Here is a 70,985-nt window from a genome sequence, read left to right as displayed (position 1 = left end):
GTTGGGATTTCTTGGGGAGGGGTCGTGACACTGGTATCACATACAAATATGTGGCTCTTAGGCCACTTCTCCAGGACAGCCTTTTTACTGTCTTGGCAGTGACATTATTTTTTCTCTTTGTGTATTGCTTTATGTTATTTATCACAATGTCCTTTACCTTTCAAACCAAAACTGTGACCAGAAACAGATACACAGCACTGGAAAGGAGTTGTGGGAGGGCTTCAGTGCCCTGGCCCTTCCGAAAAGCTACCCCACTGTTACAAACAACTTCGATCGATTTCCCCAGCACTGTCCATCCTCTACAATGGACAAGACAGAATCCTATCACAAAAATATCACAGGGTTATTATATTATTAGTAGTATTGGCATGATATTATTAGTATTATTCATATATAACAGTATATTATTAATACTATTTCACTTAAGGTATGTAAAAGTATGCTTCTAAAGTCCCTCCACCATTTTACTTAGTTTCCAGGTGAGACCAAGAGTGAGCAGAAATCTCAGCGCAACCAGATTTTTTTAAAAAATTGCACCTCGAAAACACTAATCTGGTTGTACTTTTATTCCTGATTCTTCTCAAACCTGACTGAACACGATTCATGATCAGCTGGCTGCCTGTGCGTGACGTGACTTCCTTGGTTATTCTCCAAATATAGGGAAACACCTGTACTATACTTGGGCAAAGAGTTTTAAAACCAGCTACTGATTGTGTTTTCCTCAGCTATGAGTGATCTGAGTTTTTTTCCTGGATGAATGTTCAATGTGCAGTGAAAATATGCTACCTTGATAAATGAAACAGAACATCAAAAAAACCTAAAAAAACCCAAGCCATGCCATGCAAAATCATGAGACACTTGCAGAAATCTTGGCCTCAAGTTCCAAAACTGTTCTCAAATTATTGTGTTATTCCAGCCCAGGGGAGGGAAGGTTGGCATAAAAAGTGGGGCTTTTTTTCCAGGGGGAAATCTGTAACCTGCCATAGACCAGCATAAGCCCCTGTGTGACATGTTCCCCATCTGACACCTTTTACACCAGGCATCCCGAACCTGTCCCCAGCACCCTTGCCATGCCCTAAACGACCTTATGGCTTAGTGGGTCTCAATAAGAAGAAAAAGAGAGATGCACTGTCCTGTGTAGCCAGAGCAATGCAGGGGAGAAAGTCATCTACATAGCAAATCCACCGATGTGTACTGACGTTTCCCATGCCAGTATTTCAATTTCCTTTTTAAAACATGAATGAAGAAGTGAATGTACTGGTAAGGCCAAAAGGACTTTAGCTCCATCTGTCTTTCCCAGCCAGTTATTAACCCAGTGGCTGGTCTGTGGTCCCAGTCATTTAACTGGAGAAGTAAGTGGTCACACCACCCCTGTGGCGGCTGCAGCCATCCCAGCTTTACCCTTCCCACAGGACTGGGTTGGTGTCGGTCTCCACCCCAAACCAGGGTTACGATTCAGACGGAGAGTCAGGAGGATTGGGCAAGGCAATTCAAGTGAGGGGAGAGAGACTGAAATCGGAAGCCAGATTAGGGGTACAAGCCCTGGGCTTGCCAGGAGGGACATAAGGAGCAGGAAGGTTGGAAAAGGAGAGGTTCAACTCATGTAACAAACAAACAAGGAACCAGGGGTTACCTGGAGATGAGAGGATACAGTTTTTTAGGTCTGTCCATGCTGGCCCCTTTGGAGAGGGGAAAAAGGGACGATTATGTTGTTAAAAGAGTGTGTAATAGTCTGTATGCATAAAGGACTCAAAGTAAATTATACTACATGTATGTGAGTATATATCGCACACACACAATAATCTCCACAAGATGAATACAAGAATGTGTCCTGTGTCTCCACAAAAGTCTGTGGTCTGTACTAGATCAATTTTACTGGCTCTGAGGACTCAAAAATGTATGTAAGTCAGTAAAAGCTACAAATGTGTGGCAATTCTAAAGGGTCATAACACACATGTATGCATACCTTGATTTTCAGAACGCACATGTAGCAGCATACTAAAGGCATTTTTAAGAAGCCAGATCATTCCTTCTGCTTTTTACAACAAATTTTTAGGAATTACTAAAGTAAAGTTAAAAATAAGTGATAGAAAGGATGTCAGTACGTACTTTTTTTTGTTGTTTTGTTCTTCTGGGAGCTTCTGATGCTGAAATTTTCATGGGATTTTGTGCTCTCTGGTCATTCGTGCTTAGAGACACAAGCAACTTCAACTTGGTTTTCTGCCATCCTTGCTCCAGTAAGAGTCTTGTAGCTCATTTCTAACATCAATCACTTGGACTATAAATCTCTGTAGTGGATACGGCCATTTAAATCTCCACCTGCACAAACAACAATCAAGCCTAGAAAATAAGGAGGCTCATAAATCTCTGCGCTGGTGATTAGTAATATTTTGGATCTGCAACAAGGATGTTATAAAGAAAAAAGAAAAAAAAAGCAAATCTAATTCATTAATAAGGACTGATATGCTGACAAACTGTTTAGTTTATACACAGAGAAAACACAAACAGAGCACAGTTAACATAACATGACGTTAGAGGTTAGTGAATTCCCAAGAGTCCGGGGCTTGGAGATACGATATCTTAATGTACTTATCCTGTTGTGAGTGGGAAGGTGTTATCTTCCAGCCAAACGGTAAAGAACTGGTTTAAAGTTTAGATCTGCCCTTTTTCTTCTGGCTTATGTGAGCCAAGGAACCAAGATGGATCGAGAGACAGGAAAGACTTCCTTGCTAGTTATTAAAAATGACACTCTGCCTCCTACTGAAACTTTAATCTGCAGACAGTACATAGCTCTTGGCAGTTTGGCCCTCCACAATTTTTGTTTGTTTTTTGTTTAGTGCATGCGGAAAACCCGATGTGATGCTCACACAGATCAGTAAGAGACTTTCCTGTGGCTCCAGTGACCTTGGATTAACACTGAAGCCACTGCGTGCCACGGTAACATCTCAAAGCTGTACATTTTTGTCCAGAGCTATCTGAATCTTCAGGTAAGCAGCTGAGTAAGCGGAGTTGCTCCTGCAATCAGATCAGTCACTGTGTCCAGAACGGTCCCATGTGCAGATCGTGCCCAGTCCTTTAGTCCCCTGCATTCAAAACCCAGCCTGCTGGGGGACCTGTGAGGTTTCAGGAAGCGTGTAAGGAGGGAAGGAGCTACAGGAGCAAGTTCATGCTTCACAGGTCACTTTGGGCTCCACGTGTGGGTTTAGGAGAAGATTTTATACGGAGGGGAAGAGCTATGCCAAGGTTACTGCTTTTAAAAGCCTGCTCTGCAGAGACTGGATACACATGTGCATTAAGATCGTAACTGCAGCTTAGCTTACGTCTGCTCATTCAAACTACACAGCAACCCGCTCATTCACAGTAGTGGTAAAACGATTGGGAATGTTTGGCTTCAGTGGTTGCAGAGCATGGCCTGATGCCCTCACTCCCACCGCTCCCACAGAAGGGGCCTTATCTTGCCTCTTTGTTCAGGGAGAACTCCCTGACTTTTGAGCATGCACAAATCAGCAGACAAAACGCTCCACGGGTACAGCAGAAACCCTGGCATCTCCTCTGCAACAACACGCCGAGAAAAGGGGGCTTTCTGTGCGATCTCTACCATCCAATAAAGCCCCACTTTCCCTTCATTTCAGCGCACACCCTTGCCGCCCCATCCACAGCCACGCTGACCCTCCCCAGCGGCACGGTGCTCTGCCTCAGCTCGGCGGGGCTCCGCGGACCACCAGGATCTCGGCCGTATGACACACCTGCGGATGGGGCAGCCTCTGGGATGCTTACAGCTGGGGGGACTGAAAGAGTGAGAGGGGACCGGGACTTGCCGGAGGTCACCCAGGAGGGCTGGAAGAAGTCAGATCCTCCTGCCTCCAGCCCCTGGGCTGTGACGGCGAGGTCCACGCTGCCAGCGGGGCGGCAGAGCGCTCTCTTCCTGGAATACACTAGTAGCTGGACAGGATGCGTTCGCAAATATAATCATCCACAAATCTCCCCCAGATTAGGTTACAGGACAGCGTTTTGACGGCACACATTACAAAGCTCTCTGGAAGGCTTGGCTGGTGGATCTGCTGCTCTCTCTCTGCTCATGACCCATTTTGGCTTTCATCAAGAATCATGACACCAGCTGCCTGGGTCATCTAGGAGGCAGGGAGGGGGAGAGCAACCCTGGGCTGGAAAGGGAAGTGGGGAAGGAGAAGAGGAGGAGGAGGAGGAGGAGGAAGGGGGAGGATAGAAAGACAGAGCGGGGGGAGAGAGCGAGCGAGTTGCTTTGCTCCAGTTGTGAAGATTTGAATCCCAGTTCCGAGCTCTCGGCAAAGGCTTGCCGGGATACCTCATTCCCAGTCCTGTGCAAAGGTCTGTGATTGGGGATGTGGTGTGCTCAGCGGGCAGGGCCCCTCCCCTGGGTTGGATCCGCCTCTCTTATCCCCCAGATAAATTACTAGTGTCCTCACTAAATTCCTCGGCTTTCTCTCTCTCTCTCTCCCTCTCTCACACACGCTCCCTCCCTCCCTCAAACACAGGCAAAGTGGGGTTGGGGGGCGGGAGGGCAGGGATCCTCTCTGGACTGGTATCGCGCCTTAGTGCCGGGGGCGGGGAGGGAAGGGGAGGAAAATACTGGCACCCCTTCTCTCCTCCGCCGCCTTGAAGTAGATTTGAGGAGCTGCCCTTCCTCCCCCCCCTCCCCCCTTCCCGCTGGTCCTTTGGCATCTTCCAGACCATGTCCACTGGGTCCCTCAGTGATGTGGAAGATCTGCAGGAGGTGGAGATGCTGGAGTGCGATGGCCTGAAAATGGATACTAACAAAGAGTTTGGGGCGTCCACCGAGAGCAACGAGGAGGGATCCAATGGCGAGAATGGCTCCCCTCAGAAGGGGAGAGGGGCCTCGGGCAAGAGGAAAAAAGCTCCCCCCAAGAAGAGCCCTTTAAATGGAGTGAGCCAGGAGGGAAAGCAGGTCCAGAGAAACGCTGCCAACGCCAGGGAGAGGGCGAGGATGAGGGTCCTTAGCAAAGCCTTCTCCAGGCTTAAGACCACCCTGCCCTGGGTACCCCCAGACACCAAGCTTTCCAAACTGGACACCTTGAGGTTGGCCTCCAGCTACATCGCTCACCTGAGGCAGATCCTGGCCAATGACAAGTACGAAAACGGCTACATCCACCCAGTCAACCTGGTAAGTCACGGCCTGCCGGGGTCAGGCACCCTGCCTGCGTGTGCATGGGGAGAGGTGGGAGAAGAGCTGGGATGGAGCGTGTGCGGGGAGAAACCTTCGCCATGCTTCTCACAGAGAGTCTGATGCCAGTGGGTTGGCAAGGGGTACTGTGCAAGGGGACAGGCTCCCAGCTGCCCTCCCACCCTGTGCCCCGAAGGCTGAGCATCCCAGGCCCTATGCCCTGCTCTTGGCAATCCTCTCCACGGCACAGGCAGGGGCCACGCTGGCCACAGATAGGCAGGGACAGGCTTTACTGCCCCAGAAACGCCTGAAGAAACCTCATCAGGTTGATGGCAGCTTTCTACCTGCAAGCGGGCGGGTACAGGAATTTGGGTAGAGAAAGGTATGTTTTGGGAAGGACCCAAGCCAAGGACCCAGGATTTATTCTTATCCCTCCTCTCTATCCTAACATTTTCTGCCATAATAATCCTCAAGCCCTAGCTTCTTAAAGACAGAGCTCTTGGGGCTCTGCGCTCAGCCGCTCAGATTTGCTGTGTCCAGGTCATTTCTCCTATTAGTGTAAACTGGCAAAGGAGAAATAAATGCCAGTGCGGACACCCCAAGGGGGGTGTCTGTCCCAGGCACACTCCGCAAAGCCTCCCTGGGCTGCACAGTGTCCCTCCTGCAGCTCCCGCCACCCACAGACAGTTTTCCCAAGCAGCCCAGGCTCTCTCCACCATACCCGGCCACCAGAAACACCCAGTTTCCAGCTCTAAAAATATGTGCAGCTGATGCAAACCGGGGGCGGGCAAGATCTGCCTGGGCTCTTTTTAGACATACAGTCTTTACATTGCCCACACGTACAGACCCTGTCAGATAAAGCGATGTCAGAGGGGATCTGGGGACGTTTCACTGGGGTCTGGCTCTGCCTTTTGAGCTCTGGACTCTGGGGGAAAGTACATTACCCGCTGTGTCATCTGATAAGGGCCTGGGAGGTATCTTTTTGGCTAGAAACAGAATCCTCAGCACAACAACATGGGGGAAAAATCATGTAAAACAAAACCAACACCCGATCCAGATATACGTGTGTGTCCCCGCACAGAGGCACACCTAACCTTGCCCCCCGAGCCGCGGGAGGCCAGGGAGGGCGGCCGGGGGCTGTGGGGCCCCCGGGCGGCTCCTGCGCCCGGGCAGGGCGGCGGCGGGGCTGCGGCGGGGCGTGAGGCGGCTCCCGCGGGGAAGAGCCCCCACGCCGGTCACGAGCAAACGCGGGGGGCGGCGCGGCTGCGGCGGGGTGCCCGCGGCGGCTGTGCCGGGGGGACGCGGATGCGCCGGAGCTGCCGCGGCTCACCCCTCTCTCCCTCCCTCCCGCCGCGGATCAGACGGGCTCCGCCGCCCCGGGGACGCCCGGGGGGACTCCACCGCGGCTGGGAGGCGAAGGGGCATCAGCCGCCGGCGAAAGGCAAAGGGGTCCTCGCCGAAGCCAGCGGCGGCTGCCCCGGCCCGAGCTCCGCTGAGCACTGCCAGAAGCGGGCTGGGGCGGCGGACGGCGGGCTCGGTCCCCCGGGGCGCTGCCGAGCTGGACCCGCTGGCGAAATAAGCGTTGCAATGTGCATTTTTCCGTATGTAACCCCCTTCCCACCCGTGTCTTTTCCTGGCTACAGACTTGGCCTTTTATGGTAGCCGGCAAACCCGAGAGTGACCTGAAAGAAGTGGTCAACACAAACCGCCTGTGCGGCCCGACGGCATCCTGAGCCCCGGCGGCCGAGCCACCAGCGTCCCGGCGCGGCCGGGGAGCGGGCGGCGGGGCGGGCAGGGAGACGCCGCGGCCCCGCCGCTGCCCCGGGCCCCGGGCCGAGCGACGGGGAGAGCCGCTCTCCCGGCGCAGAGGAGACCAAAAGTGCCCTAGCAAAGACTCCACCCCGCGAGATCCCGACTCTATTTAACTTTATTAAATGCCTGTACAGTCGAGTGTCCTGCAACAACAGCCTTGCTGGTTCAAGCGCTACTAGAGAAAAGACAGAGATCAAACAAAACCTACCAGGCGTGTATCTTTTGTCTGAGACTTGTGAAATATGTAGATGCCTAGAAAAACTGACTTTGACAGTCATCTCTATGAAGTAATTCACCCTAAAGATATATAGATATATTTTCTTCAAGCAGGTTTTGCTCTATTTCTGTGAATAAACCTTCCTTTCCACTGAACACAGAGCGATGTAACGTTCGTTTCCGACCCTCGGGCTCGGCGGGGGAAGGACCGCGCCTCCGCCGGCCTTCGGCGCTCCGCGAAGCCGCCGCGCTCGCCCGGCGCTGCGGGGAGCCCGCCTCTCCGCCCCGGCCCACGGGCGGGCTGCTCCCCCGGAGCTACAGATTTGGAGCAAATCCCCGGGGCAGGGGGTGGCTGGGCCCGCAGCCCGTCCTCGCCGCGGACGCCCGGCCCGGCCCCGCAGCCCGGCGCTGCGGGAGCCGCCCCCGCCGCTCCGCACCGCTCCGCGGGAACGGCAGCGGTTAGCTATTGATGAAGTACAGTCGGACGGAGGATCCCCCTCTGGCCCCGGTCCTCGTGCCGGGAATTTTTAACTTAAACATCTCCCCTCTATCGATCAGCGCGCCCGTGGGAGATGAGGCTGAGATAAACAGGAGTGCGGGGCGCTCCCCCTGCACCGGCAGCGGCCGCCGGCAGCTGATGCGCCAGATCCCCCCGCGCTGTTTAATGTTTCAGGGTTATGACCGCACTGTTTACAGGACGTCTTCGGTTATTTATACTGTTATTATTAGCAGAGGGGCTTTAAATTTCCGCTTCACTTGCTCTTTCAATACCGTCCCCCGGTTCCGTTTCATACCTGGGTACTTTCTGGAGGAAAGCAGGAGAGGGGCAGCAGGGTCGCCCCGGGGCCGGGAGGCATCGCGGCCGTCCCCCCGGCCGAGCCCTCGGTCCTGGCCGGGTTGCGGGGAGCGGCAGCGGGGGTCGGGGCGCGGGCCCGCCCGGGAGCTGCCTCCCCCCGGGCATCCCCCGCCGGCGGGCGCTGAGCCGCCCCGGGCAGCCGGGCAGGCTGGATTATGTTTCTTCTCATACCCCCGCTTCCCCCCGAGATAACTGGGTGAGGTAGCGCGTTCTCCAGGCGACCCAAATTCACCAGTCGGGTTCATGCGTGGGCTAGGTTTCATTAAAGCAGCTCGCTGTGAGCCGAGGGCTGCGCAAACATCTCGGCCCTCGTTAGGGAAAGGGCCAGGGCCTGCTGTATCGTCCTAATGGTTTTGAAGGGCAGGGCTGTTTAATTTCACTTTTTCACAGCTTTATCTCCATCCCGCACAATTAAAAGCAGACCTCCTCGCCTGCTCTCACCACACGCAACTTCGCTGTCGCGAGCGGGGCTGCGCCAGCTGGGACACGCAGTTCCGCACGCGGGCTTGACTGACTTCACTGCCGAGCACATCACCTTGAAGAGCCGCAGCTCTTGCTGAAGAGATGAGCAACTCTGGTAAGCACAGCTGAAAGGGCTGATCTCTGCGCCCCAGGCACTGGGGATTTCAGTGAGAATTCCTGTTTTCTTAAAGGCAGTCGGAATAGAGCCCTCCGACCTTAAGCTAAGTGCAAATGACTGATACAGCAAACGCACAAATACCGTTTTAACCACTGAATTTACCCACTGAATTGAAACTGACCGTTGGATTTAACCGCTCAAAATCTTGACTTAAATCCACACTAACTAATGCTGCTCAAGACTCACAGCAAGGTGCTGTTTTCCTTCTAGAAAGCAGAAATTGATAGCCATCTGAGATGTGCCTACAACTGAGAGTTAAATTCTGAATATTCTCACACGCGCTTCTTTGCCACCCTGCTTTGCAATGCTTACTCACTGCACTCAGCATCCTTCCCACCCTTTTGAGCTAGCCACGTTCGCTCTTCGTTTGCCCCCTGAAAACGCAGCATGGGGAAAGAGAAGGGAGAAATACAACAGTCCCCCGTGAAATGTGAGGAACACAGCCGTAACCATGTGCCAAAAGCTGCAATGCAAGCGGAACGGTAAGAGGCAGCTGTAGACACCGTTATTTCTCGTACTGCTATTCACTTTATCTAGCAGTCTAGATTGCAAGCCTCTTGGGGACTAAACTATTCCTCAAGCATCCTCCACCTTGCCCAGTCCTTGCCTCTGAGCAACAGTTCAGCAACAAACAAAAAGGCAAAAAGCAACAAGCAATAAACTAAAGCAACCAGCAGGACACAGAAAGGTAAGTAACAGCTTTACTCCAACTGTAAAACAATTAGCGCCGTTATCTCCATTTCGAAGACAAGGAACATATATTCCAGAGGCGTTACGTGGCTGGGAACCCTCGGTCCACTGACTTCTTGTGGAAGGGCACAGCCCTGACAGTATTGGCAGTTGGCTTCAACAGCCCAAGTCTCTTAAAATGAATTAAGAGTCCCACCATGTATCTCAGAAAAACAATGGGTGAAATCATTCTTCCCCTTTGCTGAGTGCAATTTTGGAGAAAAATATTTGCAAACAGAAAATGTATGTTTAGTCTGACTGAAGCAATTGATGATTTTGAAAGGAACTTGCGAATGTGCTAAGGAAAAACAGGGAACTGGTTTAAATATTGATGTCAATAATTTTAAAGAAAATATTTTGTTTGCTTTCTTGCTTTTCTGTACAAAGTGATGCATTTTAATATTTACCAAAATACAGTTTTACTCCATGTGGAAACAAAGCTGACTTGATTTATCTTTCTGTATCTACATGGATGTAGATGCAGCTGCGTGAGTGTCTGTATACATTCCCTCCTAATAATGTTTGAACTCATTGCCTGATTTCAACTGAATTTGACAGAGGTCTCAAAGATAACTAAATTGCTACATTTTTTTTTTTAAAAAAAGGCATCTGATTAGAAAAAAATCTTTAAATTCTGCAACTAAAGGAAAGGTTTCAACATGAACTCAGCCCTTATCAGATACCAGAGCATACAGAGCAGAGTGCCAGCTGTAGATGAAACTTCAAACGCTGCTTCAATCACAGCATACCAGTTCAGAGAAAACTTGCTTATGGACCTATGTGTTTTAAGATAAGAACTCTCTAAAAATAGTTTAGTCCTATCTGATTTTAATACTATTATTCTTTTTTTTTTTTGGAAGGAAACCTAGTTCCACCCAACTACTTCACGACCATTTTTCAGTTCAGCTGGAGACTAGAAAAATCCTTCATTCACAGAGCTGCACTCAGTGCTCGGGCTCCTGGGTTTGGAGCTCATGTTGTACTGCTAGCAGCAGTTTTCACAGTCCATAAGGTCTTTAGGACCAAGCATTTTCCCATCCCTTACAGAAAATATATTTTAGGCTTATCTCATCCTCTCGCTGGGGTGGAAATCTGCCAGCCTGAAACATCAGCATAGCAAGAAAGCCACTTCGCAGACACCTGCCTTGCTGTCCTGGGCACTGACTGGGGCAGCAAGGCCACAGTGATGGTCATGCCCCCAAGCTACAAGGTGCACAAGGAGAATATATGCTAGATAGCTTATTCTTTAAAGTGCCTCCAAGGTTGAAATTCCCAGCTCACCTCGGAAATTAAAAGACACAGAAAATCTGTATGGTCTCTTCTGTAGGGAAGCTGGTTTGAATCCCAGATATAAAGACAGGATCACAAGTACAGGTTTGTTCAAAGCGTTTGTATTGGTAACCCCACAGTTGTGTCTGCCTGGAAAAACACACTTCCCTGTAAATGAATCGCATATATTTTTCAACAGGTAATCTTTCCTGAAACACCATTGTCATTGCCATTCATAATTATTTGCAGTAAAAAAAAATTAAAATATGCAGAAGACATTAGCTAATCGCAGATAATAAGCTGTCTAAGAGAGAACAAAACTCACCTGTATCTGGTGTACAAGTGAAGGGTATAATCTGATAAAAGTGCAGGGTATTCCTAATTTCTGTCTGGATATCTGAATGTAGATTATCACTCATAGTCTCCCAAAAGGGATGGGTTTTCAAAGGAAATTTCAATGATATTGAAGTTAAATTCAATTTAATGAAATTGAAATTTGTGGCAGCAAACAACAGAGCTTTTGGTAATTTCCATATATATACACACCTAGAAAAACCTCCATAGAGGATTTTCCCAAACCGCCAGCAATTCAAATTGTCCTTATTCATTGCTAGCCGTTTAGCACTGATCTTTCCCATATGAAGGCTGTGATGCCAAATGCAGACCCACAGGGTAAATGCGACTTTGTGACCACTGTTCAGCCGCAGACTGCTTCATGCTCTCCAGCCCAGCATGCTTTATGGACGGGAAATGGCACAACGAGTAATAACGGCTTTTTTTGTCTCTAGTGCTGTGTTACCTTTGCGAGGACTGCTGCCGGCAGACTCCAAACCCAACAAAGTTCTACAAGTAACTGATTTTTCTTCAGTTCACTTCAGACACTGATGTATCTGAGCTAGCTGTATAAAAAAGACTTTGAGTAGGCCTAGGCATGCAGTCATCGCATTTCCCAGCTGCGGCGTGGGCATACCCTAGGGTCACAACAGTCCTGAGATGACGCATTTTCTTGCCTTAGGGCTTTGCCCTTAAACTGAAACTTGTAAACAGATGAAATGCGTTTTCAAGCCGATGCGCATGCGTGCACACAGCTACACCATCCCCACATGGGGAGTGGAGAGATCCAAACCTCCTTGCAAGGAAAAAAAAAGATCATAACAAAAGCAGGAGAATAAAAAACAATGCAAATCCTTCCTTCACTTTAAATTCTAAGAGGCCATTTTCTTTAAGCAAGGAAAAAAACCCCAACCCTTATTTACATCTGAGGCTGCTGTGTAAACTATAAGACCATATCCTACTGTAAAAGTGGATTATCTACACACTCGAGTTTTCTCTTGGTTGTTTACATGCTGTTTAAGAAATGGGGATCAGAAACACTGGGGAGAAGAGGGAAGGGTACAGCTACACAGCCAGGAGACAAGAGGAAAGGGGGGAAATGGCATAAAATAATTCCTCTTCCTCCGACTACTACTCCTCGGTCCTTTGTGAAAGGACTGGCTGGGGAAGGGAGGAACTATCAGCAGCTCCATCACAGCCGGGTGGAGCCAGACCACCGGGGAGATGGAAACGGGGAGGCTGAGAGCTGCAGCTGCCTTCTCTGGGAGGAACATCTGCGAAATCCTGTGCGACAGCAGCCAGGGAGGAGGAGCGGGCACAGGCAATGAGCGTTCCCAGGGATGCGCTCACACAGATAACTGTCCCACTGGATGGATTCCCAGGCTGCTGCAGTGGCATTTCCCTCCCCCGCCAGGGATGAGGCAAAGACCATCCTACGACAAGCAATCCAAGTGTCAGTGCGGCCTCTTGCTTCAGCATCCTGTTTCTTATAATGCTTTTTGATGGCTGAACTGACTGGAATGGGAACAGTTCTTCCTCACCGATAACATGTTGTTTTATTCTTACGTAGGGACTTTACTACCATTGGCACCTCAGAGTCAATGCAGAAATTAAACTGAAGACGACAGTTACCTTGGAGGATTTGCTGTCACCTCATGACCAAATGTTTTTCTATAGGAGGTCACTGTCATCATACAGATGGGAAGAAAAAGAGGTGCAGAGCTGACAACTGACTGTCTGAAGGTTCACACGTAAGCTTGGTATAGGCTGAGGGCACCAGCTCTTCTGGTGCACAAACTTACGAGCTGTTCTCCTAGGCACGCTGAAATCACTAGGGATTTTTGCTCTTTGAATTTAGTATAAAGATAGGAATGAGAAGGGTGTTGGGAAGAATCCTCTCTCTCAGGCTGTATACCTATATCTGTATCTACACTTGCTAGTATAGATAAACAGGCTATGGACCACTCTCTGCCTCCGACAGCCAGTGCTGTGGCCAGGGTCACATCCATACATACCTGTGTTTTATTCCACTCTCACCAAAGGGTAAGGACAGTCCCTGGCACACGCTATTCCCAAATTGTGCTTGGACACTTTCTGGGAGAAAGTTAGTCAGCCAGGCCAAAGCCATGCCAAGGACCCTGCTAACAACCAAGCACTCTGAAAAATAGGCCGTGGCCCTCTTTTATTTATCTGCAGCCTTAGAAGCTAGAGTGATAAAGGTACTTGATGCCTTTGTCTCACCCCAGCCTCGTGCTTGTCTCACTTGTTTTCTAGATCAACCTGCTATCTTCTTTTATGGGCCAAAAATTCTTGGTGGAGACCTTTTTTGCTATTTGTATCTCATAACTGATATATTAAGACTAGAAGTCAGTAGAAGCAAGAGGCCAAATTCAAGAACAAACATAACATGAGATTTAAACAACATTATATCCTAAATTATGACATTGAAAACCCCTGTTCATTTGTTGCCCAACTCTACTAAGCTCTGCAGTACCTCTTCTACCTGAGCTGGGAGTTCCCTGATGCCAAAATTTGACGTATGCCCTCAAAGTATCTCTTTCTTGCCATTGCCAAGCAGCTCTATGTTAATAGTAGCTGTATTTATTTTTTTATATAAATACCAATATATAAAATAATATATATTATAAAATTAAGCAGCATGTTTGAATATTGTGGAGCTGGTTGAAGTACCACTTACGGCAGGGAGGTAACAGCTTAACAGTGCTGGCATGAGTTATCATACTGTACATCATCAGAGAAGTGTGAAAAGGCACAGTGGAGTTACAGTTTCACCTGATAAACTAAGCCCTGGAGCAAAGGATTCCCTCCCTGGCTGATCTCCTGCCACAGGGTTAAGCTCCTTCCCTGCTGGCTGCCAGCTTGGGAGATGTCTTGTAATTAATCTGCAGTGTCATATGCGTGTAGCTGACGACCATTCCAAACAATGTCATTTCTATGGAATGTGCGAGATACAGGTTGTTCCTAGGTACCTCCTCTTTGAACACAAATACTTCAATATAGTCTTCTGCACAGAGCCCACAGTACTTAAGACACAGCTGTATAAAAATCTTCATCTAGCTTTCACTGTGGGCTGCCTCAAGGGGCCGTCTGTCTTTCTTCTCTCCCCCCTACACTTCCCCACAGTCTACCTTGCACTGGATCTTACCTGACTGAAAATTAATCCAGCAAAAATGCAAAAATCCAGATAACAAAGCGTTTGCTTCAGTTTGATGAGTTATTCTTTTTGACAGAAACCTGCAGTTAGATTTGAATAACAACATCATGAAGTTGCATCTTTGTTCGCTCTCACTGCTGTAATTACAGAACAAAATTATGTGCAGTGTCCTAAAGTTTGGTTATCCTTATTTTTACTGCGCTAGTACTGATGGCCCTAAGCAGCCCACAGTTCCACTCTGCAGAATGTTCAAGTACAGGAAACAGCCTCCCCACACCTCCATCTCCTCTTAACTTACCAAACAAGGGATTGAGCAACAAAGGCATAGGAAAATGAAATCACATAGTAAGGAAGCGATGGTGTCAGAAATGGCCTCTGTGCCTTCCCTGTTTGATGTCAGTAGAGCATCTGTGAAGTGAGAACATGCAATAGAAAAAGGCAGATGAGGACACAGTTGCTGCAGGTGGGAAATCCTTAGCATCTCAGTCATACTAGTGGAGGAAGTCACAGAGCCAAGTTAGAGTTGCACGAAGGGATGGAGATCAGGAGGGGAAGAATATAAGGACAGGATAACCAGTTTTGTAACTATATAGGTGTGGAATAAAATTGCAGGCACAACTGATAAACTTACATGTCAAAATAGGTAGGTGCCCAATCACCTTATTTGCATTCCATGTTAATGTGATCATAACTGCTTGCATACATGTGCACATTTTGCAAATACATATTCAAAGATGCAATCTTCAGAACATGTCCTAGTCTAAATGGGAAAAGCTCAGGCTGACAAAGCAGCCAGAACTTTGAAATGGTAAGGGTTCATCTCTTCATCAGTATAAACAATGTTCTTAATGTCCAGTGATGACTGCACATTTCTGTGGAACACCTGCTAGAAAAAAGTTGTATCCTGAAAAGAGCAAGCATGTGGAGGTAGACAATGGATGTGTATTTGTTAGAAGACCTTTTTTGTCAAATTTATGTAGACCTTTATGAGTATGCTAAAAAAACAGAAGCTCAGTCAGAATTCAAGCAAAACTGGGGTTTATAAAGCTTTTCTTCATAACTTGCCTATGCGATTTGCTATTCGGTAAAAAAAAAAAAATCAGCATCTGTTGTGATACAACTATATAGAACCTTGAAAGAACTGTCAGGAAGAAGACATTATAACAATCCACCCCACATTAGCATGGTTGATTGCAATGACTCAGAGCCTTTAGGCTGAAGCCCGTAAAGAATTACAACAGCCTTAAGGCGCTCCATAAAAACGCTGGAGATCCTCTGCAGAGTTACTGAACTGTGGTAACAGTTGCTCTCAATTCAGAACCCCTGTTTCCAAAAGCTCGCTTCGCTTGACCATCTTCACCTAGGTGTGGTGGACCCGTTTCTGCAAGAAGCCGCAGGGTGGCAGCGCCGCCGCACGCTGCTGTGAAGCCAGCTTCCTCGCAGGGAAGCAACACCGGCAGTAACTAGCGATACTGTCACTCATGTACTTGCAGCTGATTTGGAGTGAGAATCTGAAATAATTATTCTTGGCAAGTGAACCTAGTAATGCATTTCAAGGATTAAGTGGAATCTAGCAGAGGAAAACATCCCAACTATGAAGACTTCAAAATTTAAATTTCATACTGTTCCCCCTACGCTACGTAAAGCTATTTTGCTGTCACTTCAGACACGGAAAGTATGTAATTACAGAACCTCAGTTTCAAAAAATTGTCAATCCAGTGAATACTTTGCACTACACACATATAAATATACATATATATACTTTTCATATAAAGACTGATGTGTCTTTATAAACCTCAAGTCGACCTGACAACTTTATTTCATTCTTCAATCTGGGTGCTGGGTCCTTAATTGACCACACTGCAGCTACACTCATTTGTTCCTGGGTTCCCAAGTGAAGCACACAAACAGCTCTTCCAAGAGAAAATGTAAGTATAGCTGAAAGGCAGTTCATCACAAGCTCTACTCCCGACAGACAGCATAGGTGGGACAGTGCCAAATTTGAAGGACTGTCCAGGACAGAGAGAACTGGTGCCATCCCAGCCACCCCCCCCCCCAGTGTCCTCGTGTCCTCTTTCGTCTCTCCTCAAAGCATGCACCACGTGCCCACTTTGCAAAGATTAAACAAGTGGCATATTGGAAGAGTGCAAAGCAGCAGCCTTACTTTAGTCATTCTAACACTAAAACCACAAAAAAAAGCTGAAGGCCACACAGTCCTCGGGGGACTTGGGAATATTTGAGGTTCTCAGTCACCTGCTCCTGTCTTTGTTTCACTTGGGGTCAGTAGTTTGCTCACACACCAAGGTACCACAGCTTACTACTGTGGACTACCCCTTCAGGACCAAACAACGTTGCTTTAAATTTAAAAAAAAAATCTTTAAAGCATTTGTTAGGACCACAGGCAGTGACAAGAATCCTGCTGCAGTGCAACATGCACGTATGCAGCAGCGATAGTGGCACCATGTTGCTCTAAGTCCTAACTAATGATCGCAGGATTGTGTCAAGACCAGCACTGACCACTCGGTTCGGTCAGAGAGAGTGCATGGAGCCGACAAGCCGGTGAGCAAGGGATGTGTAGCAACCTCAAGAGGTCTGAGGGCGAGTGGCCTCACAGAAACGCAAGATCCACGCCGTGAGCGTTCACACATCTGATCTGCAAACTGGATCAGATCGCCTGCCGATGTGCTGGCTCAGATGATGCGGCTGGGATCAAGCCTGTACCAGTCGGCCGAAAGCCGTGTACCACGGGCGCACCGACACCGGGTGTTGCAGGCAGAGGCTTGCAGGGTGGCCCGCAGCCCGCCCTCCCGCTGCACAGCCGGAAAAAATTCACCAGAGAAGCTCCCCGCCTGCTGCGCGGCCTCGGCGGCACCCTAGGGACCTGCGAAGCACCGCGGCTCCTCAGGGCCGCCTCACGACGGGCGCCGCGGCACAGCTGAGGGTAAAGCCTCACTGCGCTCGGCCTGGGGCGCGGAGCCAGCGACAACACCCCGACACGCGGCGGGCACTAGCGGGTAACTGCCCGAAGAGGCCACGGCGAGACGGCCCGGACCCGCCCGCCTTCCCCGCCGCGGGCGGTGACGCCACCCTCAGCCCGCCGCGCCTCAGGGGGCGGCAGGCGAAAGCGGAAGTGCGCTGCTAGCGCGGCCCCCTTCCTCCCCTCCTGGCGCCGTGACTTCCGGCGGCCGCTCTAGCCGGCGCCGTGTCTATGCCCGCGGCGCTGGGGGATGTTTATTGTCGTGGGGAGTCGGCCCAGGACCCGGAACGCCGCCGGGCGCCAGCGGCGGGGCGCCTAGCAACCGGCACCCCGCTCCGCCCCTCCCCGACCGCCGCCGCCCGCCCAACCGCCCGCCCGCCCGCACGGTAACGGCTGCTGCCCGCCGGGAGGGCCGCGCTCCTCCTTCCTCGCCGCCGCCCCGGGGGGCCGCGGCTCGGCGGGCCCGGCCCGGCGGGACCTGCAGCCCCGGCCCGGGGCGACGCGTCCCCGCCGCCTGCGCGCGTTGGGGCGGCCGTTGGGCCCCTGCGTGCCCCCCCCCGCCCCTTCCCGGCTGAGGTGAGGAAGGCGGCGTGGGGCCTCCCCCCGCTCCTCGCCTCGGCCCTGCCGGCTGCTGCTGCCGCGGTGCCGTTCCCCCCTGGGGCGGGCGGCGCGTGGCTGGGGCCGCCGTGTCAGGGAGGGGAAGGGCGCAGAGCATCCTCCAAAGGAAACGGCCGGTTCCCCGGCAGCCGGCGAGGCTTCTCCAGGGGCACCGGCTGCCCCGCGCCTGAGCCCCCGAAATAGCGTGCCCAGCCCCGGGGGCTTTGCAACAGCCCCGGCCCGTGCAGCGGCGGCCGGCGCCGCTCCAGGTAACGAAGCGCAGGCATAACCCAGCGCTGCCGAGCGGCGGAGACCGGCGTGGCTAGGCCGCCTTCTGCCTGCGCTTTGTTTCTGCTGGGCTGGCCGGAGAAGTTTTCGGCTGGGGTTGAAAGGGAAAAAAACCAAGTATTTGTTAACCTGAGTGTCGTGACACCGGTACGTGTAGGGCTTTGAGCGAGATTCCCGGCTGTGTGAATAGGAAGAGTGCTTCTGTTTCCTCAATCGAGACGTGCAAACGGTAAATGTTTGACTGAGAGGGGGATGAGAGGCTTACCTGTTGTGCTAAAACGTTTTGTAACAGCGAAACAGGTTTTTATTTTTCTTACAATGTTTTATCAAGTTGGAATGGCCACCTAACCTGTCGGTTCAGACTTCTGTCGTACTTGTGACAATTTTCCACATATCATAAAGACCTAAAGGATTGTTCTTAATGCTTAGCATTCGGCTGTTACTGGATGTTATAAGGGAAAGATGCCACAAAATTGGACGCAAGTGAATCTTTGAGTATGAACGGACCTTTTTGATGAGACGGGTTTGAGGAAAGTGGCCTGTTAGGAATTATTTCAAAATATGCTTCCTGGTCTTGTTCTATAAAGTGTTTGGCTTTATTTCTGCAACTGGATTTGTGTTAGAAGACCCTAGGTCTGTGGGGGTGCAGTAAGCTTATCCAAGAGATTTGACAGCAGGACTGGGCATTTGTGTTCTATTTGCTTATGGTATAGCTGGTATCATCGTTCTATGCATTGGTCTAACTGGACAAATACCTACTTTGACACTGGTTTTATGCGTATTTGGAAATTTTCTCCTTCTCCAAAACATATTTGTTTCATTCTGTAGGAAATAGTCACGAGCGTGCAAATCTTGAAAGGTGAGAATAATAGCTTCAAGATGGCCTTTTGCTTTAGGGACAATTTACCTTGCCACTAGAGACAACAAAAGGTTAAAGCATGCCCCAGTACACTAGCTCCGTGGCTGAAACTAAAAGTTGTTTGGACCAGAGGATTTTCTGTACAGACAGTAGTAGCTACATTGTTCTCAGTTCTGGGAAGTGATTCACCTGCCACTGAGACTGTATTGTATCTAAGAATTCAAGCAGATTTCAGAGGTCTGTCACCTCTGGCGTTTCATATGGACCTGTTTCTTGAGGGCCTGAACACAAATTTTAAAAAACGCACCTTCAGTGGAAGGATGTAATCGACTCCCCTTGTTCCTGATGGGCTTTTTGTGCATTCTCTGTTCTCATACGGAATCCTCATATTCAGGTTCCTGTTAAATTATTCAGAAATGCTTTTCAAGCGTTAATTTGACGAATGCCTACTGGTGCAGTAGTGGCAGATATCCCTTCAGCTGGGCTCTTGGAACTCTTTGTGGGGTTGATGAGTTGGTGAACTGCTTTGGAGCAAGGTTAAAAATAACCAGTAGAAGTTGCTTATACTTAGGCTGCTGGTGAAAAAGGTGTTTATTAAACTGTTCTGACATTAACGTAACCATTGTTAGATACTCCCCGTCTACCTTTATAGCTCTGAGTTTCTTGGATCAAAGGTAGCCAAAAGCTTAAAATAATACTTTGTTTATATACCCCATCCCAAGTGCCTTTCCTCTCTCTTTGATGATGATGGTGTGGTTGGTTTGGAACTTTTTGAAGACAGAAAGCACTGGCTTTTTTTAGATTGTAAGATTTCAGTGCAGGGTGTTTGTCTTCACGTGTGTTTATACAGTATCTAAAATAGTATGGCTGTGGTCCTAACTGGGGATGTATGGGTAATGCTTTGTTTAAGAACTTGAGTGCTCATTCCTTCCTCCAAAGTATTTCTTGTTCTGGGAATTTTCTGTAGTTTCAGTGTAGAAGACATTAGTCCACAGTGTCAAATATACTTGAGTTAGCTTTTGTTGTTGTTTTTCTTTTTATGTTCATTATCATGCTTTACCTATCTACTTTTTTTTTTCCTTTCTCATTTTTCTTCTTAGGGTAATATTCCAGGTATATCGCTGAAATCTATGTTGAAAAGAAAGAACAAACTTTTTAAATTTCCATGATAAAATAAAATAATACAAACTTCTGCAGAGATATATTTAAACTTTTTATTCTCTGTCAGGGTAGATTGTGTTATGCTGGTGCAAGAGAAAGAGGGCTAGTTTCTTGCGCTGGAGAAAGCTGAATGAAGTACGTAATTTAAAAGAAATGCTGCACATACAGATAAGTAAATGATTTTATTTTCAATTTTAGCCTATTATTAAATTAGCATTAACTGGCAAAACATAATTTTAGAAATGAGACTTAAGCTGCCAAAATTCTAATGTTCAGATGAGAGAACCTTTGGGCAAAATTAATCAACAAAACCTAAGCTGAGCTCAATAAAATCAGCTTAGGCATTTGCAGATTCAGAACTGGAAAGAAGCAGATGTTTGGTTTCTACTCATTCCCTCTGTTCTGCAAGTGTAACAGCATAAATATGGAATAGTAACAGGCTTATATGTAAGGCTGTTGCTTGATCTCAAAATGTATTTGTAACAGTATGGGAGCATTATTTTCCCCATTTTGCAGATAGGAGGCAGAAATTCAGAAATTCAGATTCTGGGAAATAACGTAATGGGTCAGGGCTACACAGCAGGGATATAGTAGTGTGTATCAGTAGCACAGGAGGCAAGAGAAAACTGGGAAAAAGGGCTCCTGTGTTCCAGCTAGTCATGCTACTAGATATGTGTATAAATAAGAACAACATCATCTTTCTTTCTTTATTTCTTTCTTTTTTTAATTTTTTAGAGAGAACATTGTTACACCTTTTTTATAAATATGTTCTTCAGCTATTTTTTTTATATAGTGCATGTATTATTATTTTTTAAACATGTTTAGCGTGCTTCTGTTCACATGGTTCCTATGAATTCAGATTTCTTTGAGACTTCCCAAAGAAAGGTAGCAGGGTGTCTTTTCTCTAGATTTTTTTCATTGTTGTCAGTACAGTGTAAGACATTAAAATAAACACTTCAGGCAGAGGTTGTAATAAGTTATGCTCACTCACTGCTTGGACAGAAGTATCCAAGTCTAGAAACATTTTGGTTTACCCAGTATTTCTAAACTGTGCCTTGGAAGAGGTTAATGTTCCATTTGTGTGCTAAATGGGAACAGGTGTATTCAAAATTGTTGACACTTAGATTCAGGTTCTCAAAGAACACGGGTAGTATTTAGCAGCAGCAAATAAAGCGTTTTCTCAATACAAATGAGAAAAACTTGGTAATTAATATTTGAAATGTTCAATATTTGACTGAAAAGTTTAACAATTAAATGCTTCTGTTAGATCAAGTAACATTAAAGTAGAATAAAGGCAGTTTTCAGTATTTTATGCTGTATTCAGATACTGCTTCTGTAACAAATTATGTCCCTTTTTAACTGAATGTCACAAAACATAGTCTAGAATATCAGCTACGACTCAAATTAAATTTCAAATTAAAAAGCTCCTCTGTAAATATCTGTTGTCTTGAACTTTCAAAACATGTCTAATGAAAATGGGGGCATGCCAGTGTAATGTTGTGTAATTTTTCTCCCATTAAAATCTATGCAAGTAGATTGTACTTCTAACCAAGATACACCATAATTGCTGAAAACATCCTTACTGACAGCTCCACAGCATATCAATGCTCTTTTTTCCTGTAGATCCCCCTTTAATGATAGATCTTTTCCTTTTAAATTGTAATTTTCCTCTCTTTCAACCACTTCTCCCTTTGTTCTGAATAAGCACCTGACTTTTCTCCCCAAATCTGTTTCAGACAAGCCATCAGAGTTTTATGGGGACATTATTGTACAGTATTATGGTTTGCTTAGAGGTTAGCAACCTTTCAAAGGTGTTATGCATGACGGTGTTATTCTTTCAGAATGTAGAGATGGAGGGTGCCAGTAGAAACTTGCTGGTAATTGGGTGACGCTGCTGATTGAAGGTATCTTGTTTTCTTATACAGCAGTCATTCCTGGATTCCAGTAAGTGAACTCAGTGAGAGCCAGGAGTTAGAGCCAGGGTGGAAAACAAACGCCTCTCTGAAGGTACCATGGGTTTCAGCTCCTTGCTCTGTGCTGGCCCTGCCTGCATGCCATTCAAAATCTGCACATGTGCTATCTTTGGATCTGGTGCCATAAATTGCTAAACCAATCTGTAGTAGTCCATCAAAACCAGATGGGATAAGTGATTTCTAACTTTGAGGATTCATATCGGTTTTGATTTAAAAAAAAAAAAAAAGGGATTTGGGAATATTAATTAGTTACTGTTTGTTCTCTTCTTTGCCTGTTTTCCCCCCCACCCACCCCCCCGCCTTTGGTTTCTCTGGTTTTCTTTTGCTGTTTCTTCATCTCTTTCCTTTGTTATCACCCGTTCTGCCTTTTCTTACACTGGATAAGCCAACAATTACAGAATAATTGTTTCAGCCAGGAACAAGCTGCACAGTAGAAACAGCAACCATCATAGCAGTTGACCCAGTGCGTTATGCACATCTGCCTTGTGGTTTATTGCTTCTGTGTTGTTGGTGAGCTGTAGTCAAAGATGCACCTTGCGTGAGTTCTCCGTTAGAGACTACGGCATGATGTTTAGGAAGTCGTAGTCAGATGAAAATACTGATAATAACGTTATATAACGTGATAATAACATGATATAGAACATAAGGCCAAAACATTTAAAGTGATACAAATGCATTACAGTCTGTTATGTATATTGTTGTTCTTGATGCATAGTCTCCTACTTCTTCCATGACCATGTAGGCCATTTCATATATCTGACTATTTTTCTTTGATTTCGCTCTTTGCTTTCTGTGGTGTTCATTTTGGATGAAATACTACTAAAAATTTTAGATGAATGGATCAAGATAATATTGCCTCTATCTCTTAGGCTATGCTCTACTTAAGCTACTTCTGCTGGAGTAAAACTAAGATTCTTACATTCTTCTAGAAAGAAAAATTCCTTAATGAACTACAGTATTTTGATAGAAGTCCTTTTTGCTATATACCAATGTTCTTGTTCTTTTCCCCTCTCCTTTCCCCAAATACTTCACCTGAGATTTGAGATGTCCGCTGTCTTGGCTTTGGTATGCTTAGAGGAGAGATGTCGGGCAGTCTTGGGCTGGGCTGAGCGGTAGCCCAACTCCCCATCTTATGATACTCCTGTCCTGGTTGAGGTGCATGTTAGGAGTGTCGCCTTAAACATGCACGGGCAGACTGGATGCTTCTTGGCTGCCCTAGGTTTGCTGGGTGTGCGCTGGGCGGCCATCCTATGCCTTCACAGTTACTTATGCTTTTCCTCAGAAACACTTGATTTTACTCTGCACATACTATACGTTCATTCTGGGTGGTTCCTGTGGGCAGTGCAGAGGCGGGGAGAGGCCACTGTGGCTCAGCCTGTGCTGTTGCTGCCACCAGGACGTTTTGTATAGTTCGCATTATGCTATTATACTGGGAGAGATAGGCCAAGAGTGCTGGATGAAGACGGGAAAGCTGTGGTTGCAGGCTGTTTACAGGCTGTAGTTTGTGTAATCCTGTTAGTTCAGAGTTATTCAGCAGGCTCATCCATTCCAACACAAATGTCAAGATGTTCAGAATTATCAACTTCAGTCAGAGAAGTACATTTTCCTGAGGTGTCTAATGACATCCTCAAATGAGCTGAGGAAAGATTATCCACTGGAGCTACGGAAAAAGTTTCAGTAATCTTTACTGTGTCCTAATGTAGTTGGTAAGAGTTGTAACATATTTAACTGGCAAATATAAATATTTTTTCTATCTATATATATGTACACACACTTTATTTCTGTTAAATCTGGACACGTGGCTTCAAACAAGTAACCTGTTTCCTAGCATACAGGATGCAGACACACCCCCTCCCCACACACAGTTAACTTAAATGAGTCAGAGTGTAGTCACTTCTGCTCCTTGTCTCTTTTGAGGGACGGATGTATACAGTGGCTTTAATAGGCAATTATCTACTGATGTTTAATTTTATCATTTTCGTTTCTCAGGATGTGATCTTCATGGTGAGCTGGTGGGAAAACTGAGTTGTAAATCACCCCAATGGATGCGGACAGTGATGTTGCATTGGACATTTTAATCACAAACGTAGTGTGTGTTTTTAGAACAAGATGTCATTTAAACTTGAGGAAGATCGCATTAGAGGGAGCAAATGTGATATACAAGCGTGATGTTGGGGTAAGAGATTCAACATACCTCAATTATCTGTTTTTATGAATTTTCCTTAAGGTAAACATTCTTGTGTCTGATATCTGTGTATAGTGGATAGAGAAAAGCATAGTTTTATTTCTGTATTTCTGTCTTGATAGGCATTTAGTCTGTCATACACTAGACATACAGTAAGGGGAGTGGGTAAATACTGTCTCAGAAGAGTACAACTAGTGAGGTGAATATTGGGTGTAAGGTATGTGATGAGACCTCTTACACCTCAGGGTCCGTTTTGCCTCCCAAAATTTGATGGTTTTGTCAAGAAAATATATCCTGATAAGGAGTCAGCAATGTGGGAGTCACTATAATAAGAAAAAAATTAGCACAATGCTTGAGGCTTTCAGCCTTTTATTCAGAGAAAAATACCTTCATTTAATCCTTTTGTGAAGACTGAATCACTGGCTGAGATATTCCATGCTTATTTTGCTCTTCTCAGGAGCTTTTTTTTTTTAATTACTGAAAGAGATGAAGGAACAGTTCAAGGCTATCAAAAATAAAGGAAGTATTATTAGTGTAACAGTTGATTTCTCTTAACAGTTAATTATTTTTTTTTTTCCCCAGTATGAAATTGAACTACCACTGATTCCCAATTCTTCCACTTTTATTTTTCTTTTTAGAAAGTATTAATGAAGCTTAGGAAACCTAGGATTACGGCCACAATTTGGTCCTCAGGAAAAGTTATTTGCACAGGAGCCACAAGGTGAGTTCATGAACATTCTTTCTCTAGCTGTAAATTATTGTGTATTTTAAAATATAATGTTGTAAATGAAGAAGATGGCAAGAGGCAGTACTTGCCACTGTTAAGATTCACTCACACTGGATCACACATAGATCCTTGCCAAGCTATGTATTTGGGAGGAAGTTTTCTATGTGAAGACTCAGACTGAGTTGAAGTCTTAAGCAACATCAGTTCAGCCTCCTGGGAGAGCAGCAGAGAAAACTACTTTGTGAAGAAAATCCTAGTGATTTCATTTGAGAACTGTGTAAGAATTCCATGTTTCTAGCCAGAACTTGAAACTTGGGAAGGGATGACCTTTTTTGAGGGATATCTCTTATTCTTTCACGAAACCCACGTGAATTTGATCAAGTTATACAGTGTTGAGGGACTGCAAAGAAGCAAAAGCAGACTCTCAGTTCAGACACATCTAAGACTCGCTAAACTCTTAACAGCTGAATTACTTTAACATATGTCTGCATTGTGGCGTAAGAATAAGGTAAATAGTAAATTTGCCTACTTTCTGTATATAATCTCTGTCTCAAAATGGAAGATGATTGTTCAGGGTCACTCCAGACTACCCGTTATCATATTTGTCTCTTAAGAGTATTTAGTATCATGTATGATCAAAAGATGTCTCCCACTTCAGCTGGAGCCGAGTGCCAAGATGTTCTTCAAACAGGGCATAAGGACTCCATTTGAATATCTAGGTAGTTAAAATGTAATATGTACAGTAGGATAAAATGAAGGCTGTCCATGTGATCATGGTTCAAGTGCTACATGATCACACACACACGCAGAGAATCACTAAGGTTGGAAAAGACCTGTAAGATCATCGAGTCCAACCATCAACCCAACACCACCATGCCCACTAAAACATGTCCCGCAATGCCACGTCTACATAATGGTTCATTTTGTAGTCTGAGTAGCTATTGTGGTGTGTGTGCACACAAATATATACTGTATTTCTGTTAATGCTAGATTCTTTTCTTTCTCCTTTATAGTGAAGAAGAAGCTAAATTTGGTGCCAGACGATTAGCTCGTAGTCTACAGAAACTAGGTTTTCAGGTAATTCTAATGAGAAAGGACTTGTGTGACTCAAGCAATGCTGATAGTCCATTTTTTTAGAAAGACACAAAAATGGGGGAGCATAACGATTTAGTAGTGAGCGTGTTTTCACTCAGATGTCCCTTTTATGTTAGCATACATTTTCCAGATGCTGGTTAAAGAGAAGCTGTTTTATTTTGTGGATTGGAGTTTCGTTTGCCAGCTCAGAGTAGTGCTTCTTCACTGGCTAATGAACAACAAAATTTGTTTAATAAATGAACCACCCACAGATGTTTCTTGGCTAGAATTTACAGTATCTTGAAAGATTTATTTGGAAGGAGTGCTGATGAGTATAAACCTAACTGTCATTTGAACATAATTTTCCCTCGTTTCTGATGGAATAGCAGATACATGTCCATCTTGTTAAGGGCAAGTTTGAGCCTCTTTAATTAAAGTGGGGTAAAAAAAGTGCTTTTGTGCTGTCAGGCTGCACAGCAGGAAATAAGCCGAATACAATACTTAGGATATGAAACCCCTCTTTTTTCTGGGTTTGGGTTAGCATTACAAGTCAAAAACACCACTTGTATTTCATAGTAAAGGTTGAAAAACAGCAACGTGAATGACTTAAAATAACACATTTTAGTACTCTAAAACTTCCTGGTAGTCAATTGTGCAGTTTACCCACAATTTCAGTTCATGGACAGACAATTAAATAGACGCAGTGGCTGTCCTTTGGTATGGAGAGGCTACCTTTGATTGTAGTACATAAAGGCAGTGGTGACAGGCTATGCTGCATCAGACCCAAGCAGAAGTTAGACACTGTTATTGTTACAAATGCATACATTATACCCAGCCTCTTAAAGTTGGAATGGAACATTAAATCAATGAGGTGAACAATGATGCCAGGGTGGACGCATCAAGTTTTGTTATAAAGTGAGCAGTTTAAGTGGAATATATTTTGAAGATTAAATTGATAGTTGACTTTTTATAAGGATAAGTTGCTGGTATTATCCTTCTAAAAAGTTTTGACTGAGGAATTACCACTTTAAGTTTAGGCAATCTCAGAAAATGAACAAAAGTTTCTTCAGGGATATTGCTAACACTGACTTCTCAGCAGTGCGTTTGTTTAGGAATTGTCTGCTGGCTATTTTATTGTCATCTAAAATGACTGTGGTAAAGAATAACTGAAAGCCAGTAGTCTGAGCTAGTAACAGAGTAGAAAAACCACTTGCTGTACTGGCCACTGGAGATTTGAAACAAAACGATTTTCACCTTTTTTCTTATTCTAATAAAAATGGTGTATAGGAACAAGGCATTGAAGAAGTTTTCAAACTGCGTAAGATTCTTGTAACAATGAAATTTAAGCTTTTTCTCTGCTTATTTTGATGTTCCATGAGCTATTTAATTTTGTTTATTTTCAGTTTGGAGGTGTGTAGTACAGCAATATGAGTTGTTTCTGTGTCTCATTCTTAATCTGTACTATAACCATATAATACAACTGTGAAGTATCTAGTTCAACAGTTACTGTACCATAGAAGGTAGAAGGATAAAGTAAGCATTTTGAGTCCATTAAGTACTGTTTAGATTCCTGTTAGAAATGCATCAATCGGAAAGATTTCATTTTGGCGTCTCATTAGAATATTGTAATTAGTACTCTTCTAACTTTTTTTTTTGCAACCCATACATCTGCTTCGCTGTAAACTGAATTTCTAATGTCTTTTTTTTCCTCTCTTTTGAAAAGGTAATTTTCACAGATTTTAAAGTTGTGAATGTTTTAGCAGTGTGCAACATGCCCTTTGAGATCAGATTGCCAGAATTTACGAAGAATAACAGACCTCATGCGAGGTATGGTAGGATTTTAAAGAATTATATTCTTGGTATACTTAAGCTTTTCTTTTTTAGTTCTAGATCTATCTTTTTTACCTTTTATTTTGTTTTCTAGTTATGAACCAGAACTTCATCCTGCCGTGTGTTACAGAATAAAAACTCTCAGAGCTACCTTACAGATTTTTTCCACAGGCAGTATCACAGTTACAGGTATTTTGATGTCAAAAATAAATATTTAACTTGTTGGGAATATTTAACTTTAGGCCCAGTAGGTTTAGAAAAGGAAGACGTTTAAAACAGTCAAAAGAGACGTTGAAGGGGTTTTGTTTGCCAGTGCTAGCACCTAGTTTGTTTTTGAGTGGAAGTGCCAGAAGAGTAGTAAAGAAAGTGTTATTATTGGTAGGCTCAAAAATTACTTTGATTGAATGTACAAGGTCTGTTTTTTATATAAACAGAACTGAGATAGGACTTGAGAATGCAGGTATTTATTTTAAATATTTGAATTTTCTTCCTTTTTTTTTCATCTTCATAGTGCTGTAAATGACACTGCATGTAGCGTTAACATCCCTTTCATAAATACATGTTTTCAAAGTGGAGATTTATGGAAACGTAGAGGATAGCATAGCATTTTGTCATAACTGAAGTTGACCAATACTTGCAGTTCTTCAGACTTGTGCTCTCTTCTGTTAAAGCTCAACTGAGAGAGAACCAGCACCTGAATCACAGGATTCAATGATTTTTCCCATGTGATCAGAGACATGATTGTCCTGGGTCTTGGAGATGCCATGCCATGTTTTTTCCTCTCTCTTCCTAGTTTTCATTTTCCATTCTTTGTTATGTTTGCTTGTAAGGTGTCCACCACAGGTTTCCAGATACAACAAGTCAGGTTTTTTAGAGCATACCTGTTAAAATGGTACAGAACCAAAAAACATCACTTTATATCACTTTAGTGGGAATTCTGTCTTGTGATTGTTAGAGCTTATCTACTGGTTCAGAAGTTGGGTAGGGATTTTTATTTTCACATCTTAAAGCCTAGGTATTTGTTAAGGAATTATGGGGAACGTTTCTCACAAGATATCGGGAGAAGTTTTTTTTCAAAGAAGACAAACTCCATCAGATTGGTAATCTGAAAATACAGGGCTAAACAGTATTTCAAGATTGCCCTATGTGTTCTGAACAGAGAAACTGGTCTAGCTAAAACTAGAAACTAAATTTAAAATAAATAAGAAGCTTGAGTGTCACTGCAGTAATAAAAGGCTCTCAGCGTGTCTTGTCAGCCTCCTAATAAGATTTAGCCTTTCTGTAAGATTCTTATTACTCCCTATATGGGACAAAATAACTTTCATATTTCCAGAATTGTCCTTTCAAATATGAAGGCAAATATGGTAAACATCAAAGTTTCACTTCGTTATGGTTTACTTGTTACAGTGAGTTTGAAATATCTCAGACCTCTGTTGGTTTTGAAGGCTTCTGTTTTGCCTAGGCCTTTCTTCTAGGGGAAAAATATGTCCACAGTCTTATGCTGCTTCTTCTAAAAATGTTTTAAATTACTTTTCAACATTACCGTATTCCCTCTCAAGTACGTTCAGATGAGGTTCCTTTTGATAATTCATGTTTCTGTAGTACTAGTACTTGTCATGCCACTAACTCAAGTAATTTTATTTGAGATACATAATTAGAAATGTTATAAAAAACCAGGGGGATGGGGTTTTTTTAATGGGACAAGTATAAAAAGATTTAGAGTTACATTGAGAAAAGAAAATAAAAAGAAGGTATATAATAGGAAGAAGTATTAATTTTTCTTCCCCCAAAATGAGCATTGAGGGAGTTGTTTTGTTTTTTTCGTTTTGGTTTTCTTCTCTTATACTCCCTGTAATGATGATCCAGTTTTTACATCTCTTCAACCCTGCAAGGAGTAGCATTTTTTTTTACAAGAATTATTTGCCTACTCATACTCTTGCTTTCTGAAGGCTTTCTCTAGAATTTCTGTTTCTACAATAGCAGACAAATTTAAGGAAGGTGCATTATCTGCCCAGAAGGCAGGTATCTTTCACCAGCCTGTTTTAGGTGAGTGCTTAACTCAATTTACCAAGTTTGAAAAGACAAAGACTCCTATTCCATTCCATTTTCTTTCTGACTGAGCATGTAAATTAAAACAATATTTCCAGAATTAATTAAGTAATAATAAATTGCTTAAGTAATAATAACCTGCTTAAGTTATTTATGGTTTTTGGGAACAATTTTTAACAGTTCTCTATACTTGGAAGAAACTTTGGAAGTCTAAAGTGAAGTAAAAAACTCCTGAGTTCACAGTCATCAAAGCACATGAGAAACTGCTGTTTTCATTTATCTGCATCACCAAGCTTCTATCCAGGATGAATTTCTTCTGTCATGTTACTGCTTGCTTACTTGCAGTCTTAATTGTTCATTGCATGAAGTGGTCTAGTCCCATTAGAAAGCATCGCTAGTTCATTCTTCCTTTTCTTTCGCCAAGTGCTCATAGATCATGTTAAATAACTTTCATATGCTTCATCCTGAGACAATAACCATTCCCTAGCTTGCAGGTTTTGTCCTGAGATCAGGACAAATGAGCTATTTGCAAAATCCAAGCTAGAAAGTAATAGTCTATAATTTTCAAACATAAAATAACCTTGCTTGAAACATACTTGGGTTAAATCCAGCATTATTTAGCAGTAGTTTTTGTTGGCAGGTTTTTAAAAGAAGATATAAAAGTGGCTAGGCTTTGAGTAATACAAATTCCTAGAAGATTAGCATAAGTAAAAGTATTTCTTTTACCTCTACCACTCAGCTTCTGCCTTCTTCTCTGGGCTGACTGTTGAAGCCAGTAAGTTGAAAAGCATCCAAGTTGTTGTGAAATTAAATGACAGTATTATTTACTTGTAGTCTAGCCATTGACTAGTGTAGAACATCTTGCAGATTTCATGAGAGTCTTTTCTTGTAAGTAAAAGTGATCAGAGGAACACCTTCTTAAGTTGGGAGAAATGGGGGAGAAATTATTATTGTCTACAGTATAAAGTTGTGGTAGCTAAAAATATTGAGGTTATTTTAAAGATACTATTATTTTAATTTCCAATTCCCTGATTTTTCTCTTTCTACTGCTTCTTTTTTTTTTTTTTAATATGTCTCAGGGCCAAACGTAAAGGCAGTTGCCAGTGCTGTGGAACAGATTTACCCATTCGTGTTTGAAAGCAGGAAATAAATTTTATGAATTCACCACTTGATGGTTAGGTTCCCTAACCAAGCACCTTTAAAGACTGCTGCACATTGGACTAAAAGCAGAAAGGAAAACTGGACCAACCATAGCAGAGGAATACAGACTCTTTTACTTGCTCATGGCCACAGTATAAACTCCAGTTCTTTTGGATTTTACTCTTAACAGTGCTGTATTGTAAAAACGAAAGTTTACAAGATATGAAATTGCTGCTTTTAAAAAGACATTCTATTTATTTTTGCAGTAATTTCTGTGTATTCATAAGCAAAGCTGTCACGATGTGCACTACCTTTAAAACATTTTTTTTTTTAGTTTGAGCTTGTGTTTTATTTGTGAATAGTCTTTTACATTTTTGTATGCTGAATATTGGGCACCAAAGAAGCTGTAAAAGTTATCTTTTTCACCTGATGAATGTGCACAAATAAAAGTTTGAAAAGTATTTCTCTTCACACCTGTTCTGTTATATTCCTTTCCCTTTTTCTATTACAGTTAAAATTGTATAGTTGCAAATTAATTTGAAACAATGTAAGAATAGTCTTTTGCTGATACCTTCTGTTTCTATTTGTAGTATGTGTAAAACTTCGTGCGTGGGTTAGATTGAAATCTATAGTAGTTACGTATGTTTATCCAAGGATGAAATCTGGTTTGTTCCCAGTTCTCTTAACTACATGCCAGACTTCAAGTATTTTCTTGCTGTTATGAGGAGAGAAGACATTTCTAAAAATAAAGGTCTACAGCAAGCGTTTTCCTATAGATGATGAGGAAATCTTACCAACTAAAGAAGCTACTGTAGAAAAACCAACTGCCTACTGGATGCAAAAGGAAAAAAGTTACTATATGAGCTTCAGTTTTGAGGAAAGTGGTGGTGTGCTTCAACTCGAGAAGATGGTATGGTCACACTAATCCAGCCCCCGCCTGTTGCTGAATGATTTACACAGACCTTTTCTACACTCTTCTTACTGTATAATATTTTCATGACAGGAGCTGCCAACAAGCAATGAAGCTTGATTCTGGCATGTATTCTTATTGGTATTAATCTTGGACTTGGAAGCCAGTAGATGTTTCTCTCAATAAGTGCACATTTGAAGCAGAAGAGAGGTGAATGCTTAAAAGTAACTGCAAATGCTACTTTTAAAAAGATACAATAAATATGTATAAATGTATGTATGTCTTTTTTCCCTATCTCACTGAGGAGAAATGTAACGCTACTATTGTGTTCTGCAGGTAATACATAGTCTTAGTGGGTGCTAAAAATAGTAAATCATGAGCTGTTACTGTACCAGAAGTCACAGCTGCAAAAGAAAGGTGGAAGAACATCCTGAAGAAGCAAATGCCTAGCATAATGTATTTAATCTGTCTGAGGGGATGGCATAGAAGTTGGGGCTGTCCGTAGTTACTTCACACAGAAATTACGGAAAGGAAGGAATAGTTTGGGAAATGCTCAACCAAACCCCTCAAAAAGAAAGAAGCGACAATCTGCCTTAAGTGATCTATTCATAAAAGCCCTTTTAAGCTCAGTCTAGGTAGAAAAGAGAGGACTTCGTAATTTCATGGTTATAAGTTGAGTTCAACAGTCACGGAACTCGTGATAAAGAGCAGGGGAAGGGATGCTTGCTGTATGCAAGCTTTCCAGTTTGTATAGAAGATAATGTGGATCTCGGCACTCTTGTCACTAATGAGGATTTTGTGGAAAGTCATAGAGAGCAATGAACAAACCACCATTAGGGAATACTAGTGTATTATTATTACAATTTAAAAAAGAAAAAGCAGAAGGTATTTGAACAATGAATAAAATTGTAATGGTTTTTCCAGGAACAGAGTCTGATGAATGAGGGTTTGGCCATTATAACTGCACTAGCTGTCTTAGATTAGGTTTGTCTCTTTTTCTTTTGGATCAAAAGCACTTGAGTGCTACTAGTGACATTCTGGAGCTTTTATCAAGCATATGTGTCTCCTAAATTTATCTATGGAGAAAGAGGAACATTTTTACTTTTTTGTTAGCACTGTCACGTAGTATGAAATCTGCTTGTTAGAACAAAAATGAAAGGTAATAATAAGCTACAATGTATTAAAATGGGAACTTTCTTTTGAAGTGCTGCTTAGATCCATGCTAGCGGTTTGAGGGCTCTGAAACAATCCATAAGGGAGCTGAAAAGCACACTACTAAACTTGCAGGGTAGTATTGAGTAAGAGAATAATAGCAAATAAAAGATTCCTTGAAATATGTGCTCACCTATCCTTCTAGCTCCAAGGGAGCCTCAAACTGATTGTGACAAATACGCTTCAAAACATCTGATGATGAAGGGCATCTGGCAGTGTACGCTTATACTCAGGGACATCACTGTGTCTCCTTCTATCACTGCTCGAAATCAGTAGGTCACCGCCTCAGTCTGGAATAAGCCTTGCTGCTGCTTATTTCTACACGCATGCACATACCCACACCTTCCCCCATCTTCATGCGTTAGCCTTTGTTTCCTTTGCTGCCTCCACCTAGGCTCTTGCTACCCACTCCTGCAGTCATGATGTGGACCTGAGGCCAGCCAGCATGCCCCAGCGTGCTAGCTCTCACCTCCAGTGTGAGGAGTGGTGCTTTGGGTTAAACTTACCTGTCAAATCAATCAGCTCTTCCTCGACAGCCATGTTTTCTAGAGCACTGTTCATCTGTCCCTGGATTCTCCAGGTGGATCCCATGCAAATCTGTACAGTGCTCAGCTGTGGTACCAGCAGCACCACAAAAAGTTTATTTCACATTCCTTTTGCTCTTTTTCTACTGCAAAGGGCTCCTTTTTGCAGCAGAATGATAACTGACTCATTGCTAGCTTGTGAGTTGTCATAGCCACTAGATATTTTCCTGCCCTTTATCATTCTCTGACTTGCTGTTAGTGTTACCAGAGAAATTTGCACTTACGCTTTCAGAATTCTATCATTTTTTCAGACCCTTCTCACAGATTTGCGAAGCTCTGAATTCCAACCCAGTCTCTCCCAGTTTAGTATTGCCTGCAGATTTAATAAGCATATGCTGTTCTGTAATCCAGTGCATTAATGAAGATACTGAATAATTTTAGATCTGGGACAAATTTTTTTGTGGAGTGCTTCAGAGATCCAGGGATGTGATTTGGAAGACGTGTCCCTTTTTTCCCTTGTATTTTCACAGTTGATGAGGTTGTGACTGCCAGTTCTGTGTCATCAGATGTGCAGGCTTTGTTATAAAAGACCAGTAGAATTAGGGCTACGTTTATAGGGCTAAGTCTGTAGGACTACAATTAAGATTATATCTATAACGATTTAAAAAGCCCCTGACTACAGCATCCATCACCTTTTGGAGGTATCTGAAGCTATTAGGGTCTCTGCAGTTAAACCAGTGTTGGAACTATGCCTTCTTCAGAAAGGTGGTATTTTTACTTACTTGTTTCTGCACTAAGTAGGTGTGCATGGGGAAAGTTTAGAAGAACTTGCAATGAACCCAAAACCTGTAAGGTGGGGAGACAATTTCTATGGTGTTTTCTCACCATACATTCTCACAGAATGTATTACATCAGAGGTTTGTTTGGGAAGCTGCAATGCTGAGAAAGATTCTGCAGAAGCCCCTTTCATTTTATGTGATGTAATAGAAATCGTAAGCCGGTACAGGCTTGGACTGCATGTGCAGAGGTCTGCTGTCTAGAGGTAACTATGAGAAAACAGTACCAACCAGAGCAAATGGGGATGCTGCTGGAAGTGCGGGTAATCCAATACCTGGTAAAGTCACAGGTCAGGACATGGATGAATTTCCTGCAATATAGTCTTACTAAATATACATTATATTACTTGATTTAATCCCAGGCACTTGTTAGTATAAGAATGATGTTGAGAAACTAACAGCATATTTGGAAGACTACCCAGAGTCACCTTAATATTTCTTGTTCTGAAGCTGATGTAGTAGAACGCATGATACTGATAACCGTCCTCCCCCCTAAATAGGAAGCAGGTAGAGAGATTTCAGTAGACATCAATGCTAAAAATCTGAGGAAGGTATTGACATGCAGAAACCCAGAAAATAGTGGGTTCAGGCTCTGGTTTTTGACAAGATAATTTTACAAGTGTTCAGAACTGCTAGTGGAATTTGTAGGTTTTATAAAAAGAAAATAGCACTGTTGATCTAAGAAGAAAGCTTTACAGTGTTAGCAGGTCCAGCCTGCAGTCCTTTGCTGGTGCTTGAGAAGTTCTTCTAGATCTTCTGCTTTTCTTCAACAAATGCTTGCCAGGCTTCCGGGCTTGGCACATACTCATTAGGCAACACATGGCACTGACCATGTATCCCATATTTTATTATTCTTTCCATTTCAGGAATAGAATGTGTTGTTTTCTCTAGCAGGAAGTCATTAATATTTTTCAGAATTATTCTTTGCTTGAGCATACTATAGTTAAAAAAACTGAAATTCAGGCTGCGTATCACAATGTGAGCTGATCCCAAAAGTGCAAAAATCAGGATGCTGAACTGAGTATTCCAAATAAAAAATAATAATTAAAAAAAAAAAAAAACAAACCCCAACCCACCAAATCTTGTAGGTTTTGGCCATGTTCTGGTTCTTGAGTTCCTCACACCTCCAAGATAAGTGTGAAAATTTGAGGTAAAACCTCAACCTTCCATGCATGAAACATCTATGCTTAAAAACTTCAGTGGTCCCCTTCCCCCCGCTGCCAGAGTGAATCTCTGATTTCACCCCCCTCTTGCATTTCGTGTGCCGTCCTCATCCATGGCTTCTCTCCCACTGCTCCAAAACCAGCTCTCCATCTCTCTCCATTTCACACTGCTATGAAAGTTTTACATGGCTGAGCTCTAATGCATTTTGCATCCCTTTTCTGCCTACCTTTGCCAATTCCTGCTGCTGCTGCTGCAGCGTGGAGTAAACTCTTACTGCTGAGGTCAGGGAAGCGCAAGGACGCTCTCTTTGACATGGGCTCTCTCCCATGCAGGGGCAAAGGGACCTCTTCTCCTAGCCTCTTGTGGTCAATATTGGAACTGTAGACCTCAAATAAAACCCAAAGCAGGTCTTCAAATTCTATTGGAAAATTCAAAGTAATAGAAACCAAAGTTTTCCACATCTGTGGAAAAGGTGGAAGCACCTGAGATCCAGGGTGGAATTCTAGCTTGGAATGGGAACCTGCCAATTGCCCTTGGGGAATGAGAGAAAAAGGCTTTCCAGCTTACTGCTTCTGATGGGGCCTTCGGTCCGAGTCACCTGCGTCTCAGGTGCACACTGTCCGTCCATGTGCCCTGGGTGTGCTTGGTCTCTTGTTGCTCATAGGCTATGTCAAAAGGGCTCACAGGGACCCTTATGAGAAGATTGTACTTAATCTTTGGTGCATTGTGTATGCCAAAAACTGCATCTTGCTGAGCCTTATGCATGCTATCAGAAGCACCCCTGAAAGCAGCCGGGTCTCACAGCACCCATGAGGTTATTGTGAGGACTGCTGGCTCTAGGATCAGGACAGAAAAAATAAGGCAGCCATAAGCTGACCAGCTAGCCAGTGGCCTAGCAATTAAAAGTTCCGCTTGTTTTAGATGACATGGGACCTGCATAGGTAAAAATCCTGCGTTGTGATAACTACTTACCTGACCTTCATACCAAAAGTCCAACAGGGTTTTGATATTGGTCTTTTGAAGCTTACGATGCAGGAAAGTTGTGGTACAGATTTGGCCAGTAGGTTCCCATCCCGAGGTAGCTAAATTTCCAGTGACTTCTGGCAAATCATGTCCTTGGCTTCAATAGTTTCTTTTCGGTTTTGAACACATGCTAACTGTCTGAATAGACATGCTCCTATAAATTTACGATGTTAGTATCTAGAAGTGTGACCATGTGAGAATCTGATCAGAACTGATCTGCTGTGCTCAGAAGTAAAACTTCACCTAGATCAGTAAGTTACCGTTCCTTCAGTGTAGGACACAGTCAGGTGGCTTTAATGCTATGAGTTGGCAAATAAAGTAGGATCATGTGCTTAGCTCGAAGCTAAGCACTGACACTCCAGCTGACAGCGTCAGTCTTGCTTCCTCAATTAAATGCTGGAAGAAATGTTGCTGTGTGGCTGCTGAGACAGCCAGCATGCTTTTAAAGCATGCTTTTTTTCTTTAAACAAAGAACCATTTATTTATCTGCTAATAAATATTTATCTACTGATCATTCTAACAAAATCTATTAACCTCTAAGAAAAAAAGACTTATGTTCTTTTATGGGAGCCATATAGATAACCCATTGTAGAGGCTTGTTGAGTACTTCAGGATACATTTGCTAAGCAATAACCAAGAATTTGATGTAATTTATGGTTTGCAGTGATTATGTTTTCTGAACTCCCTTTATGCTGCCCTGTACCACGCAATTCTTGCTTTCTGAATCCAAAAGTCAAAGTCTACCATGCCCTGTGTTGAGAAGTAAAATGATTTTGGCATCAACTCTGGTACCTCCAGCTTCCAACTTTCCTGGGACTGGGAAGCCAAAGAAATCCTACTTCCTCTCATGCAAGGCCATCCTCAATCCAGAGTAATTGATTATGCAAATGTCCCCCCATTAAACAATTTGACTATGTTTTCTGAGGAGTATTTCCTAGGTCACTGAACCCTGGTCCTTCCAGGAAACTGTAGGTAAAGTTCCTCTTACAAGCTGAACAAAGTTCTGATGAACAAGATCGTTTTTCAAGTCTTCTTAAGCTGGAGCCTAAATTAATTCGTGAACAGTTCATAACCACTTGTTCTGCACTAACATCATCCTTTACTCTCCATAGTTGTGCATTTTTGCTCCATAGTGTTGTCTTCCCTAATGTACTCACAGAGAGCTGTTAACCCTTTCCAGCCCCTTTTTTGCTGGGCTAAACAGACCTGTCTTTGGTGGGCTCCTCCTGTGAGACTCTTCCTTCTCCTTGGCACCCCAGTCGTTCTTTGCACCTCTTCCAGGCTGAACCCTTGTTGAATATGGATAACTAGAATGGTGCACAATATTCCAATTTCCATTCACCTCCTATATGTAAGAGGTGAATAACCTCAGGGGAGGTGAGGGATGGTGGTTTGAAACAGAGGGAGCCTAGATTTCCAGTAAGTTATAAACTACAACAATCTTTAATGTTGGCTGTAAACTGCCACTGAAAGAAGCTCTATTAAGAAATGAAAGAGAGAATGTCTCGTATATAATAAAGATACCATGTGTCCCATCAGAGTGTGAGCATTGCTGAACTATTTTTTTCTTTTTATCAGTCTTTTGGTGAAGGCTGCTTTGATTGCCACGGGTCTAGTAGAGCTGCTCTTTCTCTCTCTTGGCAAGTTCCACCGGCACCAGTTTCTCTCTGCGCGGGCTCACCCAGCACAAGCGGGTCCTCACGTATTTCCTGCAGAAGCCAAAAAAGCCGCAAAGGTTTGCCACGCAATACAGCTGGCAGAGCGCTCTCCCCGCTACGTGCGCCTGCCACTGAGGGCGCGGGTCTCCGGCAGGACAGCTGTGCAGGCTGCCCGCAGCCCGCCGGACCAGCGGAACACCCGGCCCGGCCCCGGGGGTGCTCCGGCGGCCGCGGCGCTTCCGCGCCTGCCCGCGCGGGGGCGGCCCCGCCGCACGCTCCTCCCGGGGCGGCCGCCGCCGGCTCCCCCCGGCTCCGGCTCCGGCTCCGGCTCCCCCCGGCTCCGGCTCCGGCTCCGGCTCCGGCTCCCCCCGGCTCCGGCTCCCCCCGGCTCCGGCTCCGGCTCCGGCTCCCCCCGGCTCCGGCTCCGGCTCCGGCTCCGGCTCCCCCGCTCCGCTGCCGCGGGGATTTACGCCTTTCTTTAAAGGGGAGGGAGGAGAGGGCGCGCGGGGGGAAGCAGCGCAGGCCGGACCAGAAACCCCAATTTCTCAGTCCATGAAGCAGCGACCGCTGCGAGGGAGGGCCCGGGGGCTCCGGCAGCACAATTAGCTCCGCGCTTTCTGCGCTGGGATGATTGCTCTTTCCTAGCCCATAAACGAACCCCTTCAAGCCTGGCTGAGTTGCAGCGTACCCTTTAGAACAAATATTCTCTGGTAATCTAAAAAACCCAAATACAGGGTGACCCATCACACTAGGCTGTTCACACTTCCACTGTTAATTGCTTCCACTGTCAAAAAGTATGTGCCTTATTTTCAGTTTGAATATTTCTACCTGTGCCTTCAAGCCTCTTTCTCTGGGTGTCATTTGTCCTGCCGGCAGGCAGCAGCCTGCTGCCAGGCTGTCAGCAGCGAGAGAGCGAAGGAGTCCGCAGTGCCCTGTCAAGCCTGGGTGTGCGATGAACCGGGGAATGCTGGCTCGCCTCTAGCTGCATGCCACCAGCTGTGGTGAGGCCTGACTCTCACCCCAAGCCCTCAGCCCTGCAAAAATTTTGTCCGCTGAATTGTTTCCCCTATCATTTCTTTACCCTTTTATTCGTTAATGCTGATAACTCCTGAGATGAGTCCAAAAAAGCAAGTAGCTGCTGTAGAGCGCTCTTTGAACAGGCCAGGAGGGTGCTGCGTTTTAAAAAACAGGCTTCTTTGTTTTTTCTATAATTTTTTATGGCCAAAAACAACTGAAAAGAATGGGGGCAGTAGCAAATTGATAGTAAAAATCGCCAGTTAATTTATGGTCAATGACACCTGCATTTGGAGACTGTAAGTAAACAGCATGTGTATCAGCAGTCTGTTTAGTTCTGTTCTCCAGATTGATGTGCTACTTTTGTTGAGCATATGTAATTCCAAGGGCCACTCTCCTTCTGAGGGATGAGAAAAGACAGGTAGAGTCAAAAGACACAAAACCGGTCAGAACGGGTCATATTAAAGGAGCAGGCACACGGCATTCACGTCACCAACACTCTTTCTCCCTCTCATTGCTCTTCTACCCTTTTTATGTGATGAGGTGGGGACACAAAACTCATGCTGGAAGAACCTTTTTTGGGTATGAGCTCAGAGAGCGTACAGAGCCACAGGACTCAGTAAATGCACAAAAAATGCCCATCTAGTAGAGCTATCACACGGAGCCTTGAAGTATTTGAGATAGGGCCTCTCTCCTTCCCTTTTTCTGCATGCAAGCCAAGACACACAGCCCTAAATGTGGGAACACAGTTGCCCTCCTCTCCAGCAATGCCAGTCAGCAAAAGTGCTGGGGAGCCAGGTCTGGCTGCAGGCATTCCTCACAGGGACGCTGGAAACCACCATCCCTTTAGGGCCCGTCCTTCAGCACCGACAAAATGCATGGCCACTGAGATCAACATGTACAAGCTCAAGCCTTGAGAGAATCTGCTTTTTCCAGAAAAAAACAATGCCATTTCCTTTCTTTTAGCAAGCGTCATTGAAAAGCTTTTGGCATTGAAAGTCTCTGGCACCCGGGGGACGCAGTCCCAAGCTCGGTACTTACTGTTTAGCTAGTTCCATGGATATTTGCTCCAAAGAGCATCCTTTTGTCTCTGGTATAAACACAATAACAAAAGCCAGGGATGCTAGGCTCATTATTGTGTAAATGAAGCACACCCAGGACAAGCCAATGAGCTCTACAAAGGAAGAAAACATGTCTTTTTTAATTTTCAAATATTACAATTATTTTCTGTTGCCGTATTTTTATAGCATGCAACCCCTCATGCACAGGAGGAATTAGAAAGAAGCTAGGCTGTTAGCTCACTTATTTGTGCCCGGCCATAATTTGAAAAAGAAAAGTGGTTTTGCTTTTTCTAATACTCCTTATGAAAGAAAATTGATGAGTCGATATTGACCCCTTTAGCATGAACCTATTGATCTATTTTGCTAGTGGTCACTCTGGTTGAAAACTGTGAGCAGCCAGTTTGTTACTGGTTTGTGCAAAGGCACCAGGGGTCACAAGTGCCTCAAATTTCTGCCTGTGCCTGGTTTTGTTGCACATTCTTTCATGGAGCAAACCCAAGCATTTTTCACACTCTTGCAGTTATCTCCAGCTAATCCTTCCCGCCTGTCAGTTCCCAGCATTTCCACTGCAAGCTACGTGTCCTGCACCAGAAAGGGATCCAAGAGTGAACTCCTAACGGGGCCAGCCAAGAGCTAGTGGTTTTCTGAGCCTACAGTCCAGGGGCAGGTAGGTCCTTAGGCTGAGGGATGCACTCTGCAGCCCCTGGAAAGTAAAGCATATACAAACCTGCTGCTGCAGCCCCCTTAGCCCTTTCCCCTGCTACAGCTAAGCCAGACAGTTGAGAGGGTTGTCAGTTGTGTCATGAGCTAAAAATTGCAGCTGGAGCTACTAATCCAGCCGGTATCTTCTGCATCAGATACCTAAGTGCAGGTGCTGCTGGCCACCGTGACCGCCACATGTATTCACTCGAAGACAGAATTTCCAATTCTGCCTTTCTGCCGTAGACTAGGAACGCATATTTGCTTGTAGTTACACTTTCATAAATCCAGATGAGATCCAGCTAAGCCAATAGAGTTACTGTGGCTTTGTATTCATTGAAACTGAGACCAGAATAATGGCTAGGTGTGCATTGACAAGTAATGCTGCACAATAGGAGGGGGCCTTCAGGTGAAACAGCTGATGCTGAGGACCTGAGGTCTGCGCTATCTGTTCTCAGTGACATGTCCTTAGGAATAGCTCTAGTCTGGTCCAAGGACTGAGCAAGTGCTGGCAGCTGGAGTGCATTCACTGTGCATTTTCTGGTTTGGTTTTGTCCAAAAGCTTGTGCATCACTGCCCTGTGGTGCAAACCAAAGTGCAGTGAGCGGAGGCAACTGGATGATTCGCTTCTGGAGAGGACCCTTGGTCTTACTAAAGTGCTAGTGTAGACTCAATGAGTTTGGCCTGGCATATAATCAAGACAGTACTCAGGGTTTTTCCTCTCTCTCTTGTTTTTTTAAAAAAAAGAAAGCACCAATGCGAAACCCGTTTTAGTCACAGATCACGCTCATTTTCAAATCTGCCTCAAAATGCATCTAACAGGATGAAAACCACCTCAACTTTTTGTGCATTGATTCCCTGCCTCCAGTGGAGAGTAATGGAGACTTAAAGGAAACCTGGAATTTCTGTTCCCTTATATATTTTGATTTTCAGCATATATTTTCCTCAGAATAAGACTGAAAACTAAAATTTGCAAAGCTTCTTATGAAATAAAATTTTAAAAAAATATTTGCCAGTCAATTAATTTCAACATCAGCATCTAACCTTTTCCCTTGTTTGTCATCACATTGTAAGTCACTATATGGTAGTCTACTTTCTCGTATTAAAACATGAAACATTTTCACCTTACAAAGACACCTTTTTCTAAAGGAAATTTTCTTGAAGCCATTCCTTTTCTTGTGAAAAGGAATGATTTAAATGAGATTGTCTTTAAAAATGTTTGATCAAAAAAGCTGTGGTCTGATCTAGAGCAGAACTTCCATTGACTTCAGAAGATGCAGGACTAAATCCTAAAATATTATGTATTTTCAGCCTACTAAGGCAATGGTGTTTTTAAGAGCTGGGGTTCACAGCCTATGGAGCTGATGTGCAAGGTGCTCTGATAGCCAGCACCATGAGGCTGTAATTACTAGCACAACCTTAGAAAGTTGTGGTGGAAATGATGAAGTTACACTAATAAACAGCACCTAAACAAAGATTTGAATTTGGCTCCTGGGGCACCACGGCTGCAATTTTAGCAATGTTGTTTGTATAGGAAAGATTCATTTTGCCCATTAGCAGAATATCAACTTGGAAGGACACAGAGAAATCTTACCAGTTACAGTCAAAAATGTCAAGGAGATCAGGAGATTTATACCCCAGTTCATGCTAGATGTCAAAGCCATGGCCCGTCCTCTGATCCCACCAGGGAAAATTTCACTCAGAACCAGCCAGGACACTGAAATAGAAGGAAAAAAAGAAAAAAAAAAAGATGTTGTCTTTGAAAGGATGGCTTTCCTTGCTGTAAATTTAGTTAGTCCATGAATTCAGGTGAGGCCACCTGAAAAAATAAGGTGATTTTCAGGGACGTCAGGTTTGTGTGGGCTCAAGCCCCAGAGGACCACCCATGCTCTGCAGGCAGCATGGGCAGCAGTCAGCATCACCCCAGGGCATCATCCCTGCCCAGCGCCCTGCAAGCGAGTGGCGCGGCTGGTCCAGCGTACACTGAACCGGGAAGTGAGCTCTGACTGCACATCTGTGCATGAAAGGGAGCTCTGGCTAAATAACTCTCAAGTGACGTAATGCTAATGGAAGTGGGGCAGCAAACCAAAGTAATCTTCAGCCTAAGAGCGGCACTCTGTGTTTATGCCACCTTATAAATCAACTTGCCACTCTGAAGTAGGTTTGCTATTCCAGCTCTCTGCTTCATATAAATGAGATTGCTGAGGTATAAATGAAGAGAGAGGGCCTGATTTTTGGCTCCTTCATATCACACCACACCACACCACAGGTGCTGTAAATGCTGGTGTTGCTAGCCCACAAAAACAAATTCAGACATGAAGAGCTGGCTGTGTAACCAGCTTGATAGCAAGAGAAAAAAAAAAAGAAAAAAAAAAGCACATTTCTGCACCATTTTCTGCACCATTGCTGGTTATTAGAAAACAAAAGACACATAAAAAAACCTCCACCCTCCTTTTGTTCATAAGCGAGATCCATTAGCAACAGGTTGCTGAATGGAGATGTTGTGGGTTAGCAGACAACCAGCACAGGAGCAGAGGGGTACACGTGGATGAACTGTGTCTTCAGACCCTTGGACATGGCCATTATATTGCTCCTCTGTGATGTTGTGGCTGCAAAATGACAGATGGAAGTTTCCTCAGGACACTTGCACTGGGCAGTCTTAAAGTTACATTTTAAAAATAGGCTCCTGTATGTGCGAGTGTGTGTCACACTGCAATATCCCTTCGGATGCTTGTAGGATTCCTGTGTGACAGTACTGGTAAAGGTAGAAAAGAAAAAAGTGCTGTGGAAGAAGACTAGGAAGGACCAGCTGAAAGGGGGAAAAAAAACCCCTGAGCCTTGAGTCAACAGAGCAGATTTGAGCAAACTCTAGATTTCTTTGTACCACAGATTTGAATTCAATAATGTTTTCTGGAGCTGGCCCAGATTTTTTTTTTTTCCCCTAAGGCAAAATATAAAGAGCTTCACTCCCATAGTGGGAGTGACCTGGCAGAGTGGTGATTTTATTCCAGAGAATCAAGACCACACTGCATAATTGCCTAACACTGTTCCGCATAGTCAAGTGGCACACAGTCATATCACAGCCGCCGCGTCTAACAGCAGCCGTAGAGAGGGTTTTTTTCATTTTCTTCTGACTTGGATCACAGCAAAGTTTAACACACTCGCTGCTGAAAAGACAAATGTTGCTCTAAAGAAAAGCCCTGGGCATGTTCTGTGGGGTGTCTACACACAAGGGGGGAACAAAGAAGAAGAGAACTGGCTTCTCAAGCAGGTATTTTTTTCCTTGTCAGGCCAGCTAGCCCTGCACTCGAGCAAAACCAGGCCCTGGCAATGCACGGGGATCTCGTGATTGTATTTTGCTCCTCCTCAGCATCAGGGCTGTTGAAACCAGTATCGTTAGTCACAGCCGATACAACATGTCACAACAGGGAGTGCTAGCTGAAATGCATAGCAGCAAGTAAGCGAGATGCAAAGGAGCCCTTCTGAGCAGTGCATGCACAGCCCATGGAGTTCGTCTCCACAGGATGGCCTGGCAGCCAGCAGCTGAGCTCAGCTGGAAAAATGGTTATACACCAAGATTGGCAAAGGAGATATTCATAGTCAGGTTAGACAAGATTAAAATAAAGTTTGAGATAATTCAAACCCACTTTCTGCTGGGCATAATGTGCCCTTGTGGCCAAGGCAATGTGCCCTTGTGGCCAAGAAGGCCAATGGCGTCCTGGGGTGCATCAAGAAGAGTGTGGCAAGCAGGTGGAGGGAGGTTATCCTCCCCCTCTACTCTGCCCTGGTGAGGCCACATCTGGAGTACTGTGTCCAGTTCTGGGCTCCCCGGTTCAGGAAGGACAGGGAGCTGCTGGAGAGGGTACAGCAAAGGGCTACAAAGATGATCAGGGGACTGGAACATCTTTCTTATGAGGAAAGGCTGAGGGACTTGGGTCTTTTTAGTCTGGAGAAGAGAAGACTGAGGGGGGATCTTATCAAGGCTTATAAATACTTAAGGGGTGGGTGCCAGGAGGATGGGGCCAGTCTTTTTTCCGTGGTGCCCAGTGACAGGACGAGAGGTAATGGGCACAAACTTGGTCATAGGAAGTTCCATCTAAATACGAGGAGGAACTTCTTTACTTTGAGGGTGGCAGAGCACTGGAACAAGTTGCCCAGAGAGGTTGTGGAGTCTCCTTCTCTGGAGATATTCAAATCTTGCCTGGACACATTCCTGTGCAATCTGCTGTAGGTGAACCTGCTCTGGCAGGGGGGTTGGACTAGGTGATCTCCAGAGGTCCCTTCCAACCCCTGTCAGTCTGTGATTCTGCTATAAACCAACCGCCAGGAATAAACTTTTTCTGTGGGTGCTCTGGTCTGTATTTCCTTCTTCTAGAATCTTCTTGCATTCAAGCAACTTGCAGTGGCTGCTCAGAGAGGCACGGAATGAGGAGGCTCAAGTCCCATGCACTGGCACAGCAGCCCCCCCAGGCTGGGCGAGCCCTAAGCTAGATGAGCTTCAGCAGCGTTATGGGCACTGGGGGACGGCTCGTGCCACAGCTGAAATGTGTGGCACTGCGACAGCTCCAATACCATGCATTTTTCTAAGGACAGACTGGCCCTTTCAGGCTAACTACAATTTGTCTGGAGGTTTGAAACATGTCGTTTTCCTGTTAAGAACCAAAATACTTGCGGATCTGCATCAGCCGCAATACTGGTTAGCTGCTCTTATTTCAACCAGTTGTTTAGTTCAGACAGATCCCACCAACACACCAGATCTGTTCTTCATGTCTGCTAATGGTAGCTACTTCCTCTGGCATGGCCCTGACCTCTGCTTAGCTGGTGAGGAGTGGATAGGCTTATTCCCCACAGAGAAAGAGCAGTTGTAGAAATCTGACACTTATTACAGTCTGTTTATGCCTTTCCCCAAGCTGAGGCAGCGATAACAATCGATTCTTTGCTTTTAGCACCTCTCTGGGATTGTTTTTACTATTTGTACCTTTGCCAAAAAGCAGCAGCTGCTGTAGGTACGACGGGGATGTGGATTTCTCTTGGGGAGCCAGTAACTAGATTTGGGCTCCCATTCCTAATGACTGCTGCTACCTTGTGTGCTGTGTGCATGCAGCGCTGCAGAAATTTAACCTGCACTCTCCCAAAGTCACTGCAAAGTCAGCTGTGTGCTCTGCCTTCACCAGCCTAAGCAGTGGCATTTTAGAGGGAAAATCAGCCTATCTTTGAAAAGAGGGTCCAAATACCACACCCCCCCCCCTTCATCTGCTGTGTAAACTAACATTATTTCAAAAGGATGCTGTGATAGTAACCACATTGCACATACATACTCAATAGTTTTCAGTGTCTGCTCCAACCACCCTTGGCTGGTGTTCGTGGAATGGATGGGAAAAGAGCTGGTGCTCTCCAGGTCAGGTGTGGGTAAGAGACGAAGCTAAGGGCTCAGCATGAGTCTCTGTGCTAGATTCAACAACTGCGGGATTTGTTCATGCAGTGGCTGCAGGTAATAACTCACTTTTGCTGACCTGCAGTGCGTTGTATGTTGACAGCAGTTAAGAAAAAATGTACAATTGAGTGGTCTTTTATTATGGTACAATCTAGAGAAAAGAACACCCACTGCAAATGCAGAAGAAAATATTACATTGGATCAGAAAGCTTAATTGTTTCATTAAATATCACAGCAACTCGATGCCCTGACATTCCTTGCCCAAATAGGAAGAGCAGAGGATTCAGGTATACAAACAACATCTTGACCAGGATGGTGACATTCACCTCTAAACAAAGTCACAGAGGCTGTAAAGGCAGAAAACAGAATAATAATGGAAGATTTCAGCTGCTCCCATTAAGGCTGAATAAATTGCATAATGGAGCACAGTGCTGGGACTACATTTTAGATACCATAGATGATGGTTTCTTTTAGCACTTTGCCTGATACTTCATGAGAGAAAAAAAAGCAAATCTTGCTTCAGTGCTGAGCAGGGGTAGTTCAAGATGTAACTGTCACAAAGATGCTCTGTTATATTGGGTATAACATTTCAAATTCAATATTCTTGTAGAAATAGAAGAGCCAAGAATCTACCACATTTTGTGTCACAAGGAGAACAATATTAGAATGAGCCTGCTTTCTACAAAGAAATGAGAAGGACAGTCAGGGTAAATGCTTCAGTGGTGTTATGAAGAATGTTTAAATTACCTGATTAGAGGCTTAAAATACACATACAACCAAATAAAAAAGAAAGAAATAGCTCAGCACAGATAAACAACTGAATGAAGAAAGCTGTTAGAAATAGAAATATGCCTTCCACAAAGGTGTACGCTCTGTCCAGACAAAGAAAACACAGTAGAATTGCTGAAAAGTTATTTGCAATACCATCGTCAGGCAGCCAAGTATTTTGAGAGCCTGCTGGTTGAGAGGATGAGAGGCCAGGGATGGAGGAGGTGACACATGCCAGCATTGAAGAAAATGTTCCATGGGGATGCAGGAAGGGGTCACCCTGGTAGACTTCTGTAGCGAGCTGCTGGCTGGAGCTAGGATAAAGCTAAGTAATCTCAGCTGGAAGAAGGAAAGGAGGATCTGCACAGTGTCTTGAGGAAGAGTTGTCTAGTTTTTGCTGAGGAAAGCCATGTCTCTTTGACAGAGTTAAGGAACATGGGGTTCGAAACGAATGAGCCACCGTGCTTTTCAATTTCAAAAAGCTTTGGTGAAGTGTCATGAGACAGAAGACAAGGTATTCCTATAGATCAATAGCTGTTTATAACAGGAAACAAAGGACAAGGCCAGTTTTCACGATGGAAGGAGATTACGAGATCTGCTCACTGTATTTCCAGATCTCTCAGGAAGGGGAGGTGAATGCACGTGCAAAACTTAGTGACAGTACAAAATTATTCGGGGTAATAAAAATGAAGAAAGACCATAAAGAATTGCAAAAGAATCTCAAAGTATTGAGTACTTTAAAAAAAATGACCCTGAAAATTCTGTATCCACACATGCAAAGTAACACGTAGGGAGAAAACCAGCCACCACTACTCACACCAGCATGCCAGCACTGCTCAGGGCAGAAGTGCTGGAGCCTCCATGGGCAGTTCAGTAACAGCATCAGCGAGCATCAGCTCCCACGAGGCAGAGGTCATGGATGCAAACAGAGGCTTGGCAATTATTAGGAAGGGAACGTTGAATGTGCCACTCAGCGTGCCTGTTATGCCTCTGCATTTGTCACGTTCCATGCAGATTTGGTCAACTCAGAACTAGATGAGCCACAGAGAAAGGTGTGTAATGAGCTCTGCAAAGATCAATTAAACAGACGAGGATTCTTCAGCTTAGATAACGTACAGCGGAGCGAAACAGAGTTGAAGTGGAGACAATGAGAGGAGAGGTTTTCATTGCATTTTTAATGACACAAACCAAGAGAATCCAATTGAAGTTACCAGGGTCAGCAGTTAGGTGAGGTGGGAGGATGTGCTTTTTCAGACAATGCATATTTCAGCTATGGAATTCACTTTCACAAGATGCTTCAGATGTGAAAAATATTAGTGGATTAAAATTATTAAATGCTGGGTGTTAAAACATTATTTCTCTGTATGCATGGAAAAAGATCTATCAAGAACCATTGTTCACAATAGTAAAAATAAATCCCCAATATTTTTCTTCAAGTTCCCTAAACTACAGATAGGCAGAAGGACACGCTGTACGTGCTGCATGGGCCTTTTCTTATATATTTTCCCTCAGCATCTGCTACTGGATCTTGTTGAAGGCAGGGTAACATTGATTGAGTGGTCCTTTTGTTTGAGCCAACATGGCCAACTTAATAAGCTTTTTATTTGGGCCATAAGCAAAGAGATGTCTCATCTCGTGATTTCTTACTTACTTTCTTACTTTACAGCTGTGCAGTAAATAAAAAATAATTTTAAAAAATTAACAGACTTACATTAGAGAAGCAGAAAAATCTGAGAATATCTGAGAAATAGTGTGAGCTTGAGGGTACTCAACATTCAAGTGAGGTACATGAATGAAAAATGTCCTTGTTTTGACCTTACTCCTGCCAGGAGGCAGAAGCAAATTGGAAGCTGCTCAGCAGCTCTCATTAATGAAATATTAGTTTCCCTTGGTATTCATTTGCTGCTTAGCATTTTTTCCTTTCCTATACCCGTATTGCGTGATATCAAGTTCTTTATGGTGAGATTTAGAAAGTGGCTGTTGCAATACTTGAGACAATTCAAGTTTCTGAGGTACAAACTCTGGGAAGAGATTAAGTGGATTTAGAGCTTAGGAGGGAAGTAGGAAGAAGTATGTAAGACTTTTAAAGGGAGGACTGGGTTGTTAGCAACACGAGGTCCAAGGGAGGGTAAGGAAGATATTATCCCACCAGTAATGCAGGAAGACCATCTAAGAACGTGTAACAAATGATCCATGTTGGGGAAGGATGCAAGCAAGCCATTGCAAAGCTGCCACAAGAGGAAGGAAGTCAAAGAACACAGCTAATGACTGGCTTTGCCACGACCAGATTTTTTTCCAGGCTTATGAAACCCCACAGGTTTTTCATTTACCTGGTTTCTGGCTCTGCTGGGTATTAACACAACCAGCCAGATGGCCAATGACTTCTCACAAAAGGCCAGCTTCCAGCACTGGTTCGCCTTGATTTCAAAGGGCACGTTGCAAGGGGATGGCACAAGCCTTCGTGGTGTGCACGGTGATGAGGTGTGCACCCGTGAGGGCACGCAGCACTGGGACAGAGCTGGGATTTGGGGCAGGGGGGACCTGCTGCTGTAACACACCAGCACTGTCCCAGCACTGCTCCCAGCACCCACACAATGCAACCCCTGCAAAGGCTTTCACAGCAGCTACGGTGAAGGAGGTTTAGGGGGGCTGGCAAAAGTGAGGGATGCTTAGACTGGAAAGAGAGGGTGAGAGGGAGTTTGTCCTTTTCCAAAGCAGGTAAAAGAGATATGATGCACGAAAAGTGGAGTAAAACTTTGCCCATGGTTTTGTGCAAGAGGCCAAAGCAGACAATCTCTGCGAGCAAAGGCAATATGTACCTCATTCTATGGCTTCCGAGGTGCTTCTCTCCGAGCAGCTTTATGACTACTGGTTGCAAGATGCCTGATACCATTGATGATCCAAAAGGAGCTGATGTGGCGTGGCAAATCTTAAATTCTTTTTCTTTTCTTCTGGTACATTACATTTCTGTTTCTAATGGTTAATCCTTTAGGCTGACTCCTTGAAGTAACATATGTTTGGAAAAGTGGGATTTAATTGTTTTATCTCTGAGGCTGTATCAGAGTACGTAAAAATTGTTGTCCAGTGTTTGTACTATTTGCATCACCATCTAATAGACAGGTTGAACACTCACATGTGCTTTTTTAAGGAACCTGGCAGTGGACCACGGAAATCATCCTTCACTCGCACCTCCTCCAGTTTACATTAGAGAAGCAGGAGGGTTTTGGGGGAAGAGACTGTGAACTAATGCATTACTTCCTTCCCTTGTTTCCTGGGCCACTTGAGAAGAAGGGCAGTGAGACGTACTTCACCTCTGATTTTCCCCAGCCATCGTTCCTCCCCTAAACTTCTCACCACTGTGAGCCTGCATTTTAATGCTTTTTTTTTTTTGCTATTGGAATTTTCACCTCCATGAACTTCAAAAAAATGTAATGCCTGGTATGGGTTTTCCTGTTACGTGCAAACTGTTCAATATATTTTTAAATCTATTTTCAGTGATCTTTAATTACTGTCTATTTTCAGCTTGAAGGAATAGTCACAAACAAGAAGAAATTTCTTATAGACAGTGATTCCCATCTGAAGGATTACTGGACAAGAAGTGATAGATCTATAAGGATCTAGGAATAGTAGAATTGTCTTAGTTAATGTGATTTGTGGCCTATCTTGCCCAATAACAGTACTCAGCAGCAAATATATCAGTAGGATGCATCATAGTTTTACTGTAGGCAGGCATGTAATAGTGTGTACCTCTTTTCAGCTCCCCTAATAGAAGTTGATTTGAACTGATGTATGAGATGACAATTCTGTTTGCAGCTGGATTTCACAGCCACTGTATCTCTCTCTCATTCCTTGTCATGTAGACACTCAAACTGTCCCATCAAGACAGAACAACTTGCAGGGCAAGCAGAAAGGAAAAAAGAGAGAGAAAAAGAAAAAATTAAAACAAGCTTTCAAGGGAGAATGTGCTTATTATAATAAATCACATACTGCCATCCGAAAAAAAAAGGCCTTTTCATTAAAAACTGAAATGTGTATTCCTGTTCGTAGGTGTTTATTTGTTCAGAATATTGAATCCAGGGTAATCCTCTGAGGCATTTGCAGAGGAATGACTGCAGAAGCCAGAGGCTCTAATTCACGAGGGAGTTGTGCGTGAATTAATTCAGATTATCACATATTTGACTTCTAAAAAGTATGGAGAGGAGAAATTACACAGCTAAGTGAGGTAAATGAACCTGTTTTTCCAGTACTCAAGGGCTAATGTTGGTCCTTGAGGGGGTGCACAACAGAAAAGAGCTGTTGGGACACAGCAATTGGGGCAATTTCAGCCTTTGCTCTTGCAAAATAGAGATTTGTGCACGTGCTTTACAAAACTCCCAGTGGAAAGGATAAGCAACCTTTTAAAACAGTGACTTATTTAGTGAGAGGCCTGCAGTGATCCATTTTTTTATGTCCCTCACTGGTTGCTGCTTTGCTTTGGTTGCTGCTGGAGGGAGGCAGCCAGGAGGAAGGTGTGAAGGCTCTGGGTCTGCCCACCACAAAGTGTCTTTCAGTTCTCCTTCTTTCATAAGAGTTTTCTGCACTTAGGGTTGATTTTCAAAGGCGACAGAAGCTGGGTGCCCTCCTGTGTTCCCTTTCCCTTTGAAAAAATCTTCCTGGCTTTCCTCCCAGAGCTCCCTGTGACACAGAAACTAGATGCCATGGGGAGAAACGGTGTCCTGACTTCATGCACTGACTTACCATCGGGCCATGCTCTCTGCACTTTGGCTGCCAGTCTACACCTTTCTCAGCAGTGCCAGTACGTGATCGCACATTTTTACCTTTCTGGCATAGTTATTTTCTCATACTTTATAGTAAGTGATTTAGTTTGATGAGCTTTACGAGTGAAATAAAATACTGCCTTTGCACTTGAAGTCCTACTGACAGTTCTAGTTTTTGCACAAAGCTGGCCCAAGATCAGCTTGCCTCTAAAAAATTCCTCCCAGCCCTCTCTCCCAAAGGAAACTGGATTTTACGAAGCTTGACATATGCCCTATAAACTTTTTCACAGATTTCAGTGTCACAATGATCTTCTCTCCCAGAACATGGTCAAGGAAACGAATGTAATATCATTCATTGCCTTTGATATGATTATCAAAGGCCACTGTTATTTACTGAATGCTTAAATGCAACTCTTGACCTACGAAGTAAGAAGGGCAAATTTGGCTAATGATAGGCAGCCTTGATTATCATATGAAACTTGTAGGAGATGGTATGCTAGACTCACTTGACAGTGCACCACTTGACGAAAGATAATGTCCCTGTGGAACAAAAGAGGATTGTTAGGCCCAATTACCAGTTAGAACCACAGCAATTTCATTCTCTAGATTTTTTTATAAAGTGGGTCTGGAGGTAAAATGCTTCATTTTGGCGAGTGGCTACTACTAACTAACTCGAGTTGAACTTTAAAACTATGCCTAATTTTAAGACCAGGAGCCATTCCTCTTAAGCAGTGCCTTTGTGTCAATAAGTTTATTAACATCCAACTATTAGTAGAGAGATATTTACATAATCCAGAGCACCAAGATCACAATATTGACTCAAATCACTGTTTAAGTGGTAGTCCCCTACCTTTTCTAGGTAGTTCTTGGAGGGCCAAATTTTGAGCTCAGCAACAGCAGATTGAACCACCGTCATTGCAGAGACACAGGAATATTGGCTGGGGCATGGTGTTGTCACTCCCTCTGTTCACAGTACCAAGGGCTCTGCCTTTCAGAAGGCAAAGCGCTTGGCCTGATCTGCCAAGACTTTCCCTCATTCACATTTTTAAAAGTAAAGTGAAACACAGATGTCAGTGAAAATGACGTCCCAGATTTCAGGTGTGCACCTCAGTATATAGTTTAAGTTCAGTCTCAGGGTTGAACAAGGCTATTCTGCTCTTTGCAAAATGGAGTCCTAAAATAATTAAGGAGAAGCTCCCAATGACATTGCCATGTCTCATTACTGCAAAAGCATTTTTTTCCTTATTATGACCTTTCTCACACTTAAAAAAGCCTCCCAAACTTGTAGGTTCTATCAAGTTAGGTAAGAGTAACCTGTTTGGCTGGTATTTTAGAGAACACTTCCTGCAATTTGAAATCCTGTAATTCAGCATCCAACTATGCAAAAATATCTTATATTGGTTTGCACTTCACTACTACCAATCAGCCTGTGAGAAGGCAAACTGATTCCTGGGTTAGCTGACGTGTTAACAAGGGGCTTCAGATAAACCTTGTCTATGGGGCAAGGAAATAGGGAGAAGCAGGCAATTCACAATCCTTGCTTTATTTTTCATTTTGGCATGCTTTGTCTTTCTACTGCAGCTTGCTAGTACAGACACAGAGTAAAATGAAGGCCACACGAGGCACCATTTGAATAGCACAGGAATAATGAACTAGATAAATACTAGGAGTGTCATATTCAAACCACATGGATGCACGCATTAGAAGATGATTCAGTACAAATGAACAGTGCTAGGAATCTTGTCATAAAATCGAGACTCCAAGATAATTTTTTAATTAACTAAAATAGGACTTCCTGTCCTGATCCTCAGTGAAATATGCACATTTCCAAGGTTTATTATCCTGGTTCAGATCCAACAAAGCATTTAAGCACTTGATTATTTTTGAGCACTTGATTTAATCCCCACCACTATCTCCTTTTCCAGAGTAAACCACAAAACAACATAAAACTGATGCTGCTCATTTCTGTGAAATTTAAGGCCAGGCCACAGCTGGTCTGCAACATGTATAAGCTCAAAAATAAAACATTGCAAACAAATGTCATGCAAGGCAATGTTGAGCATGAATGCCTGTTAACATCAAATTTATGTGCACTATAAATTCATACAATAACCACATGTTTTGTAAAAGCCTGAAATATTGCTCTAACGTCAAAGATACTGATGTGAATTCTAGACACCCCTATCTTTTAGCACTGTTTTCCAAGCTAGTGCAAGGCCATACAGCTTACAATATTTCAAAACACAGGAACAACCAACTAAATCCATGGCGGGTCAGAATTTCCAGACTGACAGTTCTCTGTCCCACAAGATTTTCCAGTTTCTGGTAGAGCATTCGGTGGCCAAGATTAAGTCCAAGAGCATTTTGGGGCAGAGAAAAAGCAGTCCTATGCAATCTGGATCATAAGGGTAGCAATAGAGTGATCGAGTCCCTGGGCTGTTCAGTGTCATATGTAAAACAACCTGTTCTGGGTTTTGTTACAGATGCATTTAGTGACTGAGGTGAAAGACACGGAAAAGGTTCTGCATTTAACCGTGCTAATGAATCATGCTTTAACTCAGGTAGCCCGTTAATCTAAGAATCACAGGAGCAAAGTCAAGGGGACTAAATTTGTCTCCAGTGTAATTCTCTGAGCTTTAGGGGAATGTTTCAGCTCTGGGTTTTGGCATGCTTAATCCAACAAAATACATAAAGAAAGACCACCACAGACCACATAAGATTGCATAAGAAGGACAGTGATGGATTGAAAGAGGAACTTATTTCCTTCCTTACCTCCATGGATTTCACTTTTCTTGTGAACCCTTGAGCTTTCTTTCATCCTCCTTCATCCTTCTTGCCTGATCCTTCTTCCATCTTCCCCACTGTCCCCAACTTGGGTTTAAACTGCATTTTAATGACTTCCACAACTTACAATAAAAGGTAGACCAAACAAGTGGGTTTTTACATGAGAGTGTCATCACACATTCTAATTTGTCTTCCTGATAAATCTCCCTAAACTCCCTCAATAGCTGGTGAGGAAAGGAGGGCTGCACCAAAGGAAAGGTCAGAGAGCAGGGGTCTGAAAGTCCCCCTTAGGTGGGGAGAATATTTCCCTTCATTGATTATCTGAGGAATCTGGCTCCCACATCAGTTAAATTTCCAAACATGTTGAAACATCTGTTCCATTTTAGGTATAAATTAGCTCAGTTTTAAAGCATCCGATCAAGCTGATATGAATTTAACTCCAATATACTCAATATGACAAATCTGCCCAGGCTTAAACTAGAAATGGACATCTCTCATCCCAAACTAGTCTTTCATCAGTAAAAATTTGCTCCTAAGATTTGCCCTTACTAGAGGCATGCCTTCACTGACTTCCCTGCCTGGGTTTTGCTCCTCACAGGGCTGACGACCCACACAGAGAGCTCCCACAGCAGCGAGATCGTGCATCGCAGCAGGGCTTGCTGGAGAGCATAGTCACTGCCCCTTCTTTGGGGGGACCCAGGCCAGGGGACACGAAGCCGCAATCCCAGGTCCCTCATGCAGCAAGAATTTCATCAGTGTGAAACTAGTAACCCAAGGGTAGCTTGGTGGCCCGCCACCCTTCCCTGCACTGGGATCATATGGGTGCTCAAACCTGGGCCCAAGCATCCAGATGAAAGCTGAATGGAAAGCAGAGACAAAAAAGTCTTTAGCAACAGGTAACTCAGAAGGGAAGCCATTTCCCTTCTGAGCCTTGGCTGTGAGACCAGGTTTCCTGATGAAGAAAGTGACTGTAGTGACCACAAGCTGCTGGTTTGTTAACCTGTGTGGGTGCAGGTGGGGGTTTGTCCATCCCTCTCTTGTGCCTGCCCCACCAGCTTTGAATCTGTCTGCTAACTTCAGCCAGGCAGTTGCATGTGCCTCTGCACCCGCGCACAGAGAGCAGGGTCCCCAAATGCAGGAGGAGCTTCAGTCCGAGGTGGCTGTGAGTCAGCGGCTGAGAGTCCATCAGGGAGACACCCTGGGGGGAACCACTGTCCCCAAAACTGCCCCTCATTTTGTGGGTCCTGTGCTCACCCTCCCCTAGTACACGGTCCTCAGACATGCTTGGCATCCACTGCAGGTCTGGAGTTCACAGCCCTGGGCACTGGCGAGGTGCTCCCACAGCCAGCTGATCCCCTGGTTTGTGGGTAACATGCTCACTTCAGAAGTTAAAAGGAACGCTGGTGTGAATGGAGTGATGAGCATGCAATTTTTTTCTAGTTTTCCGATCAGAAATATTCACCTGATGGCTGAGGCTAGCACATGGCGACAGAGGGAATAATATCCCAGTCTGAGAAGGCTTCCCATGGGTCTTTAGCTCCACTATTTAACAGGTTTTAATCAATACCAAAGTACTGACAGTCCTACAAGCACACGCTCACGGGAGCTGTGCTTCGATGGGACTGTAACAGCTATGTGGAAAAGCAGGGTTTGCAGTAAATTCTAAATCCCTCCTCCAAGACCCTGTTATGCACGTATTTGTTGACCACGAATATGTTACAAATATTTTTTAGATTTTATATCTACAAGGATGGGTATATGTGGTATTTTTTGTGCCAAGCCCTGAAACCAAGAAGACATTTCTCCAGCTGCAGACACTGATCTGCCTGGGATGTGTTGTGGCCCCAGCTGTGTGTGTCCCAAGCGAGCTCCGAGCGCTCAGGGCCAGGGCATCCCTGCAGCTCCAAGAAGTCCCCTGGAAGAGGAGCCTGTGATATCCTCCAGAGAAGAGCTCTGAGAGTTTAGCCCTTGGCTTTGGAGAGCTGCACAAAGCCGGCAGCTCCTCTAGGACATGCAGTAACAGAACATCTTCAGTCCCAGGTTGGCAGAGACATAAATACCTTCAGACTTTATGCATCTAAATGGTTTTGAGGATGATTCACATAATGAAACTTCCCCTCAATCCCACTTGTAGGTGCTTTTGTTGCTTTGCATCCGCACGCTCAGCATGAACTGCCGTGACGTCTGCAGAGCTGATGTGATTCGCACCAGCAGATTATCCTGAAGTTCATTGGCCAACTGCCTAAACACCTTTGCAGTTATACAGAAACATGTTTAAAGGACTGACAGAGGAGGAAGAGCTCTTTTGTGCAAGGCACCAATGCCCTACATGCAGTCCAAATGCACGCATTCGACATCCCCCTCTCAATAAAAGTGTTCCCCACTCCACAGCAAAAAATCCCCGTGATGTGCATGGATCCCCTTGAACTGCACTCTCACGATATGTGTAAAGAGGTACTGCCCAAGTCCTGTTTTGCTCACTTGCTTTTTATTTGCTAGAACAAATTCAGACTGGGAAAATGGATGCTTTGTTGTGTCCAGACTGAGTTTGCATTACTTGCTTCTCAGCCTAGGACTTGTTGGACACCCCCTGATTTTTATTCGATAAAGAGGATTACCTCCAGACCACACTGCATTCCTGTATTAATGTGTGTGATGCTACTGTCTCTCTTTCAGCTACTTATTGGTGAGATCACCCAGTAAGATCGTTCAGGGGATATATAGGAAAATATGGAAGGAAGTTGTCCCTATTTAGTCTTTGATCCTAAATGTTGCAAAAGTTGATGATCAGGGCAGAGAAGCAGATCTTTGGTAATGGGTCCCATCTGACACCTGAGTCTGAATTTTGTTCATCAGGTCCACGAGGAAAGCAGCAGGGCTCTGGGCACCCACTCTGTTTCAGAAAGGCTAGAGCTGCCCTACAGTTGTTAAGCAAGAGAACTCCCTTGCACATGCTCCATCCAACCCCAAGAGTCCCACATTTACAGCCTTATTTTGGAAAGTAAGTCTGATACTCTAGGAGTTTGGCTTTCCTGGTTCCTGCATCTCAACATGTTGTACCACACAACAGTGATGAGTGAAGGAGTTGTCACCTCTTTATAAGAAAGGACGACTATTTTTTGCCCCTCAAGTGGTTTGAACAGAGCATCTGGCAAATGAGATGCTCTGCAACTATTTCAGTTAACTCTGTGTCATTTAGTAAGTGGTCATGTGTGGTCGTGGCCCTGACTAGAATTTCTCTGTGTGTCCTTTGTGTTAAATTAATTTCCAGGGTCACACTGAGCTTTTAGCTTGGGTGACGAATTGGTGATCTACCTTCACACTGCACTCATCTCATTAGCCTGCAGTCACTGCTCCCTGTGCAAGGCATAGCAGCATTTCTGTGAGGCTCAGATTTCTTCTGTCCCCCCTCCACATACAGCAGGTTTGAATGGCTCTCCTTGCAAACATGCACTGAAAACAATGAAGACCCCTCTTGCACTCCTCACCCTTCATGTGCCAGCCAGAGACAGGTTTCTCTTGGGCTCTGCAGGCATCTTTCCCTGGAGAGAATGGTTGATCATCGTTTCATCTTTCTGATATACAGACAAAGGTAACTCAAGACAAAGATGGGTGTCAGGTAAGTCCCCTGAGCTAATAACTGCCTTGAAATGCCTCTGCAAACACCCCTGGAGAGATGGCATGTGCTGTTCTGTGATGTGGTGCAATGCTGATTTGTTGCACCTACAAAACGTCCTCATAACTGTGTGAAATTGAGTGTGAATAAGCAGTTGAATCGCAGTTCATCAAACATAATTAATCCGAAACAGAGCAGCAGAAATACTCCTTTTATCTTGCCTAAGGGTTGATGATATAAATACAGAGCACCCCAGAATCAAAAAAGTGACTAAGCAGATGCTTGCTAGTCTGTGAATTCCTTTATAATGCAAAAATGGCTTTTATCTCTCACTGTGTATTTTTGAGTGCTCGTCACTGTGCTGCTTGGTGCCTTGATAAATGGCAATAAATATATTTAGCATATGTTTAGTTTATTAAAAAATCCATCTACTGCATGTAATTTGGACACAAAAGAGAAATCATGGAATAATATAACATTTATAAATGTCTGCTATGCAAATCTGGACTGTAACTAGCTCTTTGACCACAATCCCAAAAAAGAAAGGGAAAATAAAAAGGACAAAGTAATTAAAAAAAAGATGATAGAACTCAGGTTGCGTGATCTGCCCTATGAAGACTGTGCCGTTTTCCTAATGGTGCTACATAGGCTTTCCTTTATGCCCACAGAACATAATGCAGCATGGACTCAAGATAAAGTGGGTGAATTTGTTCCAGAAATGGCCTTGTGGGGTGGAGGGAAAAGAGCAAGATCCTCTCTGCTTTTTGTCCAAAAGAGGATGATTTGATCTGAGGGTTACAAACAGACACATCCCTGGCACCGCCTTCACTTTAGCCAGCAGGATGGGCAGACATTGCGCGGAGTATGAGATTTTTGCAGTGAAAATATAGTGGTGCGGCAGTTACCGTGCTTCTGTCCCCAGGTGCCCGGGCATTGCTTGGCCACAGCAGCCAGCAAGTGCAGCCTTGATGCCTCCCTGCCATTGCAGAGTAGACAATGGCTAATGGTCTGGTCCAGACCACAGACCAGATTTAGAGATGAATAACATAATCATATTAAAACTGTTTATACAAGCAGAGGGGCTCAGGTTTTTTCTTTACACTAAGAAAGGCACAGTGAGGATAAGAAAGCTAGGCTTTTAAAATACCTTCAAGGATTTGGACTCCAAGCAGCAGATGTTGAAGGCTGCATATGAGACACAAATCATAACCTGGCATCCCAACCCAGACTATTTAACTACAATAGATCCTTTGCATATTCCAACAATCTCTTGATTCTCTGACCCTTGCATTTTCTATACATTGTCAATTTTAACTGAAAAGTGTACTTTTAAAGGCATGGAAATGTCTTGAAAGTACTTATCTGCAACCTGAAATACCGGTATCTCTCCTAGACCTGGCCTTCAATTGCTACGCAAATGCATCTGTCAGTTTAAATTGCCTCACCATGGCTTTATCATACATGATTTCAAGATGCTGGAGCTGAGACGGTGCCTGTTCTTTCCCATTTGCTGTTTGAGAACATTTGTGTTCATAGTCGAGAAAGAGGTCAGAAAACAAGCACGGGCCTCAAAGACTTCTCAGATTAGCCTGGCAAACACACCTCAGTCCCTGTAGCCCTCAAGGAAGTAGATGTCATTATCATTAACTTCACCATTAGGCCAATTCAGATGACCAGGGATCCATTTACAGACAGGTCAACAGGAAAGAACCTTTCAACAGGAGGCTGAGCCTGAATGCATGCCCCTGCCTTGAGGGTCATTAAATGTGTGTTTGAAACAGTTATGTAAAAGCTCAAGTAACATTTTCTTTTCAGGGCTGCACCCCTGGTTTTGAACCTACGTCATCGAAAGCAGAATCCAGCCCCAAGATGGTCTGCAAGGGAGGGAATAATGCTGCAATAACACAGTCAAGCTCGCTGTCCTGGCAATGAATGCTTATTTCACACTGCTCTCCCAGTGAGTAATGTTTAAAATAAACAAATACTGCAGGGGAGTTGCTGTTAGTGCAATTGTTGGGTTGTATTCTTGTGGCAAGCTTTTTATCATAATAGTGCAGCAGGAGTACAGTGTGTTTGCAAGGCAAGTTTGAGCCAGGGCATAAAAGAACATGAAGTCTGTTAATAAACAATGAACCCTGTGCACATGGGTTTTGCAGTGTGGCTTAAAAAACCAACCCTTCGAAGTACAATAATATGCAAGTGCTATTGAAACAAAACAAAATAGAGAGGTTTAATTGCTAGTCCCTGGGAACGGCAGACATGTTCTCCTCTGGAGAGAGTGGGAACCATGCAAGTGTGATGGCAGCTGCAGCAGCACCTTGGTTGTACAGTGACGCGCCTTTGTGTTCTTTCCACTTGTGCTGCTCCGCACAGGTAGTGGCAATGATAATACAGTTTGCTCATGAGCTATGACGCCTTGAAGGTCTTTCCTTTATCTCAAGACTATTATATAGTCAGGGGGCCAGATCCTCAGCAGGACTCAGGCATGCTGGCATTTCATGGATTTGATGGTGTCATACCATACAGAGGTCTAGAGCTTATCATTATCTTGGGTTTATGAGTTAGCAGCAGCAAATGCCTACATCTTAACCTTCCCAATGTAAGGACACAATAGACTAGAAAGAGGAAGGAAAGCCACGGGCCCATAATTTTGCTGTACAAAGCTCACAGCAGTTCCTAACTTCACTGAATAGGAGCAGTTAATTTCACTGAATTGAAGGGAGATTAGGCCATTGGCCTTAATGGGCAGGACCTCTTCCTACAAAGTACACCCCAGGCCCACCAGGACAGTCTGTGACAATACCAGCACGTATTAGCAGAAAACACTCCTTTTGCCCAACTTGGGAACTGCCTGATGCCAAGCCGGGCGTGTCATCCCAGCTCTTAATCCACCTGTAAGTAAATCACTACCAAGAGTTAGAAAAATGAAACACTTACTTGGTCCAAGACCTATGGAAAATGCAGCAACATAAACAAGCAGGCTGGTCAGTGAGAGCCATTTCAGGACAACGGGAACCTCCCCACTTTCCATGTGAGACCCTGTTGCAGTTTTGCCTCCTACCAGGGCAGTCCTGTTCAGCTCTCCTGCCCTGGCAACATCTGGGCTTCTCTGTGCATCAAATGACAATCTTTCTGGTGAAGCCATGCTAGCAAAGAGGTCCTTGAGACTCCCATTGTTGACACCAGTGAGGTTTCCTGGATTCTGCAGAAAGAAATCCTCTGGAGATTGGCTTCTACAGACGTTGGTGAAATTCACATGTATGTTATGGTTCACTAAGCCCATAGAGACCAACGATACTGCCATAACAGAAGAGCCAATACACAGAAAAGTTTTACTTCCAACTTGATCCACAAAAACCGTGGCTGGGACTGTGCTGACAACTTTAACCACTCCAACTCCAGTAGAAGCCAAGCTGGCAGCTTCGTTGCTCTGGAACCCAACTGACTTCAAAACAGTTGATGCGTAAAATAAAATGTTGGGTTGCCCAGTTGTTTGCACAAAAAAGACTAGAGTGAGTCCTACCAACATTCGGGCCCTCATGTTGTTTTTTGAACGAAACAGGTCCAAGAAACTATACTGATGTTCATCTTTCAGGGAAGACTTGATCACAGTAAGTTCTTCAGTAGCATCTGATGTCTCCCGTAGCCTCTCCAGTACTTTTCTTGCAGCTTCCTCATTATTTTTCATTACAAGAAACCGTGGACTTGGAGGAAGGAAATACATGGCAATAGCCTGCAAAGCACCTAAAGGAATCACAAGGCCGAACATGTACTTCCAGCCATGAGAGACACTGGCAAATGCATAATTTGAAATATAGGCAAAGAGAATGCCTATCACAATCATGAGTTCATTTAATGATACGAGGAGGCCTCTTCTGTGCTGTGGGGCGATCTCAGCAATGTACACACACGTTGCAATTGATGATAATGATATGGAAATACCTATGGCAATCCGTCCCACAATAAGTATCCCATACGATTCATAGGGCAGTAAAATCAGACTCCCCAACACAAGTACAGAAGATGCAATAATAATAGCAAGTCTCCTTCCAAATCGGTCTATCAGGAATCCACCAGTAAGGGATGCAAATAAGGCCCCAAAAAGCAGGGAACTTACAACAATTTCCTGCTCTTTGCAAGAGAGTGCTAATATGCTGCTCATCTGAAGAAGAGCTCCAGAGATAAGGCCCAACTCATAACCCATCAGAAGTCCACTTACGGCAGCAACAGCAGAAGATAGAAATGTAAATGTTCCACAGCCTGAAATAAGAGAAAAAACACAAAATCTTGAAAGTGTGACTTCTGCAACATTCTGACAACTAATAACTTTGTTTGATATATCAGTCCAAAAAAACTTTTTGTAACTTCTAGGCAAAGCAGTTAGGTGCATACAAACCCAGTAGCAGTCGTGACATAAAAGGCTACTTTTGAAAAGAAAAAAAAAAGTTTTTTAATTTATATAAACCTCTCTTTACTTTGAATGCTTTTGGGTTCCTTATCTTCCTGATCAAAAGTCAATAAGGTTTTGATCAGGCCCTAAATAATTAAACCTTTCGCCTTAGAATAACATTGCAAAAGGCAACACTGACAATACAATCTTTTGGTAAGAAAAGAGTTTTTGCCTTGAGATGTTCTCTATGTTTTTCCTGTACTGCACTGAGGAAGCCTTGGGCATCCAACTAGTGTACCATGGGCAAGGAAAACAATAATTTCCCAGCCAAATTGCTTCAACCTTGACTTGAATAAGTAACAAGTTAAGTTTTCCCTTGCCACTTACTAATTCTTTCGCATCACCTGAGGATGCCATGAAAGCTGCTGGTACCAGTGTGTTTATTTTGCCAAATGAAAACTTATCCACTGAGCCCAGGCTGATCCAGATAGCTGGGGTATTCTAGGGACGCCAATCTTTGAGGTACAAATTCATGAACTTTCTGGGCTTTGCTCATCACTAATCTCAGGTTCTTCAGAATATCGGGATCAAATATTTCACATAGTTTATGACAGCCACAATGTCAGGAATAAAAAACAGATGGTGAAAACATAAACCAAATGGAGATTATATGCCTTTGAATGTCCCCTTTAAAACAAACTCATTTTATACAACTGTGATGTGTTGTTTATTGTTACAAGATAGATTTGACTGATTGTATTCTACTAACTGTGAAGCCTTTTGCACCGTAAACCTTGAGGAATATATCAGTTTGTTATTGTTGGTCTTGTTCTTTCTCCCAGCATGATTTTCCTCTCATCATGATGTTGGCTGCCACACAACTAGGAAAAGAGTAAATTGACTTCTGATTTTCCCGTTAGTTGGAGAGATAGGATGTGTCTGAGGAGAGGTAGCTTTTGCAGTATAACAGAGCCCATATTTCAGTTACTTCTCCTCTAACAAGTACTTTCCAGCTTGGCTGGAAAGTGGTATATGGTCTAATTGAAAATGATACATAGACTTTGTTTATTTTTAGCTTATTTTTCTAAGGCATTAAGGCTCTTTGATCACACTGACTGCCTGGAGTTCCTTGCCAATAACTTTTGAGCACATTGGCGAGGATCGTTCCCATTTGACAGAGGATATTGCATTTCTAAAGCAAATCATGAAAAGAGAGGAGGAGGGCAGCCCTAGCAGTATGTCTGCGCTACTCAAATAAACAGTGCCAGAGCCCAGGCCTGGACCCTGGCACGTGGCCACGTATCCTACTAAATTGCTGGCATGGTTGTGCCCCAAGCCACCTCGTGCTCTCCTAACAATGCCCAGAGGCAGTTTGGCTCATGGCGTGAACCCACCATCGCTCCCTGCAGCCACTCGACAGGAAGCTGGGTTATTTTGGAGTGTCAAAGAGTATAACTGTGTGAATATAAGCTGTGCCTCCAGGGTTGGGGAGGTGTGTAAGCCCATTAAGTCTATTAAGATAAGTATTGCCTGTTAGCTCTCCTACCTGGCTCTGGATTCACTCCCTTTGAGCCAAGCAGAAGCCAAGCCACAGCAGCCCCCAGCTACTAAGCGCACCCAGCACGCCTCAGCCCGCTCTGCTTCTGGGCTCGGGTGGCTGGCAAACCAGAGACAGAGAAGAGGCGGGTGAAAAACACATGGTTTTGTTGTGATGGGCCGTAAGGGCATGGGGGAAATGGGAGTATTCTCAGAAGCCTTTCAGAAGGTGGGGGTGGATGGTAGGTTTATTGCGATAGAGGTGGGACAGCTTGAAGAAAATGTCAGAAATGAATTTGCAAAATGCTCCGGTGATGGAACAATCTTTTTTTATATTGTTGTTGTCCATGTCTGTATTATGTCTAAAGCTTTTTCTTCTTTTACATCTGCAGTATCCGAGATCATTGCTCTTATTTTAAACAGGTTAGTGCATGGGTTAGAGCAGGGTCCTGCTGTACTTCCTTCACACACCGCACAGCACTTCAGTGGAAGTCCTACTGACTCCAGTTAAGCTGCTTTGTGCTACATGTGCTCCATCCTCCAATGCATGCATGCAATATTCGTTCTATCATTGCAAAACCTAATTTCGCTGTCCCCTTTATATTTTGACTTGCCTGCTTGCTGTATATTACTAGATCTGGAAAATATACCCTTCCAATGAATCCTGGCTGGAAATCAGGACTGGTAACAACACAGTGTTGTGCTGAATGAATGAGCTTGGGTATCAGAGGATACACTTCTAATCTGATCACAGTGCTCTGCCCAAACTACTGCTCAGTGTTGATATTTGTGCTTTCTTGGATATCTCTCTATTTTGCACCATTGAGTCATGTAGATTTAACCTAAGATTTTGCTTTAATTTATGTATCACAAAGCCAAAAGAGACCATTGTAGTCATCCAGTCTGACACACATGAACAGCACAACATAACCCTTCAGACACATTTAAATGACATTTTATTTGAACTAGGACATTTAAAATATTCAGCTTTGATTTAAAAATCGGTAGTGGTTGAAAGCCAATGGCTCTAAGTCATAAGTTGTCGCAATGGTTAATTGCTTTAACTGCAAATTATCTGTAAATTATTTCTAGACTTAACTTCTGCAGCTTCAGCTTCCAGCCATCAGATCCCATTGTCCATTTGCCTGCACTTGGCTGTGTTCACTAAGTACAAAATTATAGCCTGTCATCAAGTCATCCCACAGACCTCTCTCCTTGATAAGCTACTTAGCCTATGAGGTTTTACAAGTTTACCCATCCCTTAAGTATTCAAAGCCCTGTTCTCCGAACTCTATTGAGATTATTAACTTCTTCAATAAATTGTCAGCTGGACCCAGTGCTCCTGCAGGGGTTGCACAGGTGTGCCAGATAGGAACTTGACATAATTGTCCCACTCCTGGTGGACATTCTCCCCTCTACTCGTCTAAGGATTGTCACAGCCATGTACAGGAACTCATCTGCTGGTTATCCTCCAGGACAACCAATTTCTTTTCTCACTGGGTTCTTTCCAAGGCACTGCCTTTCCTTTAAATATGGCCTGCCTTCTTGCATCCTAGCTAGAAATGCAAATCACTTTACATTTGTCTGTATTAAAACACAGAGGATGGGTTCAACTTGCCTAACTGCAAGAGATCTACAGCATCTCTAGATTTCTTCTGTAACCACTTGGGAAAAATAGGCACTTCTAGGTGTTTGAAGTAGGTCAGATGCCTATTTCTCTCCATTGTCTATAAAAGGAATCTGTGCGGCTTGCTCAGATGCAGATGTCTAAAGTTAGCAGAGAGGAACCCCAGACTGCATATTCACTCGCAGTCAGCAGGCCAAGCCATCCGAATTGCATTCAGCCAGTGACATATCCCATTTAATAATCACACATCACTTTTATCACGCACAAATAATCCGTTATTATCTTCTTCCAAGCAATTGAGAAGAATTGTTAAGTAACAGGGGATAAAAACTGAGTTTAAGGCTCTCCAGCAGAAACACAGCAGCGTGGACAGTGTATCCTATTGATACTTTGAGGTCTGTGCCCTGCATGGCTTTTAATTCTTTAAATGTACGACTGTTAGGTTTGTATGGTTCCAGTTTCTGACTCAAAATGACAGTGCCAAGTCAAATATATTTACGGAGTCCACCATCAGCACTATTCTTTACAATGCAAACTGTGCTCTCCTCAGCTTGTGGTCCTCAGATCAGAGCAACTGAGGTGATTATTTATTTTTAATCCCAGAGGCTGTACAAGCTGGGTGTGGAGCTTGGACACCTGGGAAGTTGCTAGGGAAGCACTCAAGCCCATATATTTCTTGCTTCCCCAAGTACAGCAGCTTGACCAATGTTTCAATTGTTTCTTCAGTTTGTTTTTGCTGGGTCAGCTGGTATCCTTGTTCATGTGTCCAGTGACACATGCCCACAGTAGTCTAGAAAGAGCAGAGGGCTGTAACTAAAGCAGACCCCTGAATGAAAAGCAGATTCTGATGTGATGCAGAGGGAGACACATTGTCTTTCTGCATTAGCAGCAGCAAACTTAGCAGTTAACTTGGTGTCTCTTGTCCCTCACAGGCACTATTCTGCTGAGAAAAATCCTTGTGTCACTGTGAGGTTTTGTTGTAACTGGTGTACCGAAGACTTGCCTGCTCAGAACTGTCTGCTGAGTTAAACCCTGAAATCTCTGCTCACTTTTCCTTCATGGTCTTCCTCCAGACAAAATTCCCTCTGACTTCAGCACATGTTTTGCTTTAACATTTCCAGATAAAGCATGTTGCAGTAGTTGTACTCACAATCCTTTTAAGTGTCACTTTTAATGATGTTGCTGGCAGTTCTTAGGCATTCCTTCTTTTAAAAAAAAGCTTCTTAAGTTGTATATTCCTCTTATTTTTATGAGATGCCTGCAAAATACATGGCAGTGTGCAGCCCAGAGGAATAAAATATTTTAATGATGGCTTCCAGAGAAATTTCTCCTTCTGCCTGCAACAAACACCACAGCTAACGAGTGTGTGGCTGGTATGTGACAAGTGATTGGAAAGTCTATTCTCTGGTTTACCCATGTAAACGAAATGGTTTCTCACAACTGTTACTCAGGTCACTGAGCAGCACTACTTGGCAAACAAACTTATCTTTAAGAACATTTGCTGGAAATGTTTATGCTTGGTTCCTGAAAAGGAGATCAAGCACAATTGCAGTATAGCACAGTGTGCTGCTGATGAGACTGGTTGGGGCCAAGTAGTAAGGGTGTGCCCCTTTACTTATTTTCAAGCACATATTTGGGAAAATGCAGTCCTTCCAAAGGCAAAATATTTGGTCTGTGCATGTATTTTATGGTCATTACGGATAAATGGTCTGTGCCAGGGAAGATCTGCAAGCAGGCTGAGCTGGGAAACACTACTCTTTCCCCACTTCATGTGCCTGGGAGCCCTTTCCAGCTCACCTTGGCAGTACCACACTCCACATTAGTCCAGATACTGAGATTTTTATGATGTAGTTTTTCTTTCCTTTCTCCCAAGGGAACATGCAGTGTGCATACAGAAAACTAGTGGGGTGGAGCGGGGGGGAGATTACTTCTTTGTGTGACCTGTGCAAACACATCTAATTTGATAGGAGGGGACTCGACAGTCTCTTCCAACATGGTGCTTTCTTCTGTTGACTTCGATTGAATCTGAGGTGAGAAATTTCTCAATTTGGGAGGGAAGGAAGGTATTTTACTGGAAGGTCAAATAGATGTTCTTTAAATCCTTGGGGATTCTTTGATCTATTTAGACATTTGGAAGGTGAAATCAAGCTCTGTCAGCCCGTGGTTGATAAGCACAGGTTAGAAGATGAGTTGAGTGCATCGCATAGATACGAATCCACAGCATGGAATCTCCCTTTTTCAATAAAACAAGGCATCTACTTTTATCCATGATAAACTTTAAAACTACAGCATCTGTATCTGAAAATCTTAAACTATCTTTAACAACATATTTCTTCTTCATCTGAGTGCTGTCTGGCTTACAAAAAGTTTGCCTTTACAGGGAAATAGTTTTTAAAATTCCCCAAATTGTCTTTAGAGGAGCATTTTGCTAAAATGTATAGTGTGTGGATCACATGGTTTTGTAGGATAAATATTTAATGGCATGTGTTGGGAATTGCTGCATAATTAAATCATGGTTTTGCTTCTCATAAAAGGTTATTATCCCATTTTTATGCCATCATGATCTTTGCTGCACTGTCACAGTCATCTTCTCTGTCTCATGCAGTTGGCTGGTGTAGAGATATATGTTACCCTGTTGATCTATTCTAATGCCTGAGGTTTCTTTAGATCCAGTAGCTGCTTAATACGTGCATTTCTCCTATTTGCTAGGATACATCTGATCTAACTGTCCGTCTAGAAGTCTGGCATAGGATCTAAAACAGTTACCCGACAAGACCCTATGGGATGAAACAAATGGTGGCTTTGGGACAAAATTATGTTGCAAGCAGAGCTGGAAAATCTCAGAAAATATTAATTTACCCAAAAATAGTGTCAGGGCCTTGTGGGATCATGACCATTTGACAAATGTGACTCCTCCCACCCAAGTGTGAAAGGCAAAACCAAAACAAATATTTTGTAAATTGAACTGAAAAAGAAGGCAGAAGGAAGCTAATGTATCACACATTTTCACACATCTAAATTCCTGTGATGGTGGGAAGCATTGTATACTTTGTACAGCATAAGCCTGATGAATGTATTGTGTGAGTGACATTTGAATTTCATGAAAAAAGCCCCCTGGCACTGATGGAAAGACAGGGAACGCAGATCCTGGCCACCTCTCTAGTCTCTTCTAGTGCTCTGGCATGTATTTTCATGATGTCAACAGACAGCCTGGCGCTTCATCACACTAAATGGATTTGGGTTTTATTTTGTTATTTTCCAGTAAGAATCGACAAGTTCTTTTAAATCCTGGCTAGGTAATTACAAATTCCTCAGGTTACTGCTTTAATTTCTGAGGGTAAGGACAAGTGTGTAATTTGTACATACTCTGCTAGCCATAACCCTTGTGCTGCAGTGAACTTTGCTGTCTGTTTATTGTAACTGCTGTGCTTCCCTTTGATAACACTATCCTATAACCGTCTGCATTGCTCCCCCCATACCCTAAGGTAATGTTAAGTATGTCTGCACACTGACTGGCTTTCTGTTCTTGATTAACCTCTGCTTCCTCTGCTTCCAAGTATCAGTAGATGTTGCTGGACTGATTGCTCTTGCACTCCAACAAAGCATTTGTGCCTGTGGTATCTGAACACACATGGGTTCGTCAGTTCATTCATTTTTAAGTGACCAAAACCTGCTCAGGACACAGTAATTTCTGGTTTACATAGTAATTTCTGGTTTACAGTCATGCTTTCCTGTTTGGGTAAAGCTGTCTTGTGGGTGAGAAATGTCACAATCATGGGTCATTTGCCCCTTGATCTTATCATTAGTGAAAGAGACTCAAGATGCAAAACCATGCTGTAACTTAGAAAAACTGGCTGGGGTAGGACAGCAGAGGTGAGGAGCTATGGAATTCAGCTTCAGCACTCATATACCTTTGCATAAGACATTATACACTTGATTTTCCAGGGTGTCAGCACAGAAACCCTGTTTCTTCAGGAAATACTAGGGGAGAAAAGACAGGAGGGAGTCCCTGTCCCCCCACCCTGTACTTTCCCCCTGCATGAGCAGGTGCAATGCTTGCCTGGCCTCCCTCCACTTCAGTGACAAGGGCTGAACTGCTCCCGAGCATGCAAGGACCGGAGCACTGTTGTTATCTTAGACGGCAGCAGGTTCTCCGATTTTGCAGATGGCTGATCTTCATAAAGGAAAGGGATTTACACAACAGACAGCACATGCATGAACAGTAGGACTGAGGCCTTTTGGGAGAAGTATCACATAAACCTTCATTCAAAATTCAAGCCGGCATTTCCCTTCCTGACTCACATTTTCCCCTCTCGCGCTTTTAGAAATCGAGACAGCGTGCCCCGAGAGTCCCTTGGCTTTGCGGGGCTGCTTTCCCCCAGCCCCGGGCATTAGCTTCGCGGGCACGCTGCTGCTGGCTAACAGCTGGCATTCAGCTCCTGCCGCTTTACCTGCTGCTGCCGGGAGCTTGCGGAGGTGGCGACGGCTGCTGCGGCGGCTGCTCTCCTCATCCTCCCCTGCTCTCATCGTCTGGCTCTGCTGGCCGAGGTCCTCCGTGCTCTGCCCAGGTGCCATTGCCACCTTCTTTGCACCTTGGGGCAGGAGCACGTCACAGGGCAGCGGTCCTTCCCCGGCCGCCGAGGGGAGAGCAGGTTATTTTCCTCATGGCAACAAGTTGCTGAAGCTGCCTGAAACCAAATGCAAACCACAAAGTGGTTTGTGAACAACTTTGTTGCTATTTCAGAAGGCTTTGCCCTTTGCAGTGACACAGGCTGTTGCTATTCTTGGGAGCCTATTGCAGGCGAGGGGAGGGCCGTCTGTCGGAAGTATTGCTTTTGCCTTTTAACAAATAGTTGGAGACATCAGCCGTCCACGCACAGCTCGATGCACATTCCTTACCCATTAGCTTAGAGGGTCTCTC

General features: G+C 44.1%; 3 protein-coding genes across 4 annotated transcripts; 2 read left to right on the top strand and 1 right to left on the bottom strand.

The window, feature by feature from the left end:
* Window positions 1–4,606: 4,606 nt before the first annotated feature.
* On the top strand, window positions 4,607–6,894 carry TCF21 (transcription factor 21). The gene is made up of 2 exons (XM_059835624.1): window positions 4,607–5,161; window positions 6,805–6,894. Exons 1-2 carry the CDS (start codon window positions 4,712–4,714, stop codon window positions 6,892–6,894), a joined length of 540 nt encoding a protein of 179 aa, XP_059691607.1. The 5' UTR covers window positions 4,607–4,711.
* A 10,641-nt stretch (window positions 6,895–17,535) lies between these two features.
* TBPL1 (TATA-box binding protein like 1) lies at window positions 17,536–32,236 on the top strand. 2 transcript variants are annotated; one of them, XM_059835374.1, is made up of 7 exons: window positions 17,536–17,554; window positions 24,036–24,222; window positions 24,870–24,952; window positions 25,972–26,035; window positions 27,756–27,859; window positions 27,957–28,051; window positions 30,991–32,236. In XM_059835374.1, exons 2-7 carry the CDS (start codon window positions 24,088–24,090, stop codon window positions 31,059–31,061), a joined length of 552 nt encoding a protein of 183 aa, XP_059691357.1. In that variant the 5' UTR covers window positions 17,536–17,554; window positions 24,036–24,087; the 3' UTR covers window positions 31,062–32,236. The 2 variants fall into 2 exon arrangements, with proteins under 2 accessions (XP_059691357.1, XP_009820536.1); XM_009822234.2 differs by lacking the exon at window positions 17,536–17,554 and having other exon boundaries at window positions 24,012–24,222.
* Window positions 32,237–38,157: 5,921 nt separating this feature from the next.
* On the bottom strand, window positions 38,158–70,762 carry SLC2A12 (solute carrier family 2 member 12). The gene is made up of 5 exons (XM_059835373.1): window positions 70,516–70,762; window positions 61,449–62,771; window positions 42,747–42,869; window positions 40,434–40,566; window positions 38,158–38,429 (listed from the first exon to the last, which is right to left on the bottom strand). Exons 1-5 carry the CDS (start codon window positions 70,637–70,639, stop codon window positions 38,333–38,335), a joined length of 1,800 nt encoding a protein of 599 aa, XP_059691356.1. The 5' UTR covers window positions 70,640–70,762; the 3' UTR covers window positions 38,158–38,332.
* Window positions 70,763–70,985: the final 223 nt, after the last annotated feature.

The sequence above is a fragment of the Gavia stellata genome, chromosome 2, assembly GCF_030936135.1.
Source record: "Gavia stellata isolate bGavSte3 chromosome 2, bGavSte3.hap2, whole genome shotgun sequence".
In the NCBI taxonomy this organism is placed as follows: Eukaryota; Metazoa; Chordata; class Aves; order Gaviiformes; family Gaviidae; genus Gavia; species Gavia stellata.
Note: the sequence above shows the minus strand (reverse complement) of the source record. Positions and strands in the feature narration are given on the sequence as shown.

Coding starts and splice junctions, on each gene's coding strand:
- TCF21 (XM_059835624.1), top strand. CDS start 4,712: ATGTCCACTGGGTCCCTCAGTGATGTGGAAGATCTGCAGGAGGTGGAG. Junction 5,162..6,804: donor ACATCCACCCAGTCAACCTG/GTAAGTCACGGC, acceptor TCCTGGCTACAG/ACTTGGCCTTTTATGGTAGC.
- TBPL1 (XM_059835374.1), top strand. CDS start 24,088: ATGGATGCGGACAGTGATGTTGCATTGGACATTTTAATCACAAACGTA. Junction 24,953..25,971: donor ATTTGCACAGGAGCCACAAG/GTGAGTTCATGA, acceptor TCTCCTTTATAG/TGAAGAAGAAGCTAAATTTG. Junction 27,860..27,956: donor AATAACAGACCTCATGCGAG/GTATGGTAGGAT, acceptor TTTGTTTTCTAG/TTATGAACCAGAACTTCATC.
- SLC2A12 (XM_059835373.1), bottom strand. CDS start 70,639: ATGGCACCTGGGCAGAGCACGGAGGACCTCGGCCAGCAGAGCCAGACG. Junction 62,772..70,515: donor CAAGCTCCCGGCAGCAGCAG/GTAAAGCGGCAG, acceptor CTCTTATTTCAG/GCTGTGGAACATTTACATTT. Junction 40,567..42,746: donor GACATTTTTGACTGTAACTG/GTAAGATTTCTC, acceptor CTTCCTTTGTAG/AGCTCATTGGCTTGTCCTGG.